This window comes from Henckelia pumila, chromosome 2 (assembly GCF_033568475.1).
Source record: "Henckelia pumila isolate YLH828 chromosome 2, ASM3356847v2, whole genome shotgun sequence".
Taxonomy (NCBI): Eukaryota; Viridiplantae; Streptophyta; class Magnoliopsida; order Lamiales; family Gesneriaceae; genus Henckelia; species Henckelia pumila.
Genome location: NC_133121.1, coordinates 132023419 through 132095507, shown reverse-complemented (window position 1 = coordinate 132095507; position 72089 = coordinate 132023419). Strand labels below are relative to the sequence as shown.

The 72089-nt window shown below is 34.7% G+C and overlaps 4 protein-coding genes across 5 annotated transcripts; 1 reads left to right on the top strand and 3 right to left on the bottom strand.

Annotated features, from left to right (window-relative positions):
* Nucleotides 1-18413: 18413 nt before the first annotated feature.
* On the top strand, nucleotides 18414-20376 carry LOC140884925 (HVA22-like protein e). 2 transcript variants are annotated; one of them, XM_073291826.1, is made up of 5 exons: nucleotides 18414-18664; nucleotides 18762-18788; nucleotides 18878-19000; nucleotides 19954-20146; nucleotides 20233-20376. In XM_073291826.1, exons 1-5 carry the CDS (start codon nucleotides 18618-18620, stop codon nucleotides 20254-20256), a joined length of 414 nt encoding a protein of 137 aa, XP_073147927.1. In that variant the 5' UTR covers nucleotides 18414-18617; the 3' UTR covers nucleotides 20257-20376. The 2 variants fall into 2 exon arrangements, with proteins under 2 accessions (XP_073147927.1, XP_073147925.1); XM_073291824.1 differs by having other exon boundaries at nucleotides 19954-20376.
* Nucleotides 20377-20700: 324 nt separating this feature from the next.
* On the bottom strand, nucleotides 20701-26308 carry LOC140883858 (recQ-mediated genome instability protein 1). Its single transcript, XM_073290456.1, has 11 exons — nucleotides 25703-26308; nucleotides 24949-25119; nucleotides 24699-24844; nucleotides 23932-24068; nucleotides 23616-23789; nucleotides 23352-23525; nucleotides 23096-23254; nucleotides 22763-23001; nucleotides 22128-22238; nucleotides 21896-22024; nucleotides 20701-21438 (listed from the first exon to the last, which is right to left on the bottom strand). The coding sequence occupies exons 1-11, from the start codon at nucleotides 26294-26296 to the stop codon at nucleotides 21271-21273; spliced, it is 2202 nt and encodes a 733-aa protein (XP_073146557.1). The 5' UTR covers nucleotides 26297-26308; the 3' UTR covers nucleotides 20701-21270.
* Nucleotides 26309-45243: 18935 nt separating this feature from the next.
* Nucleotides 45244-46356, bottom strand: LOC140878438 (uncharacterized). Its single transcript, XM_073282041.1, has one exon. It carries the CDS (start codon nucleotides 46354-46356, stop codon nucleotides 45244-45246), a length of 1113 nt encoding a protein of 370 aa, XP_073138142.1.
* Nucleotides 46357-46374: 18 nt separating this feature from the next.
* LOC140878437 (uncharacterized) lies at nucleotides 46375-69961 on the bottom strand. The gene is made up of 5 exons (XM_073282039.1): nucleotides 69726-69961; nucleotides 48172-48487; nucleotides 47881-48064; nucleotides 46749-47799; nucleotides 46375-46621 (listed from the first exon to the last, which is right to left on the bottom strand). Exons 1-5 carry the CDS (start codon nucleotides 69959-69961, stop codon nucleotides 46375-46377), a joined length of 2034 nt encoding a protein of 677 aa, XP_073138140.1.
* Between the last annotated feature and the right edge of the window lie 2128 nt (nucleotides 69962-72089).

The window sequence follows — 72089 nt, the reverse complement described above, 5'->3', positions numbered from 1 at the left end:
ATTGCCAAGGAATACATCAGACCCAGTGTGTCGCCTTGGGGAGCTCCTGTGTTGTTTGTGTGGAAGAAGGATGGTTCGATGCAGCTCTGTATCAACTACCGCCAATTGAATCAGGCTACAGTTAAGAACAGGTATCCTTTACCCCGAATAGATGACCTTTTTGATCAGCTGCAGGGTTCTTTTGTCTATTCAAAAATTGATCTGAGGTCAGGTTATCACCAGTTGAGAGTGCGAGAGGAAGACGTTCCTAAGACCGCATTCAGAACGAGGTATGGTCATTTTGAGTTTATAGTTATGCCGTTCGGTTTGACTAACGCTCCAGCTGTTTTTATGGGTTTGATGAACCGTATCTTTCAGCGTTATTTAGATGAGTTCGTCATTATCTTTATCGATGATATTCTTATCTACTCGAAGAACCGTACTGACCATGCAGAGCACTTGAGGATCGTATTGCAGATTTTGCGAGTTGAGCAGTTGTTTGCCAAGCTGTCGAAATGTGAATTCTGGTTAGATCGAGTTGTTTTCCTCGGTCATATTATTTCTGAAGATGGGATTTCTGTCGATCCCAGCAAGATCGAAGCGGTAATGAATTGGCCTAAACCGACATCAGTACCTGAGATCCGAAGCTTCATGGGTTTAGCTGGTTATTATCGCAGATTCATCGAGGGTTTCTCGTCTATTGTCAAGCCTATTACCCAGCTGACTCAGAAGAATGCGCCTTTTGTCTGGACTGCATATTGTGAGGCTAACTTTGTTGATCTGAAGAAGAGACTGACCAGTGCTCCGATTCTTTCTATTCCGAAGGGTACTGGAGGTTTCACAGTCTATTGTGATGCTTCTAACCGAGGCTTGGGTTGTGTTCTTATGCAACATAAGCAGGTGGTGGCGTATGCATTGAGGCAGTTGAAACCGCACGAGAATCGTTATCCGGTTCATGATCTTGAACTAGCTGCGATCGTCTTTGCTCTGAACATCTGGCGTCACTATCTTTATGGTGAGTCTTTCGAGATCTTTTCTGACCATAAGAGCCTTAAGTACTTGTTTTCACAGGCAGAGCTGAATATGAGACATAGAAGATGGTTAGATCTGTTGAAGGATTTTGACTGCGAAATCAAGTATTATCCGGGGAAGTCTAATGCAGTTGCAGATGCCTTGAGTCGAAAGCTTTGTTCTTTATCTCTTTCTACTATCGGTGTTTCTCAGTTGATCGATGATTGTTGCACTTCTGGTTTAGAGTTTGAAACAGATAGGGATACTATCAGAGTGTTTGCTATTCAAGCCGAGCCGGAGTTGTTTGTTGCAATCAGAGAAGCACAGAAGTCTGAGCCGAGCATTCAGATTTCAGTAGAGAAAGTTAGATCGGGACATCAGTCTGAATTCCAGGTTAGAGATGATGTTTTGTTTGTGAATAACCATGTTGTTGTGCCTGATATTTCGGAGTTGAGACAGCGTATTTTCCGAGAGGCTCATTGCAGTCGGTTCAGCGTTCATCCTGGAGGTCGTAAGATGTACAATGATCTGAAGATTCAGTTTTGGTGGAAGAGAATGAAGAGCGACGTAGCGAGGTTTGTATCTCGGTGTTTGAATTGTCAGCAGGTAAAAGCAGAGCGGAAGCGACCAGGAGGTCTGTTGCATAGTCTATCTGTTCCTGAATGGAAATGGGATCCCATTTCCATGGATTTCGTCACGAAGCTACCACGATCCGTTCGAGGATGTGATGCTATTTGGGTAGTGATCGACCGATTGACGAAGTCTGCTTGTTTTATTCCGTACAGGATGACGTATCGTCATGATTAGATGGCTGAGTTGTATGTTAGCAATGTTGTGAGATTGCATGGTGTGCCAAAGTCGATCGTTTCAGACAGAGATCCTAGATTCACTTCGCACTTCTGGCATAGTCTTCAGGAGGCACTTGGTACTCGATTGCATCTGAGTACAGCTTATCATCCTCAGACAGATGGACAGTCAGAGCGGACTATCCAGACGTTAGAGGATATGCTGCGAGCGGTAGTGCTAGACTTTGGCACTAGTTGGCAAGATTCTTTGCCTCTTGTTGAGTTTTTTTACAACAACAGCTTCCAAGCGAGTATCGGTATGGCGCCTTTTGAGGCATTGTACGGTAAGAAATGCCGATCTTCGTTGTTTTGGGACGACTTGTCCGAGTCACTAGATTTGGGACAGGATTTGCTTAGAGATATGACAGAGCAAGTTAAGGTCATTCAGTCTAGAATGAAGTCAGCTCAGGATAGACAGGCGAAGTATGCGAATGTCAGGCGTAGACCTCTGAGTTTTGATCAGGGAGACCGAGTCTTTCTGAATATTTCTCCTTTCAGAGGCACTGTCAGATTCAGAAAGAGAGGGAAGCTATCTCCGAGATTCATCGGGCCGTATGAGATTCTCGAGAAGATAGGCGATCTTGCCTAATGACTTGCACTTCCTTCGTCTTTATCTGGTATTCACGACATTTTTCACATCTCTATGCTGCGAAAGTATCATCCAGATCCTTCTCATATCCTTCAGCCTAATGAAGCCGAGTTAGACGAGACTCTGAGCTATTTTGAATGACCGATTCGGATCCTTGATCGAAAAGAAAAGCAACTCAGAACCAAGTTGATTCCGTTGGTGAAAGTGCAGTGGAGCCTTCACGGAGTCGAGGAAGCGACTTGGGAGACAGAATCTGACATGAGACAGCGATTTCCGGAGTTATTCGGATGACGTGAGTTCTTCTTACTGTCTTTAGTTCTTTATTCTATCTTATGAGTTGTGGTTCTTGTTGATTTCGAGGACGAAATCTCTTCTTAGTAGGGGAGAATTGTAACGCCCCGTTTTTATCCTAAATGAGTTTATTTGAGTTAATCGGAGATTACAGAGTTCTCGAGCCGATTTGATTTTGATCAGGGTCCTTTTTGCAAATTTTGGAAATTTCAGGGACTAAAACGCAAATATTGATTTTGATATATTATCTACACTTAGAATTCATTTGACTAAGTCTCTTATCCTTCCTCTCCTTCCCTTCCATCGGCTAGACTCCATTGAAGACGCCTCTTGGAGCTTTTGAGCTTTCAAAATCCAGTCCGAGCTCGATCCGTCCATTAGAAATTATTTCTGAAGGCAGATTATCGATCACTACGGTGAGAGCTCTGTTATATCGTAAGTTTTTCTACGATCAGATACATTCTAGTTTTTGGATGTTGTTAGAATCGTTCTAGATTCGAGTATGTTGTTCTCTACAGAGTTCTGATCGTCTATTATCTGTCGGTTTTGAATTTGAGCGACATTCGGAATTGTTATGATTTTTGGAAGCCATTTTCGAAAATTGTGATTTGAGATTTGTTGGGATTGCCTTGTTTTGGTTGTCTTAGCATTGTTATGAGGTTATATCGCTATTGAACTACTGTCTGCATTGTCGGTTTGTTCAGTTATAGCCGTTATGCCGTCGGTTTGAGTTTTGGAGATTTGAACCGTTTTTGAAGTTGTTGAACTTGGCTTGTAAGTCGATCATGGTAATTGATCTTTGATTTGTTTCTGAACAGATTCATTTGGAGTTTGTCAAGCCCAGGGTTAACAGCATTTTGATCGTCAAGAGTTGGACGAAGATCGGTAAAGAGTTTTACCTTGAGCCTTGTTGTTGTTTAGATTGGTTAGACTTTGATACAATCTTTTGTTGTAGCTTCCCAAAAGTAGGAACTACTGCCTTGAAAGGTAAAAGCAGTCATTGTAGCGGGATAGCATACTCGGGACTGTTGGTTCTCGAGTTTCCCTTTCTCGGGCAGAACCTTTTAAGTTTTTGGCTCGCTCGATCGGTAAGATCTTACCGATCGAGCGAGGCACTATTTCAAAAAAAAAAAAAAATTTATTGCTTTTAACCTTTGGTTATTGTATGCCTTATTGTTGTTTAATCCCGAGATTAGTTGTTTGAAACCGAGGTCTCACATTATGTCTTTATATGTCGTACACTATAGTTTAATTGTGGTATCAATAATACACAATGTGTGGAACCATGAACACATGTATGAGTTAATGATATTTTTTTTGTATGATATTAGCAGTACAAATGGTCTTACTATGTGGTACTTATGTCATGATTTGTGGTACACAGTAGCTTAGTTGTCATATCAATGATACCCAATGCACGGTACCATGGACACATGAATGAATTATTGGTCATCGTTTTTGTATGGTATCAACAATAAGAATGGTGCTAATTATTATGTAATACTTGTGTCTTTATTTGTGGTACTAATATAATTAAAATATGATATCGTATGCATATATGTGTAAAATCACATATTTAGTACCAGTTGCATTATTATGTGGTATTAATGTGGTAAAATATGTCACAATTAAGACTATTCGCAGTACCAATATATTTAAATATTGTGAGATCTCGGTTCCAAACAACTAATATCGGGATTAAACAACAATAAGGCATACAATATGTGGGGCCTCAGATTGCTAATCTCAAATCTTAAGGGCAATTAATGAATAAGCAATCACCAAGCATCCGAAGCTGTAACAAACAAAAAAAAAATTTTTCTTTTTTTTTAAAATAGGCTGCGCTCGAGCGGCTGAAAAGCGCCGCTCGGGCGCGCCATGCTCAAATCGAAGAGCAACTTTCTGCCCCGGGCCGCGCTCGGGCTGCTGTTTTCTGCAGCTCGGGCGCTGCCCTGGACAGCTTCTTGCCCGAAAATTAAAGCTCCCAAACCTGATGTTTTGATATGAACACAAGCTTATACATATAAACAGTGTCTCAAGCAAGTATACATGCATTTTATTACATCAACCAAGTCGCTAAAGAACGATAAACGACCCAAACTATCTCAAGTTTCATACATGTATTCCAAAACCAACAAGTTCTAAGGTTCCTTGCTTCTAACATTCAAAACATCATCTACAACCCGAGTCCTCACGTGCTAGACTCTCTCCCAGCTGTCAATGACGTCGATGATCAGCTCCTGCCCACTCTGTTGTCATGCACACATACAAAACAAGACAACAGCCGGATAACTCCGGTGAGATACAATTCTCAGTATAACCAACATATTGAAAGCGTTAAATAAATCATATTGACTCTATTTAAAACTCAACTCAACAAATAGAGTACTCAAACGCTTTAACTACGAATTGATTCATATAACTTCAAATCCATCAAGATTCATAAATGATCTTGACATGGATATCCATCTAACGAATTCGTAAACGACTCGCAAATAAGGTTAACTGCAACCTTGGCTTAGAATCAATTCGATATAACATCATATCAACTCAAATTTAAAGATCCACTACCTGAGATGGATCGACAACACCACAATCAAATCAAAACATAAACAAATATGTGATTTTTGCGGGCCAACTCAAAGATAATCGTTCTTGAGTTTCAAAGTCCCTACTTCGCGATGTCGTCATTATACCTTCGTTTAATTCGATTCTGAACTCTTCAAATCTGAAAGATACAATCAAAATACACATATCAAACTTCATATCAATCTATCATGTCAGAAACGAACCAAAACCATCAAGATTTCATCAATCAAAACCACTTCAAACCTCAATCAACTTTCTTCGGTTCAAAGTCGGCGTCTCGTGTTGTTGGCCTTCCAAACGTGACTGAAATTGAACAATACACATTCTTTAACATTGATAACATCTCAATAACAACATCAACTCAGAATTCGGCTATCAAAACAGTTCCAAAACTCGATTAAATGACGTAGCGATTCAAAATCGGTAACCGACGTAATTCCCGACTTTGAAACTTGTAACTCAACTCATATATCAGCATATATCTTATAAAACTCAGCCATACAACAACATATCAGCAGCTATACTTGTCAAGATACATGCTACAAATCATAATCAATCCCTTCAAGCATTCAACTTTGATCCGGTGTCGAAACTAGACGCAATACAAATTGCAAAACATGATCGAAAACTCAATATCTGATATCTGTCAATTTTCGAAATTCAAACCATGCTAAAAGATATAAAATCTTACACCAAATCGAAGCCCTTGTTGTAAGGATTCCAGAACACTTTTCGAAATTGAAATCGGACAACCGGTTCAAAAGTTACGGCAAATCGAAAATCAAACTTTCAAAGGAATTGAAGAAGAACGAAACTCTGCTCTTGGTTTCGAAAGTTTTCTGAACAAAAATCATGCTTACACGTTTCATAAGCTGAGTAAGCTAATAAAATCTGATAACTTTCAACAAAATTGCACTTTAGTCCCTCAATTCTTCAATAATTGCAATTTAGTCCTCGGCCCTTATTTTAATTCAATTTCAATCCTAAATAATTTAAGAATATTAGAATTTAAATCAAAACTCTAAATATTCCCAAATTAAATATACTCGGATTAAAATTAAATAAATTCGGATTAATTTCTAATTAATCCCGGGCCTTACACAATAACCAAAGGTTAAAAGCAATAAAGATATTTTTTTTGAAATAGTGCCTCGCTCGATCGGTAAGATCTTACCGATCGAGCGAGCCAAAAACTTAAAAGGTTCTGCCCGAGAAAACCAGTCCTCGCTCGATCCGCAAGATCTTGCGGATCGAGCGAGCCACAAAATTCCAAAACAGAAACTGCATCAAAATGCCCTCGCTCGATCCGCAACATATTTCCGATCGAGCGGCGACAGAAACAGAGCCAAAAACAGCAGAATTTCATGTTAGAAACTTGAGTCCGATATCAACAAAATATAATCATGCATTACAATCCCAAACTCTCCAATTAATGCATGAAGTACTGGAGTTATACAACCGCTCCAAATATAGAATATGTGAAGATAACATGTCGACAAGGCTCGCATAATCAATACAACATAAAAACGAAGTTCGATAACTAAACATGTTCTAACATATACTAGGTAGACATGCTGACACGACTTCTAAACCGAGTCTTACTACTAGCTCTCCCTCTTAATGTTAACCAGACCTTCGCTGACTTGGTCCTGCCCCACATGTTGCCAAGTACACATACAAAACGAAGCAACAGCCGGATAACAGGTGATAATGATAATCCCAGTAAAAGCAACATAACAAGTAATACAACAATAAACATGCTTTCAAGACAACGACGAAATCAATAACAACGTAATGAGATGCATGTCTTTAAACCGGAATATCAAATCTGATAAACGAGGGATTGCTGCTGTGCTTTTGGGATCCCGAGGATGAGATCACGTAACGACTCACCGACTCTCCCAATCGAGGTGGTGCCACGTATCCCACTCCTCTAGACTTTGAGCAACTATAATGAGTATGCTAGCACCAGGCGAAACGACTACGACCTAGGCCACTCAATCATAGTTCCCAAACGTCTAAACAAAAAGGGGCGGTTCTGCCCGCTAGAAACAAGATTGGCTCAAGATGAATGCATATCAAAACATAAACATAAGCCACATAAACAACTCAAATAACAACCAAAATACAAGTTCCACATGCTAGAACAAGTATTGATGCAATATGTGATTTGAAAGGGAAACTCGAGAACCAACAGTCCTGAGTATGTTATCCCGCTACAATGGCTGCTTTTACCTTTCAAGGCAGTAGTTCCAACTTTTGGGAAGCTACAACTAAAGATTGTATCAAAGTCTAACCAATCTAAACAACAACAAGGCTCAAGGTAAAACTCTTTACCGATCTTCGTCCAACTCTTGACGATCAAAATGCTGTTAACCCTGGGCTTGACAAACTCCAAAAGAATCTGTTCAGATACAAATCAAAGATCAATTACCATGATCGACTTACAAGCCAAGTTCAACAACTTCAAAAACGGTTCAAATCTCCAAAACTCAAATCGACGGCATAACGGCTATAACTGAACAAACCGACAACGCAGACAGCAGTTCAATAGCGATATCAACTCATATCAAAGCCAATTACAACCCTAAAAAGGCAAACCCAACAAATCTCAAAACCATGATTTTCGAAAATGGCTTCCAAAAATCATAACAATTCCGAACGTCGCTCAAATTCAAAACCGACAGATAATAGACGATCAAAACTCTGTAGAGAACAACATACTCGAATCTAGAACGATTCTAACAACATCCAAAAACTAGAATGTATCTGATCGTAGAAAAACTTACGATATAACAGAGCTCTCACTGCAGTGATCGATAATCTTCCTTCAGAAATAAATTCCAACGGCCGGATCGAGCTCGGAATGAAATTTCAAGGCCTGGAGAAAACTTGGAGTGCCTCTAATGGAATTTAGGCGTGAAGGGGAAGAAGAAGCAAGGAAAGAGACCAATCATTCCTTTTTCCCAAGTGTAGATAATATATTAAACTCAAAATTTGCGTTTTAGTCCCTGAAATTTCCAAAATTTGCAAAAAAAACCCTGATCAAAATCAAGTTGGCTCGTGAACTCTGTAATCTCCGATTAACTCAAATAAACTTATTTAAGATAAAAACGGGGCGTTACAAATATGGTATCATATACATATATATGTAAATTCATTGTCTTGGTTCTTTCATGTACGTTTAGTATCAATTATATTTTATGTGGTACTAATGTAGAATAATGTGGTAATACTAAGACTAATTGTAGTATTATTACTAATGTCGCAAACTTCGATACGATGAAAACTACTTAATATATTAATACGGTTAAAATAGGACTCACGCACTTGAAATTACTCATTCGATACAAAAAAACAAGTTCAACATCATTTTCAATGTGCTTGACCAAGCCAAACTTATACCAAAGCATAAACTAATTTCACTTATTTAACAGAGATTACAATCAATAAAACTAAGAGCAACAAACAAGCAACCCAACCAATGTGCACAGAAATTAGTTTATGCTTAGCAACAAACAAGCAACCCAACCAATGTGCACATATCCATCACCGACATGGGATCCACCAGATCTTGTCCCAACTTCCATGCAATTTTCATCGCCAAATTCTTTTTTCTTGTCTTTGTTTTCATCACTATTGGGGGTCCTCTGGGATTGATCTCTACTACCCTGACTTTTTGTATCTTCTCCCACAAGTCCAGGTTCAAGTAACCATGTAGCATAGTCTGGTTTGCACAAACGAAAAAAACCACATTGATTGTTCGAGCAACAGTAATACAACATACCTTTAGATTTTTTTTCTCAGAAGTAACAACCCTAATATCAGCCATCCTTTGACAGGAACACGAAGGTGTAGGAGGGAATCTTAAATCAATGATAGGCTTCACATGTGTTCTTCCACTTCTGTTTGAAGACTCCATTTCTATCTTTTTGTGCTTCGGCAGCTTCAACTTCCGATCTGCGAAAAAATGGAATTTGTGAATCCTGTATCCCAATTGTTTAGATACCACACAATATTTTACAGAAATAAAGACATTTCTCAATCCAAATTCACGCTCATTCGACCATAATATATGTGATTTCTTATGCAATGCTTAAGAATAAAATTATTAATTGTGAAGGTCTAGGATTTACCAATTAAAAAATAAAAGAAAATAAAAAGAACTAAGAGACTTAAATACAAACTATCATAGAAGTTCAAATGATTGAGAGTCAATGACCCAATTTCAACTAAAAAAGTATTGATCTTGAGTCACACCTTTCAATTTCAAGGTTCAAAAAATTTAAAAATATTAATCTTAAAAACAGTGATTTCAAATCTAATCTATCATTATTATGAAAAAAGTCTACTTTTTTCACCCTCAAACTCAGTATGCCAAAAACAAAACAGTGAATAAAATAAATTAAAATTCAAGATGCATAATCTCAACCAACAATTAAGCAATCACAGCCAATCTAGAAACTGAAAAAAAAAATCCAAATATCAAGAAAGTCTATTTGATAATATAAAAGATAAGAGAGAACAAAAAAATACAGAGATCAACTATAAAATATGCTTAAAACCAACGACAATACGAAACAATCTGCAGAAAAATACAAGCAGTAAATTGAACAAAACCCTTCAAAATTCGAACAAAAATGGTGGAAAAAGAACCAAAATCATGAAAGTCCTCCATATCTTCAGAATTTATCGCCAAAGAGGTTACACAATCAATTTTTATATTAAGGGAAGAAAAGACGCACACATGGCAGCAAACATTTTCAAGGAACAAAATTAGAAAGTGGACGTAGGAATCTTTCAATTGATCGATACCAAATGCGTACATATACCCGTAAAAATATAAGAATTGATAATCTTTTTTCAAGAGTCATAATACATAACCAACCAAAAACCAAAAAATGGCATCTAATCACACTACACAATGTGCAACCCGTAGTAAAAAAAAAAAAAAAAAAGATTTTGGTAACAGTTGCATCAATAAAATGGGTGAGAAACTTAACATATCAAAATTTGTAATTTGTAAAAGCCCATAAAAAGACATCCATGAAATAGCTCTAATACAAAATAATCTACAGAATTGAATATATCACAAACTAAAGCAAAAAATTTAGGAAAACCTCACGATTTGAGCTCCCAATCACAAATTTGAGCTATAAAAACTAAAACCCACTTCAAGTTTCAGAAAATTACGATGAATCATTACTGAAAAATCATACCAAAAGGCATAAAAAATCGCAGAACATGTAATGCAAACAAAATTTCTTTTTTCTGAAAACAAGAGATTGATTTCAAGAGAATTTATTCTATTAATCAACTGGATCGCACAATCACGACCACAAATCCAAACCTAGCTTAGTTGGAAATCAAACTATTTTTAGCAACTTACCCTAATTAAAAGAATACGTGTTCCTCGTTCGTGGCTTCCGACAGTGGGTGTCGACTACGCCGGTGGATGTCTCCTTCGCCGGTGGCTATGAATTTATGAAAAAGGATAAAAAAAAAAAAAAAAGGGAACGAGAGAGAGAACGAAGGAATACAATTAGTTCAATAATTAATGATCTATAACAATAATTAATGTACATGCATCATTAATAATCACTTCTTAATCCAGTAAGCACATGCGAAAATTCTCATGTTCATGATTTTGATATTTCGAGCTCGAACATTTGTAATTATAATATATATATACATGATCGTGTGTATATTTATTCATTATCTATAGTTGATACTAATATCCTAATATTATGGCAACTTTTTTGATAATTTATTGGATGCAGGGGTTTGAGGATTCCTAGGGATTTTACAACATATCAGGTGAGTACCTTCTATTCGAAATTTTTCTTGGTGATAAATAAGTGTTATTGATAGTTCTGAGTGTATATGTCACTTGTGCGAATACATGCTAGCTTTTTTGTGAGTAAATGTATGATTTAATAAATTCAGTCTGAAGCTTATAGTGCTGTGTTCTTTCCTGATTTTTTTTTTTGCCTTAAACATTGAATTGAAAATGCGATGCTCAATCCTACTTTGTAAATCTAAGGCTCTTGCTAAATCTGGTCATTATTCGTTCAGTAGTCGTGTGTTCTGTTTTTTTTAATATATAGAGATAAATCCTTGTGTCACTTAAGTGTTTCTTCCCCTCTTTTTTACTTTACTTTTTGCTTGCTTTTGTGAAGTTATTTGATATAATTCAAATAATTTTTAAGTGAAAATTTAGGGAGAGATTTAAATAATATAATTGCTTTCGTTGGTAAACACTCTACATCTTATGTTTCTCATGAGACTCAAATGGATTATTTTATGAAATCTTTTTGAGTAATGAAACTATTTTCCTAAAAACTTGTTGCCTTTCATTTTTTATTTCCCTACACTTTTTTAATAAGTAAAACTATGAACCAAACCACTCAATAGTCAAATTTCTTAACCATATAATATGTTGAAATCTTTAAAAAAAATTGTAAATAATAATTTTTTAGTGTATTGATTCAAAACTTTTACACAATGAGAATTAGTTAATTTGAATTGTTTTTCAGATTTTTATTTGATTATTTATTATTTAGTTGTCCATATTTAGTCATCATCACCCCGGGTTTAGGTCATTTACGAAATGGATAAGGAATGGATGCATCTGCCCTCAAGGCTTGTACCAGAGTAAGAAGAACGAGTTAAAAAATTTATTGCACAAGCTAGGATCTATGCCAAAACACGTGAAGTAATCTTATGTCCTTGCAAGAAATGTAAAAATAAGAAGTATATGAAATTTGACCAAGTGGATGATCACTTAATCATTAAGGGGATCGGTCCTTCTTTATTGTTTGGTTTTTAACATGCGCTACTGTGGTATTTGGTGCACCACTGCAAGGGGAAAAGCATAAAAAAAAGGAGTGGCTAAGAAGGTCTGTTAGTAGGTTCTTTTTCATTCATATTTGCTTCTCATACTTTGCATCTTTTCGAACTGCTAACAATTTATTTGCCTTTGATTGTTCTATGCAGTGTTACCTGTTTTTGCGATTGTGAAATTCCATAAAACAAAAGGACCAACTTTTAATCGTGTTCGATTGTGTCGTGATATCTTCTTCCTTTTGCTTTCGATTATCTACAGGTTGTTAATTTATTCACGTACAGTTATGTTATCTTAATTTACTTCACTTTATATTACCCTTTATTCATACTTTATTTGGTCATGATATTAATAGTTTTTAAGCATCTGTTTGTTTTAGTAGCGATAACGAATAAATAATGTATTATACGAAAAATTTTCCATATTTATGACTATTTTTTTTGGATAACAGCATAGCTAGAACTTAGAAGTGGGACCTACTGTTATTTGGAAAGGAAATAATTATTCATACTTTGTTTTCCATCCTACATTTTTCTATATAATATTGTTCCTTTCTGTTAGGACTGAGAAGCTTCGATCTTGAGAACCTGTATCACTAAAAGAAAAAATGAATTGTGTAAGACATAAAAAAGACAAAAAGACAAAAAAAAAAAAAGGAGGAATGAAATAGACTGAAATTACCATGGAATTCCTGCAAGAGTTCATCATCTTGCAAGTAAGTTATTTGCATGTATAAAAATTGTGCAACGCTTACAGTAGATAAAGTATAAACTGCCAACCTGTTTTAGTTCAGGTTGGTTAACTGTTCAAAACCTAATTGATGCATAGTGTGTGATATGTATGCATTACACTTAACAAGTCTATGGGTTGACTTGAAGATGGAAGATAAATGGGATACACATAATACAACACCAGTGAAGGATAGGACGTACTTTTCAGAAGATAGGCATATATATTCCTGATCTTCTTAAGAAGAAGCATTCGAAGAATAATTGGCATGATGAAGATTTGGAAAATGATGGGATCAAGGATTCTTGCAAAGAAGAAGATGAGCCTACTCAGCTATATATATTTGATTTTTTTTTTCACACTATACGTAATACATTTTATCATTATGAATGCTTAAATTGTTTGGGCATTCCCTTTCTCCTGCATTAGATCATCATGTTAGTCAAATGCCATTCTGTTTAACAACAATGATGGTGTGGCTAGATTTCCTCTTTCAAATGAGTTTTATGTGCATGATTATTACCAGAAATGGACTTCATTAATTTTTTTAAATACTCAGCAGTAGACTTCATTCTTTCCTATAAATGATTGATTATACATCACATTGAACAGGGGGGATTGCAGATCTGAATATTTGCTCGTGTAATGATTGATGGTGAGCTTTTCCTTTCTATATCTATGAATTGACATTGGTATCAATCATTTTATGTAGATAGGCATTCTTTGATTTTGGTTATCGGGGAAAATTGCAAATTTAGTCCGGCATGTTTGTCATTTTGCGATTTTGATCCTCTATGTTTTCACATTTCAGTTTTAGTCCTGCATGTTTTGATTTTTGGCAATTTCGGTTCTTTTTATTCGAAAATACTTACGTGGCACTGTACACGTCAGCTCCACATCAACACTGAATTGGTGCCACGTCAGCGCCACGTCGAAAACGACTAAATTTGCCAAAAAAATAAAGATAGCGAACTAAAACTGAAATTTAAAAACATAGAGGACCAAAATCGCAAAGTGATAAATATATAGGACTAAATTTGCAATTTTTCCTTAGTTATTGTTAAAAATATTTACTGTTGATCCAGTTGATGTATGCATTATGAGTCTGACACAATACTCGATGATTTCAGTTCACCAATTACATCTATAAATGGACATGCTTTTGTATCACTTTCCTGCCTTGCTTTTGTGAACTGAAAGTTCAATCTACTCATGTTGTTTATACCTTATTCCATAAAACTCGTGTACTGATTGCTTACCTTAATTCTTGGAAATTTTAGTACGTATTTGAGATGTTGGTTGGAACTCTCAGTTACGGATGTTGAGGTTAAAATATATAAAGCTTTTTTGGTTGATCAGAAGCTATATGATTTTTTATTTTTTTTTCATATCATTATGGCTATATATTGTCCCGATTAATAGTTTGATTGGCGTTTTACTTGCAAACCATATTATTCTCATGTTTTTTGCTACTTTTCTTACGGTGACGAAAAATTTTAACTACAGGTACCTTAAAAGGTATTAAATAATCAACCTCATGGATGAACTTACTCTCAACTGTTATAACTAAGTGAATACTGAAAAAATGTTCGTTGCCTTAACACTATTTTTTATTGTTTATAAAAGTAAGCTTATGTTTAATTTAGTATTATAAGCTTTGGTAAACATATATATAGAATATAATAATAATAATATGGTGTGTATGTGTTCAATTCGATAAAATATCTACATAACCACTTTTGATTGTAGACACACATATGCATTCTCATAACAAAATAGTAGATGACCATTTATTAATATACAAACCTGGGTAAACACCTCAAATTCATAACCTAGTATTAATATTAGGCATGGTAGAATTAATAAATTTTTATTTTATTTTTATTTATAGTCAAATTTGAAGAATGCGAGTCGTGGAGAAATTCTTGATAATACTAAATGTAAGTTGTTGCATTGGTGTGTAGAAGGATTAATTGTTGCAGAAGGTAGAATAGCATCTACAGATCCAAATGCAAAAGTGCATCATGTTGCTCTTGGTGGATCTTGTTGGAAAGTTTGGGTTGATAGAGTTTTTGAGGAGAAGGTGGACTTGATTCGACTAAATGACGAAATGCATTTTCTCGAGGATGCAATAGGAAGGACAGTAGCATGGCTATCAAAATTTATTGTATTGTGTGACTGATATACATTTATGAGGGATTTTGTACCTTGTTTTTTATGTTAAGACTTCTATATATGTTGGTAGGTTGGACAAATAAGTTAGTTTTAATAACTATATATATATATTAGAGCTAAGCTTACACACAATTTATGTAAAGATCTTATTTTTTTGGTTTTCATGAATGAATTATGAATATTTTTATTTAGTTTTTTCTTTTTATTGGTTGAATTTTTTGTTACATTCGAATCATAGAACGATATTAATGATCAGTATGAATGTTGCTGTCAAAAATGTGTTCGTAGCGCGCATTGTAGGTTGTCAATAATCTATTAGCAGTGTACGTTAAACACTGCGGATGCACGTTTCCGCAGCGTGCATAGGGTGCTGTTGATGGTACCTTCTGCAGCTCGCGATGCGCGCTGCGAATGGTACGACTTTCCGCAGCTTGACGCGGTTGATGGTTCCTTCTGCAGCGCGCAATGCATGCTGCAGAATGGTACTTTCCACAGCGGGCAATATACGCTGCGGATGGTACCTTCTGCAGCGCGCCATGTGCGCTGTCAATAAACGTCTACTATCAACACTTTGATTGAAGCATGCACTAGCGCTGCGAAAAGCAGTTTTTGTTGTAGTGATATAAAAAAAATATTCCTTTAAAAAAATGGATATTTGAATAATGCTGTCACTTTTATGGAAAAAATTTTCTTTTCGGTTTTGCATTTTTTTTAAAAAAAAATTCAATCCTTTATTTCAGTTTTAATATGTTGTTGTTATTATTATTATTATTATTATTATTTGTAATTTTAATCTTTTTTTCTATGTGACATTGTTGTAACACAATTGCAGCATTAATGTGGAGCTAGAATTGTCAAAAATAAAAAAATATGAGACTAAAACTAAAACTCAGAAATATAGATGATAAAATCCAAATCACAAAATAATAAATTAGACGACAAAAAATGCCGTTCCTTTGCTTTTTTAAAGCCTACGTCAAAACGTACTAAATGGTTTTAAAAGAGTTATTTGCACCAACCACCCCTATGAAATATTGAAATGCACATTTTTCCCCTGTGAAATTTTAATAGAAATCTTCAACCCTGACCTTTTAAAAAATTAGCACACTCGCCCATTCAGATGACTAATTGTTGCGCACGCGCCCCTCATGCAACTGGGCAAAGATTTTGATTTTTTTTGCACCAAATACCTCTGTGAAATATTAAAAATGCATATTTGACCCCTGTGAAAATAATTTTTAAATCTATTCAACCCATAATACAAAATTTTTAATAAAATTCAATTATAAATATTTAGAAAAAAAAATTTGTTTTATTATTTTTTTATTTTTTATTTTAAATTTATTATCATTAATTAATTATTTTCTAAAAAACATTATTATTTTATCCTGTTATCATTATTTTATTAAATTCACTTCATATTTCCAATTTTTCCATTAAACATGCATTCATAAATAAGTATTTAAATAATTTCAAGTACCAAAATATTGAACTAAAATGATAAGTTCAAACATATTATTTTTTTGACTTAGGACTATATATTATTGAACCAAAATTTAAATTTTTCGAGAATATGCATTGAATAATTTGTAATAAAAAAAATAACATGCTTATATAATTCTAAATCGAAAAAGTAACATTCATGAACTTATCATTTGGTTCAATATTTTGGTATTTTTAGATATTTAAATCCTTATTTATGAATCATGTTTAATAAAAAAGTTGAAAACACGAAGTGATTTGATAAAATAATAATAACGAGATAAAATAATATTTTTTTAAAAAATAAATTAATTAAAAAGTATAAATTTAAAACTACAAATAAAAATATATAAAATTAAAAATGTTTGGTACTTATCATTTGCTTATCATTTTGATTTAATATTTTGGTACTTTTAGGTATTTAAATCTCGTTTATGAATGCATTTTTAATGGAAAAGTTGGAAACAAGAAGAAAGTTTAATAAAATAATGATAACAAGATAAAATAATAATATTTTTTATAAAAAAATTATATAATCTTATTAAATTTAAAATTAAAAATAAAATTAATAAAACGAAAAATGTTTGCTAAATATTTATAATTAGATTTTAATAAAATTGTGTATTATAGGTTAAATAAATTTAAAAATTATTTTCAAAGGGGTCAAATATGCATTTTTAATATTTCGCAGGGGTATTTGATGCAAAAAAATATCAAAATTTTTGTCCAGTCGCATGAGGGGCGCGTGCGCAACAATCACTCATCTGAAGGGGCGAGTGTGCTAATTTTTTAAAAGTTTCGGGTTGAAGATGCCTATTAAAATTTCACAGGGAAGAAGTGTCCATTTTAAATATTTCACAGGGGTAGTTGGTGCAAATAACTCGGTTTTAAAATGGCTAATAGGCTTCAACTTCATAAAATGTATTAAAAAAAGATATACCAATATTCTATTTTGTATGTAAATATAAAATTATTCAACAAAATATTCATTTAACTGTGTTTTTAGATCTATCTAAATTAAGTTTCATTAACGACGCAGACACACTTGATTTGAATACAGGACATGGTGGTTTTGTACTTAGATTTAGGGTCAGTTTGAATAAATAAACTAAAATTTTAAAGAAATACTTGAATAAATTCAATTTTTTAATTGTTTTTATTTAAAAAGCTTAATCTATTTTGGCATTGGGATAATGCTGAAAATTTATTTGTATTTAAATTTTTATAAATATAGTTTAGAAGCAAAAGCTTAAAAAAGAAAAAATTATATTTTTTAAAAAAGTATTTTTTTTAAAAGTGTGTTTTTAAATTGACTTTTGTAACCACACGCCACAATTTTAAGAAATGTGGTTTTTTGAAAAAAAAAAATATATATTTTTACTCTCTTAACTTCTCGAACCAAATGAGCTTTTATTGTGCTTGTGTACTTGTTCAGATAAAGCAAGGTATATAATAATAATGATTAACAATCAATAAAATCTGTCAAAAGATTAAGACAATAATATGATTTAGGTTTTTACTTTATGATGCTTTTCAGAAAAAAGAAAAAGAAAAACGTAACTCCTATAAAGAAAATATATAAACGTAAATTTATATACATTAATATTAATAACAACATTAGTATAATTAATGGCTTCTGAGTTCTGACCCCCCACCACCGACTTTGTGCATGAAAAACAACAACACGCGGTTTGAGTTTGGGGAAAGGCATACGAATTAATTAAAGCAAACCGCACATAATTAATGCGGTAGGAATATTAAATTAAAAGCAACTCCAAATCATAATTAATTAAAGCTTCTTTTAATAATATAAACATATTTATAATCGTACAAATAAAAAAGAAAGCAAACATATCTGAATTCTGATGACTGGTAAACTCCAGTTCGCCACGTTTTGAGCTCAAGAATCTGACGCCAATGCCCATTTCGCCACGTGTTCTTGTCTCTTCCTTCCTTAAATCTGTCATAAATTTATGTGAGTCCGAAACCGACACAAGAACAAATCTTTAATCTCGTCGAACGATAACTCAGTTGAAATCTACATATCTGCTCGATTGTTAATTTTCGAGGTTTCACTAAAATTATGGAACGTTTCTGGACTTTGATCACCTTCCTTCATTCTCTCGCTGGGTAATAAATTCATTTTCTCATTTTGAGCTATTAATTTGTACATATATCTATCTTGTTGAGTGTAATTTATATTTTTTATTTAATAATAATTTGGCAGGCCCGGAATGATGCTGCTCTATCCACTGTGAGTCAAGAAATGTCAATTCAATACATATATGTGTCGATTATTTATTTGTTGCATATATAACATTAAATGTTTTTTTTATTGCATAGGTATGCATCGGTGATAGCTATAGAAAGCACATCAAAGCTAGATGATCAGCAATGGCTTGCGTATTGGATCCTATATTCTTTTCTCACTCTCATGGAGATGTTGCTGCAGCCCGTCTTACAATGGTAATATATACTCTATATATTTTGTTTTGTTTTAGTTTTCACACGAATTAAGAAAAATTTATTAGAAAGTAAATTTTATATAAACTTTTTATGATTGCATAATTTTTAAAGTGTAGTTAATAGTTGTATATTAGTAAAAAAGTGTAAAAAAGTATTACTAAATATGGTGTATGACTATATATTGAACAAACAAAAAAAAAACGTGGACAATATAATTGAAACGAAAAAAGTATATTTTTTTTCATGAAAAGTTGAATGTTCATGTATTTTAATTCATTGGGAATACCGCCCAGCGCTAGGTGGCCGTCCATCGCTTCGGTTTTTAGATAGTCAAGTTATGAAAATTAATGCATTAATTGATCGTTTAGATCGTGTAATCATCGCACCTAGACGACTCATAATTTGTCTAGGTTGCCGTTTAACGTAACATATATGTAATTTTTTAATTTTATGTTTTGAAAAAACTTTATTTGATATTTGTCTATCAATTTGTAGCGAATGAAAGACTAAAAATATGTCATGTATTTCAAGTTTGAATTTAAATTGAAATTATTGAATAAATATTAAATTGAATAAGAATAATTAGATATTTTAGGCTAAAAAAACTAATTAGGTCGATTAATTCGATAAAGATAAATTATTATTATAAAAATATTAAGAGAGATCGATCAAAATAATTAGATATTTATCTTAATAAAAAAACCGTTTAGGCAGCTGCCTAGCGCTTAGGCAGTAGATGACCGTTCAACTAAAAAACCGCCTAGGCAGCTGTCTAGCGCCTAGGCAGTAGGTGACCGTTCAACGTTTTTTAAAACATTGACTAGGATGTCAAGGAGATTCAAGAATTTGGAAAAGGGTTTTTGAAATTATAAATTTTTTACATTTTGTTTCTTTAATTTAATTTATGCTAGTTGGGTGCATGTGTGAGAATTAATGAGCATGGTGTGTTGCAGGATACCGATATGGTATGACATGAAACTGGCTCTGGTAGCATGGTTGGTGTTGCCTCAGTTTAGGGGAGCTTCTTTTATATACAGCAAATTGGTGAGGGAAAAGCTCATCAACAGATATGGAGCAACACACTTCAAGAAATCTCCCAACGGAAAGGCCAAGGACAAATTGGGCGATTTCGTTGATACTAAGAAGGTACACAGATATTCCATCTTCAGAAAAATAAGATCTACTTCGAAATGATTTCGTAAATCTTGATTTGCTGGATTTTGTTGAAACAGGAAGAACAGGAGGCTCACCATTGAAATATATATAATACTAATAACTGTGTTTTTAAGGCATTTGAGATGGTCAATTTAGTTTTTGTGTGTTTGTTTTTTCTGTATTTGCAACTTTTATTTTAAAATGTAAGACGAGTTTGTGTTTTGGTTGCGGTTATCCTTAAGTTTACGTTCAATGTTGACAGTAATTGTTTGAAGCCCACAATTAACATCACGATTTAGAACATTAAATCGGACGATAGAATTGAAACAAGAAAACGGATCAAATCAATTAAAGCCATTTTACCAAGAGTAGTGTACGCACAAGAAATTCATGTGTAGAGGATATATGTATATTTCGGTTGTTTTTTTTTTTTTGGGGACAAAAGATGATACATGTTTTTGTTGTGTAGTAGAATTTAAGGTGCGAGAATTGAGATGTGGGCCGAGTGCTAACTACTTTCATGAACAAGAATCAAGAGTGCGATAATAATGAAGCAGAGTGGCTATTACAGATTTAGGAGTCTAGTGGAAAGGGAAATTGAAAAAATAAACTAAATTTTCCATGTACATGTAATGATTAATTATTAAATTATCACAGCAGAGGCTAATGGTATCCCCTCTTCAAGTAGTTTACAACGTGATTTGAGTTAGAAGTGCACCTTCAAGCACGTTGGGACCGTGGAGGTGCAGCAGTGAAATCGAGTACTGAATAAAATATGACTGCGGAAACTCCTGCAATTTCCGAAACGCTGGGACGAGGACGACTTTCTTTATGATGTCGTGGACTCGTGGCTCCTGGACGATGCTCTTTACTATGTCTTGGTTCCAACAGTTTTCTCAAGAGAAGAACCAGTTCCATCCGTCTGTCTTCACAGATAACAATATCCATATCTTTCAAAGACATCATACGCAAAAGATAGTTAAGTCAGTCGGTGACAGATCTCAGGTTCCACCCCATGACCAGAGTCTAAGCTTTTACAAGAATTCAAGCTTTCCATATACACCAATTTGTTGGGACGATTATCACAAGGACACTACATTTCACATTTATTGCTTTCAAGGGCATATATCAGCAGGATTCAAACGGCAATCTTTAGGTGGAGTAGAATTGGAAGATTTTATCCTTTTAAGAAGTAAACTGGCATCGGATGCTGAACAACCCTGGGTCATTTCAAGAGCAACTGGGACAGGAGAATTTTTACTCATCTCTACAACCATTGTCCCCTGAAAACGGAGAAAAGAGATAATCTTAAGTCAGTCAATTGTGAGATTGAAGAATGACTATGAGTGAACCCACATGCATCCTTCATTTGAAAATCTTTGATCGACATTATTTGCAAAATACACTCGTAACAAAAAACTAAACAACTGTCCCAATTTAACCATCAGGCAGCACATCCGTCTACCTTTTGAAGTAGCAAGCGGAGTCCACAAATAAACCAATTTCACAGTTTTCATGAATCATGGTTGAGTTTGACCCAACATGATGATGAAGGGCACACAGGATTGATTATTATTAGCTGTGGTGTCAAATGTTTAAAATCCAAAAGCTGTTATAGAATTTGTAAAACGAAGAGGTTATTCAATAGTATCCGGATTTACTCCAGGTATTTAGAGACTGTATGTTTTAATCGAAAATAAACATGTGGTTAAAAGCTGACAAAATATGGGATCATCATACCTCAAAGTTAACTAGGAATATCTGGAACTGTTTCATTGTTTCCTTCATATCTTTGACCTGTCTGGCGTCTGAAGAAGCTAGAGCGCTTGAAACCTCTTGAGGTGAGAACCCTATTCCGCGTTGTACAACCTAGAGGAGAAATTGGTTATTCGACGTTGAATGTCAGGGAAAATTATTCCATTCAAACACTACACTATTATTAATATAGCCAGATTCAATAATTTCCACCTACATCGTGATCAACGAGGACCTCAGAGATCAGGCTACCATCATCAACATAAACTCGAAGTTCATATGTGATCCTTTTTTTGTATTGAAATCCCTTCACGCCAGTCAGAAAGCACTGATAAAGAAAATAATAATTACGTGTAGATCAAACAAAAAGAGTGAACAGATGAGACAGAACATAATAGAACATATCCTAGTTGCCGAAGCAAACCTCCGGACAGCTAGAATCAACAGGAACAAGTTTTCAGTTTAAACAGCAATTCAAGGCAATCAATTAGGTGAGGCAAGCACATGGTACACTCTAAACTGCTTAGTCAATATAGGGTCATAAATACTTTTTAATTTGTGATCGGTTGTCTAACCAGGCTTAAAATTAAAATACCAACATATGCCATATACCAGAGCAAAAGGCCCAAAACTCAATCCATCGCCCATATCTGTGTTAAATAGATACTCTTATCAATCAACTAAGATAAATGTCATATTCTAACTTTTAGGTAACAAAAAACCAATGATATGTAACAACACCACAAATGCAACACCAACAAGTACATAGATTCAGAGAAAATGATATGCTCAGCAAAGAACTGTACTGGAATATGGAGATCAACAAATGCAGAGTGCATTAATCTATTAAACCTTTATTTTTCCTCGAACGACCGAAGCATTGTCGTTGTCCTCGATCGATGTCCATTTAGCGGATAAACTAGCCAAGTAAGTGAAGGGAATTTCCTTCTCGCCGGAAAATATATAAGGATGCATCAAATCATCGGTCACATATATTTCTTCAACATCCATGTATACTGAGGACGATGGGTCAGGCTCAGCATTATCGGGAACCGTAACATCTTCCCCATGCGTGTAATCATTATGGCCATCTGATGAAATCAAGGCAGATAATAAACCTAAGCAAATTATTAAATTACAGTGACAGAGAATTGGCAACAGTATACACATCCGCATCATACATACCATGCACAGTTGCCTCTATGGGCTTCGTGCCTTCCATCATGTGTCCTTGAAACACTTCTTGCCGTCTGGTTGACGATGCATTATGATTAGAAACATTTGTACTCGTTGAAACTACATCTTCCCTAAACACTGCATCAAGAGGGGTACGAAAAGAAGTTCCTGTGAAGCATAAATAAAAGTAAATCAGGGGAAACTACAGTAGTACCAGGAGAAAATTTATGATTGACTACTTTACAATTCTTATGAATTAGAGTACCTTGCCCAGCTGCCATTAAAGGTGTACCAGCAGCTCTATCAACATTTTGTGGAGTAGCACAATACAGTTGTGGCTGTACAGGAAAAGATGAATTACGAGCACAATTATTTGTACTCAATGAAGCGACACGGTCATGTATAGGTCTGACATTAGGAGGGGTGATAAACTCAGTTTCTGCAAGACCATAAATGAAAATTATGTTAACTGACAAATACTGGTAGAAACACTATCGTACAAATTTAGAATCATCTACGATGGACATACCTTTCCCAGCAGTCGGTGACGGCATGCTTGTAGACAAGTCAGTGTGGCGCACAACATTAACACGCTTCGGAGCGCAGGGTGCAGAAAATGTATGAGACTCAGGATTATTCCCACTCCCTGGGACTCCATACGCTTGTCTGTTCCTGTTAGCAGCAGGGATGCCAGATGGATTTTCTGCAGAGTATGAATGTATGATAGCATAAAAATCAGAACTATAAAACCAAGAACAATGAAAACCACATGTTCTACTTTTATACATGCTTGGAGCCGTTCTAAACATGTTAGGATCCTAGAGCCCTGCTATGAAACTATATACCTTGTCCACCTCCTGGTACAGTTATGGTGTTTTCCCTGATGCTTCGATCTGCATGCCCTGGAACAGAAGCATTATGTGGTGACCAGGCTGCAAGAGTTGCTCTAGTTGCCAGTGGAGGAACCACACCTGCCCTAGTTCTGAGGGTGACAGGGCATCGACAACTCAGCCAAAGATATCAAAGACAATTGTATCAAGTATAAAATTTCAAGATCAATGACTGCTACGAGCATCATATCGATTTCCTAATAAACAATCTAAACAGAAGTAAATAATTCCTCGGTAATGTACAACTGCCCTTTTAAAACATCATAGACAACATAAATTTAAATTCCAGGTTTTTCCACCAATCTAAATCATATGAAAGGTGGTTTAGATAAATATCTGATGTGGAGGTCACTTGTTGAGTACGCAAAATTCAAGTCATACTCCCTAATCGTAAATGGAAAGGAAATTCGAATTGCTCCAACTTAGATATTTTTCATATTGCCAACCCTCCAGTACAGACGCTGGTACACTTCCTACCAAGCTGTCTGTCCAACCATATCGGTGCATTCTTGAGATAATGCTAATACATCCATAGTAGAACATACAGAAACTGAAGAATACAGTTGAAAAATCAATCTCTCTTCTTGTTTATCCCATGTTTAATCGATTTCTTAGGCTTTATAATGAAAAGAATGGCAAAACTTCATCCACCTAAGAACGGTGAGAATCAGATGAGTATTTGAAAGAAAGTAGAAAAAAAAAACTACAGGCCAATTACACACCTCTTCCCCCTTGGTGGCTTATTTATTTCATTACCGAGCCTCTGCCGTGCAGCAGCCAATTCATCAACAGAGCCTCCTAAAACTTCCAGAACTTCAGGGACCAACATTAACAGCCCATGCCTTACGTTAACATTCGAAAGAACTATCTGCATTAATTTGCCAAAATTTGAGTGAGATCCGTATTTAGCCAGCAGCTGCCACCTCCGATTTGGCTAAAAAAAAGGTAAACAGTAAGTAACAGAATGGAAACCTTAAGTCCTGCAGGGGACATAACTTCAAGATCTTTGATGGGCCTATATTCCATACCAAACACACGCTGGACGCCATCCGTCATAGACAACTTGAGACACCTCTTGATTCCTGGTCCAGCATTCTGGTACCTTCCACGAAGAGGGCAGCTGATATTCACTATTTCATCCACCTATAGAATCCTCAACTCGCAGACAATTAGCTCTAAGCATATAGTTGGTTTAGATACGCAGCACGCACAAATCCATAAATCTTTCATCACTTCTAGATCCACCCTTGTGTTTAGGGACCGCAGACAATATTGGTTTCCAGCAAAAATGCATGCAGGTTGTGTCAAAGGTTATGGTTCCAACAAAAAACATGCAGGCAATATCAAAGGTTATGGTCAGTTCTTACACTTGGCTGCCACAGCCATGCTATAAAGTATCCCCTCACACGAGCTTTTAGTTTAAAAAATTGAAAATTAGAAGTTAGAACTACTAATGATGTTTACAGTATATAAAAGAATAAAGAAAGAAAAAAATACCACGGAGTAATTTCATTCCAGCATACTGATCACCAAAAAAATTCACACTAACATATCAACTTCGCAGATGTTGAACCACATTTTCATAAAATGCAAGTGGGGTCTTTGGCATTCTTCAAACATGTCCCCGTTCAATAGCAGTTTAATGTTATAACATAATTACTCCCCAGCAACTAAATAGAATGTACATCAGTTCTAACATAAATAAGTATATTCTAGCAATATCTACCTGCAAGACAAAAGGCCCCTTAAGATCAACCAAATTCAAGGAATGCACGTTCGAGGGAAGCACCCCAGCACCGCAGTAATTCATGTCCGAGCACAAGAACTGCCCAAAGCAAAGCTTCGCCTTTGATGCATCATCCATCCCCTGGAACCCGGGAACTGATGACTGTAGCGAGATCAAGCAAGAATCCAGCCACTCTCTCTTCAATCGTAGCCCTATTCTTTCTAAAACCCCATTAACCGGAGAATCTGAAACCCTTAAATAACTACCAGTATCACTCTGATTATTGCCGCTTGTTGAGCTGTAACCGGAGCGGTTGTTGGAATTATTGTTAAAATCACATTCTTCGTCGTCAGATATGTCAAGATGGATGGGTTCAGAGGAGAAACGAACATTTGTATTACCGCCGTTGGTGGTGGAATTGTTCGTGTCTGGGGTACGGTTCGAGGAATTGATGTTGACGGTTTGGAAATCAGTCTCGATGTCATCTATGATGATATCTTCTTGCTCGCCTTGATAAGATGGAGACCTTGGGGGTGGTGGCGAGGGCTCTTCTTCGTCGGAAGAGCATACCACACGGAGGCGCCTCCTGCTCATTCTGGCTGAATCTTTTTCCCGCTCGTTCTGTTTCGGAACCTAATAGGATTTTAGTGTGCTAACTGCTAATTAAGGTAATAAAGATTGTGATTTATTACTTAAAAATTGTTGGGAAAATTGAAAAAAAAAAAAAAAAATCGCACTTACCAATCAGTCTCATGTCAGCCAAAACTTATAATATATTTTTTTCCTTTTAAAGTTTTATCTTTTTCTCCAGGTTCAAACGAACCGAATCGAGCCAAATAATGGTAAAATGTTAAAGTTTGAATGCAGCTCATTATAAGTATATTCGAGTTCGAATTTGATTCAAAACTCAATAATTTCAAATATTTTGGCTCGAACTCGGCTTGAAATATTCGAATCTATTCGTGAACTATTGCTCTAATATTATGGTTCGAAGCTCGAAATTTTCGAAAAAGTTTGAAATGTATATATATTTATTATAATTATATTATATTAATTAACTATTAAGGCTCGCGAACTATTCGCGAACTTCGAACAAAATAATTTTGGCTCGAGATCGGCTCAAAAACAGTGTTCAAATTCGGCTCGCGTGCGATAAGTTCGAATACAAATCAAATATTTATCGAATATGCTCGAAAAGCTCGTGAACTTGTTCGGTTCGATTGCACCCTAGTCTCACCTCACATTCTTCTCTCTTCCCCCAATTTATTTTCCCGTTTCTTTCCTGTCGGAAGAAAAAACCCTAGTCTTCTTCTTCATCCTTCAAGACTACGGGCCGCGGAAAGTCATGGACGACACGATGAAGATTTTGAATTGGGTTACATAAGGCGAATCAGCGATCAATTGACCTAGGTAGCCAAATTTTTTGAGGAGCATTAAAGCAAAGCAAATACTTTCTTCTTTTTCCTCTTATTTTTTTGGCTCGATTTGTCCATTAATTGAATATTTGTTACTAAATTTTTATTGATTTATGGTACTCCATTGAATTTGTGTGTCTTTGTAAAGAATTTTCCAACTTGTGGTTTGTGGTTGTATTGTATTCTCGATCAACGATGACACCAAAAAAAAAGTAACCTTTTTGATTTTTTAAGTTTGTGTTTGACTTTGAAGGGATGATGTTAGCTAGGAATTTTCAACGAGAATTCTATTAGCCAATAATTTCCATCGACCGCAGTAGATACTTGAATAAGGTAGTGTAGATACTTGAATTAAGTAGTGTTTGGAGAACTTTTGAGAAGAACTTCTCAGCTTTTTCTTCACAAAATTTCAAATTTTTGTAAAGAAAAAGCTATGAAGTGTTTTTTAGAAATTCTCACAAACACTACCTTAGAAGATGCAAAAGCAATTAACCCGATCTCATATTGTTTGCCATTTGCGATTGACAGCACTGACAATGTAGTATTTAAAACAACTACTTTAAGATTATTTTTTCGATTAGAAAGGAAAAAAAAATGACTTCCATCTTTCTTTGTGCATTTTCTATTTCTATAAAATTTTTAAATAAATATTCTTGGTTTATAGTCAGCATAATTATGCAGCAGTCCGCCAGTGGTAGGAAAACAATGAAGTGTTTGAGAAGATTAAAAAGATTCGGAGTCATGATATGCCAGGAATTTGCCTATGGATGATGAATTATTTGATGAAGACGAGAATAAAGGAATTCGTATGTCAGGCTTGGATGATATGGGAAGCAAGATGTCGGACATTCCATGATAAAGGAAATCAAGGGTCGAGACCCTGGATTGGTAATGCTTTGGTTTATTTGGAGGATTATCGGCATTCAGTAAGAGAGTGCACCGTAACTCAGACCCATGCTGTGAATGCCTCTCCAATTGTATGGCACCCTCCACCTGAGGAGTTATATCGCTTGGATATTGATGCAAGTTTCCAAGAACGATTGAACGAACAAATATGTGTGGTGTTGGAGGACTGATTCGTGCCCATGATGGTAAGGTGATGGCGGCATTCGGAAAAACTTTGCCAATGCCAGACATTATAATTATCGGAAAATTATATGTTATTCAGGAAGATCTCAAAGTTGCTCGCTCGAAGGGTTTTCATAGCATTCAAGTATTTTTAGATTTATGTTTGGCAATGTAAGCAATCAATGAGCCTTTAAGTTATTTAAGGTATTGTAGTAATTCAAAATTTATTTTAAGATAATAATATGTTAAACATGATTAAGGGTTAGTAATTAACCAATTCCGGGGTTTAATCGGGCTTCAGAATTAAGAATTGAACTTTCAATATTTGAGCCAGATCGGACGGTCCGAAGAGGAATTCGGACAATCCAAACTCAACCACCGGGGGCTCCGAAGGTGATCTTGTTGACTTCGGAGTTAAGGCAAGTTCGGATGGTCCGAAGTAGGATCGGATGGCCCGAACTTCTCCTGTGCCAAGCAAGCAGGATTACTCAGCCATGGATTTTGACAAGTGTCGGATTTAGGACACTTCGAACGGCCCGAAGTGACGATCGGACGGTCCGAACTCGACGTGTCTCGCATGCAGGCAGTGAGTTGGATCGGACGATCCGAACTCCAGTTCGGAGGGTCCAAACCGAAAATTTTCCTATAAATAGGGCTTGTTTGATTTCATTTTTAATTACGAATTTCCCAGTTTTCTCTTCAGTTATATAGTGTGAGATATACACTTAAGGGCCCTAACGGTTATAATAGAAGCTCTGGAATAACCAAGGTGTGGTTATAGTCATCCGGGACTAGCGACTCCAAAGGGATTACTACGGATGAAGGTATGGTCCGGGAATCTATTTAAGTTTTGGAAGTACTTATTAGCTTAGTTAAGGCTTATAGAACTTGTGTAGTGATACGGTTAACTTTTGAATATAGGCTTGGAACCTAGGATCCTAATATACTTGAACTAGCCTAGAGGTACGTACACATTGACTGAGATTGCCAGCGAATATACATATTTATGTGTTGCATTTATTTGGCATTATTATATGGCATGATATATGATTTATCGTTTTCCATATTCATATGTCATGTGCATATACACGTTGAGCCTATACCTTGTTATACCTGATTATAGAGCCACTCAGCTCTATATTCGTTAGTCTGTCACTGAGAGTACCGCGAGGGCGAGGACATGTATGTTTGACTACTCTGGTGTACTAGACGAGTGTGATTGCACCCAGATGTTGATCCGTGCGGTGGCAGCACTCATGTGGCGCCAATACTAAGCATGACTTTTCAGATGACCCTTTACTAGTCATCATGTTGCATGCATCATATATATATGTGTACTCATGTTTATGTACTGGGCGTTAGCGCTCACGTCCTAGTTGTTATCTTGGACACCCTATTCCACGGGGCAGGTTGCAGGATGGACGGAGCTGGTAGTTCGGGGCAAGACTAGGGAGCAGGAGCCTTGAGGAGTTAATTATACAGCAGAATTCGATATAGCTGTATAATGTTTATTTTTAAGTTTTTCGATATGGTTGTATCATTACAGTATTAAGCTTGGATTTGTTTTACTAAGCTGATATGTAAATTATGGATTATGTTTCCGCATGTTTTACTCTGTTAAGTATTTTTCTATATTAAGTTTAATGCATGTTATTAGTTTTCAGTTAGTAGGTGATTCCATCCAGGGTCACTACAGGTACGCTGGATTGTGTGCTTTAGAAATAGAGTCTCTTTGCTCTAGTTTCAACCGTATCTCTTTTTTCCATTCTAAAAGGACGGCTAATGTAGTAATCTATTTTTTAGCGAAATTTGCTATTTGTTCGCCAATAACTTTTTTGTGGGTGTTTGGGAATTTTTCTTTGTGGTTGGATCAACTTGTAACTTGTGATTCTCATTAATAAAGTTTGCAAGTTTCCCACAATATATATATATATATATATATATGTTGTATACATATACATTTATGCTAAAGAGATTTTAATTATAATTTGTTTTTTTGAATGATCGTTGATATTTACTAAAATTTGAGGGTCCAATCAAAGTTTTGGGTTCAACCTAAGTCCAAAATTTTAAGTTCGGATGTGAATCCGAAATCAAGCAAAGAGTGTGAAAGGGGGCTAAGAGGATGTCCTGGCGTAGCCCCTTCGACGCCCACGTCAGAGACGTGAACGAATAAAAAACAGTGCTTGGACGCCCTTCAAAATAAAAGTAAATCCGTCTCAAATGAAGTGAGCAAATATATATGTGATAATTACATAAATATTATATGATGATGTTGTGCAAAACCGGATGCCCGGGTTATCAGGATAGCAAGGTGGGTCTGACGAGTGATCCGGGCTGGTAATGATGGTGAGTAACGTTTGTTGGAAAACGGTGTTCAGATCAATTCGAATTGATACCCGGTGCAGCGGAAGTTTAAAAATTTTAATTTTATTATATGGATTGATTCCATATCAAGGGTATCAAAACTTTTACGATTAAATATGTGTAAGTAAAAATAAATATTCACAATTTAATTTTTACCTTAAAATCTCAAAGCAAGATTATGGACACCAACAGAATTTAATCTGCTCTTCTTGGAAATCCCGGGAACCGATGGCGTCACGATCAATCACCGAAATTAGGTCCACGAACGAAAAACAGAAACCCTCTGATTGATTGCACTAGAAATCAATCAGAAGTTTTACGTAGAGAATAAACAAATTTGATCTGTTAATTCGAATTATAATTTTTCACAAAAATCACAGTCCGAATTTTCTCAAAAGGGACAGAGGAATTTTCGAAAAATCCTCTTGAATAATATAGAGTGAATTTCAAAAATTGCAGTATTCAATGTGTGTAATTTTCGAACCCAACACCTCTATTTATAGATAATTTCTAATTATAATTGTATCAGGACTCTAACTCCTTAAAGCCCACAATCCATAACTTAAGCCCAACAAGCCAAACCTGTTGTTATAGAAATTAATATAAAATTCATCGTGACTCCGATTGATAAACTGATTTCACCAATGTGCACAGAAACCATTTCTGCATCTTTTAGAGTCAAGATAATTTTTCTGAATCCGAATTCAGTGATTTCCAAAAATGTCCATCCCTATGTCATTTTAGGAAATCACACTCTCTTTAGTTAAGAAGTACAACTTTTCTTTTATTAAATTTAACTATCTCTACGGGGTTTTAGTAATCAATTACTTGTGTAACCCTCAATGGTTCAGGAATACAGCTAGCCGTGGGCTCACAACTCCTTGTGACTCGGAACAACAATTTCCGACTTACCCATCGAATCATGGTAAGAGCGCCTAGTAACATCGCCCCATGATTCCCTAGGTATTACTGAGAGTGTCTGCAAGAACCAGTAGATTTTGGTTAGCGTACAGTACGGTCTCTTCATCCATATATCCCGATCGAATCAACAACCATTGGTGCATCGAGAGTCGTTCTAGATTCGATAACTATGCATAACATCTTGGAGATCAATTAGTGACATCGCATGTGTTATTAGGAAAACTCATTAACCTAAAACACATCATGTACTGTGGCCAGAGATTTGTCACACTAATATCTCCTCAGATCGCATAGGATATCCACACTCGCAAGTATGTGGTGAATCCTTGACAACAAAGCATCGACTCCTATATGTGTCGTAATTGTACCCAATCCCGACACCTGATGACCCCAATAGAGTCGGTAAACGAATCAAAGTACAGTACTAGCATATAGAGTCTCAATGATGTTTCAAGTAATAAGAACTAATGGTGTACAACCAAAACCGCGAACTTTATCCACTCGATAAATGATAACCACTTGGAAAGTCCGGATAGGGTAGTTCGATCATTCATCATATGAATATCCATTTGCATGCTTTGAACATCTCTATGTTCCATACCAATGAAACGTGGTACTCGGCATCGCAAATGCTAGTCTCAATCTCAAGCGATCCTTATCCTTATTTGCGGACGGCTCAATTGACTAGGAACAGTTTAGAATATACAGTGACTATAAGATGTGTTTCATGATAGTCATCCCCATGTACTACCACATCTTACATACACTATAGTATATTCAAGGTCTTTATCAAAACAACAATAGTATATCATAATATAACAATATGAAGAAAGATAAAGTCAATGCCATTATAAAAGTGTAAATTATATTAAACAAAAGATTGTTTTACATAGAGTCATAAAAGCCCTTAGCCACAAGTTGGCTAACCGGGCACCCACTCTTTCAATCTCCCACTTGCCCTAAAGCCAACTAGTCATACTACGTAATCCCATTGCTTCGCGATGTTTGTCAAACAATGGTCCTGGCAATGGCTTAGTAAGCGGATCAGCGATATTGTCTGTAGAGGCCACTCTCTCGTCAGTAATGTCTCCTCTTTCCACGATCTCCCAGATGATGTGGTATTTCCTCAGTACGTGTTTGGACTTCTGATGAGACCTTGGTTCCTTTGCCTGAGCAACGGCACCCGTGTTGTCACAGTACACCTGGACTGGACCAACAACTTTAGGAATTACACCCAACTCTTGGATGAATTTCCTTATCCAAACCGCCTCTTTAGCAGCAGCTGATGCTGCAATGTATTCTGCCTTAGTAGTGGAATCCGCTGTGGTTTCCTGCTTGGAACTTTTCCAAGAGACAGCACCGCCATTGAGCACGAATACAAATCCAGAGGTTGATTTCGAGTCATCCACGTCACATTGGAAGCTAGAGTCGGTTTAGCCTTCCAACTTCAATTCTCTCCCTCCATAAACCATGAATAAATTCTTAGTCCTTCGCAAGTACTTAAGAATATCCTTCACGGCTTTCCAATGCATTTGACCGGGATTGGCTTGATATCTGCTCGTGACGCTCAGAGCATAGGCCACATCCGGTCTGGTAGATATCATCCCATACATGATACTACATATGGCTGACGCATATGGCACGTGTGTCATCTTCTCTATCTCTTCGTCAGTCTTGGGACACATAGACTTGGATAGAAAAACTCCATGGCACATAGGTAGATGTCCTCTCTTGAACCCATCCATTGAAAACCTTTTCAATATGATGTCGATATAGGTTGATTGAGTGAGTCCTATCATTCTCTTAGATCTATCTCTATAGATCTGAATTCCTAGAATATAGGATGCCTCACCTAGATCCTTCATCGAGAATCTATCTGATAACCATATCTTTGTTGACTGCAACATCCCTACATCATTCCTCATGAGTAGGATGTCATCAACATAAAGTACTAAGAACGTTACCGCATTCTTAACTACTTTCTTGTACACGCATGGTTCCTCCGGGTTCTTGATGAAATCAAAATCCTTTATTGTTTCATCAAATTTCTGGTTCCAACTTCTTGATGCATGTTTGAGACCATAGATTGATCTCTGAAGCTTGCATACCTTATGCTCGCTTCCCATGGATGTGTATCCCTCAGGCTGCATCATATAGATATCTTCCTTAATGTTTCCATTAAGAAATGCAGTCTTTACATCCATTTGTCATATCTCATAGTCATACCAAGCTGCTATGGCAATAAGGATTCTTATGGACTTGAACATTGCGACTGGTGAAAAAGTTTCATCATAGTCAACTCTTTGTCTTTGAGTATAACATTTTGCCACCAATCGTGCCTTGTAGGTCAATACCTTTTCGTCAGGCCCAAGTTTTCTCTTGTAGATCTATTTACACCCAATTGGAACAATTCCATCGGGAGGATCTACTAAAGACCAAACTTGGTTAGTATGCATCGAGTCTATTTCCGACTGCATAGCTTCAAGCCCTTCAAGAAGAAGACCATATCTAATAGGAGGCCTAGAAGTCCTCTCGGATCTTCTAGCAATAGGCGTGTCTTGTGATGATGCTTGAGGTGTAGGATCGTTATTTTGTATCTCGGGTTCTTCTCGAATTTCTTCGAGTTCCATTATCTTGCCTTTCTTATCCAATAAGAACTCCTTCTCCAAGAAGGTGACATTCCTTGAAACAAACACTTTTGTTTCAGTAGGATGATAGAAATAATATCCGATTGAATTCTTCGGATACCCTACAAAATAACATAAGGTGGATCGATTATCCAACTTATCTCCCACTGTCTGCTTCACGTAAGCAGGACATCCCCAAATCCTCAAGTACGAATACTTAGGAGCTTTGCCATTCCATAACTCGTATGGTGTTTTGTCTACTGCTTTAGTGTGGACGTTGTTCAACAACAATACCGTCGTTTCAAGTGCGTAGCCCCAAAACGAAGGTGGGAGCTCAGTGAAACTCATCATGGATCGAACCATGTCCAACAAGGTTCGATTGCGACGCTCCGAAACACCATTCAGCTGAGGTGTTATAGGAGGAGTCCACTGAGAGAGAATCACATTCTCTTTTAGATAGTCCAAAAACTCGGTACTTAAGTATTCTCCACCTCGATCCGATCGAAGTGCTTTAATACTTTTACCTAGCTTGTTTTCTACTTCAGCCTTGAATTCTTTGAACCTTTCAAATGCTTCAGACTTATATTTCATCAAATATAAATACCCATACCTAGAATAATCATCAGTAAAGGTAATGAAGTAGGTGTTTCCACATTTAGTACCAATCTTAAATGGACCGCAAACATCTGTATGGATCAAATCCAACAGATTTTGACTACGCTCAGGTTTTCCTTTGAAAGAAAATTTAGTCATTTTTCCCTTTAGGCAGGACTCACAAGTAGGTAGAGATAATATCAGACATATCAAACATGCCCTCTCCCACTAGCTTGTTCATCCTCCTTGAGGAAATATGACCTAGCCTAGCATGCCAAAGGTTTGCCGGGTTTTGACTATCGGTTTTTCCTCTTATTTGTTTTTACCGGTTTATCAATATAATTATTTGGAACGTCTTTTAATTTTAAGCTATATAGATCATTTTCTAGTTGTCCATTTTCAATCAAACATTCATTCTTGTAAATATTGCAAATCTCATTCACAAAATTGCAAGAAAAAACCATCTCTATCAAACATAGAAATAGATATAATGTTTTTGACCAAATCCGGAACATATAAAACATCTTTCAAAAATAACTTAAAATTGTTCTGCAAAACTAAATAAATGTCTCCTGTAGCTTTGGCTTCGACTCTAGAACCATTCCCGAGCCTTAGCTGGGTCTCACCCATCCTTAGCTTACGACTTCTTGTTATCACCTGCAAATCATTGCAAATGTGAGATCCACATCCGGTATCCAATACCCAAGAAGAAGTATTAAGCGAAACATTTATTTTAATGTAAAACATACCCTTTGCAGTTCGCAACTGTTCGAGGTATTCCTTGCAGTTACGTTTCCAATGACCGGGTTTCTTGCAGTAATGGCAAACGTTTTCATCTTTATTCCCATTCGAAACCTTGGCCTTTCCCTTCTTATTTGGTACATTCTTCTTGGGCGGGGCAGAACGTTTCTTACCCTTTTCACTTGGTCCTTTCTTAGAGTTAGAAGAGGAGCCAACCAAGAGCACCGGTTTATCCTTATTTAGTGTGGCTTCATATGTGACAAGCATATTAACCATCTCTTCAAGGGTGGCCTCTATCTTGTTCATATTGAAGTTCATCACAAAACCGTCAAACGATGAAGGAAGTGATAGAAGCAACAAGTCCGCGCTAAGTTCATGCTCCAAAGTCAAGTTGAGTGTTACCAACTTTTCAATGAGCCCAATCATGCGCACCCCATGCTCACGGACCGAAGTCTCATCTCGCATGCGGCTCGTCATGAGCTCTCTGACGGTGGCATACCTCTCCGACCTTGACTGAGCTCCAAAGAGTTTCTTGAGGTTCTTGTGAATGTCAGCAGCATTCACGGCATCCTCGAACCTCCTTTGAAGTTCATCAGACATCGAAGCCTGCATGTAGCATTTGGCCTTGATGTCATGGTCCCACCATAGATCAAGTTTGGCCAATTCTTCCGCACTTGTATTAGCCGGGGCTTCCTTCGGAGGCGGCTTCTCTAACACGTAGAAAGCTTTTTCCGAAGTAAGAATAATTTTCAACTTACGGAACCATTCCGTATAGTTTGCGCCAGTCAATTTGTTTTGTTCGAAAATTGAAAACAGTGGATTGCGTGGATTCATTGTAATATAATACTGAAAAGAAAACAGACAATAATCAGTGATTTTTTAATTAATTTACTAAGACATAAAATATGGCGAATTTTATTTTATGAATTACACTCCCACTATTTTGACGATTTCACTACCCTCTAGTGAAACGAGAAAAATTTTCTTTAGTGGGAACATGGAGTTCAATTGACAAACTATAGTCCCGAATAATATCAGTCAACCATAATTTTCAAAAGGTAGAGCCCAATTGCTTCCAAAACAACCCCTATGTTTTTACCTCATGTCCAATAAGAGCCCAATAATATGACGCCGTTTATTGTGACATGTCAAGATGACCCATCAATATTAAGTTGTGATGGACGGTCGCCATGTGGATCCCCAATAATGTGAGCCAATCCCATGGGAGTTCCACCCAACTTACAACATGTGTCGATCCAATGTACAGCTTTTCGACGAACGGGCCCACCCAATAATATGAGCCGGACCGTATCCGCGGGTAGCATCTCATACATTGATCGTTGATGGAAGGTAGGAACATTTAAACAATATTTAAATTCCCTTTGTTTATCTTGATATCAATTTTAAATCATATTTAAAATGAGGGATTTTATTTTGAAAATTTGTCTCATCATGCAATTTATGTATGCTTGCGGGATTCATACAATTTAGTCTAAACATGCATACATCAATAATATCATATATTATTTAAGGATGATCGATCCCATTAACTAATCGATCCGTGGTTGTCAATCACGAGTCTAAGTCCAATCCTAGGTGATATGCAAGTATGCAATGCAATCCTATTACATTGACCTTCCAATTTACATTTCTTCGGTCTTCATTGTCTGCTGGGCCCACCTTGTCTTCAAATATTTGTCTCCCACTAAGTCTAATAAATTTACAATAAATTTCGATGACAAATATGTGATACATTTTTAGGGGTGGGAACATGCCATAAACCAGGCCCACTTTTTATTACATATGACAATCATATTGGGCTATAAACCAAGCTCATTAATAAAATCCAACAACAATAAGACAAATGTAAATTACCTAACATACACCTAAAATATTGGTCATGGCAATCGATCATCTTTTATTCAATAATTAATTCAATAATTAAATAATTGGATAAACATGCAAAGACATCATAATTTAAAAGATAAAATCATATTTTATCTTATCCATCCATAAGATTATATCTTATCATCAATTGTACCAAAATAATTAATTTTATAAAATTTAATTTAACGGATAAAATTTATAAATTTTCCAAAAATTCAAATTTATCCAAAAATCAATTTTAAAATTTTTGGACTCGAACAATTCGATCCGATGCCTCGTGAACCAATCAAAAACAATTTTTGATCGGATCAAAAACTAGAATTTCAAAAATTAAAATTTTAATTAAAAAATTAAAATTAATTTTTCCGGGCTGCCCGGGACAATCCCGGGCAGGGCAGCCCGTCGCTGCCCCTTGGGCAATGACTCTTGCTGCCCTTGGGCAGCGATCCAATCGCTGCCCTTGGGCAGCGACAATCGTTGCCCGATTTGCCCATTAAATTTTAATTTTAAAAATTCGTTTTGTTTCAAAAACCGAGGCTTAAAAATTTTGTACAATCGATTATTTAATCGTTTGATCTGAGCAACCTGGCTCTGATACCACTATTGGAAAATGGTGTTCAGATCAATTCGAATTGATATCCGGTGCAGCGGAAGTTTAAAAATTTTAATTTTATTATATGGAACGATTCCATATCAAGGGTATCAAAACTTTTACGATTAAATATGTGTAAGTAAAAGTAAATATTCACAATTTAATTTTTACCTTAAAATCTCGAAGCGAGATTATGGACACCAACAAAATTTAATCTGCTCTTCTTGTAAATCCCGGGAACCGATGGCGTCACGATCAATCACCGGAATTAGGTTCACGAACGAAAAACAAAAACCCTCTAATTGATTGCATTAGAAATCAATCAGAAGTTTTACGTAGAGAATAAACAGATTTGATCTGTTAATTCGAATTGTAATTTTTCAAAAAAAATCACAGTCCGAATTTTCTCAAAAGGGACAGAGGAATTTTCGAAAAATCCTCTCGAATAATATAGAGTGAATTTAGAAAATTGCAGTATTCAATGTGTGTAATTTTCGAACCCAACACCTCTATTTATAGATAATTTCTAGTTATAATTGTATCAGGACTCTAACTCCTTAAAGCCCACAATCCATAACTTAAGCCCAACAAGCCAAGCCTGTTGTTATAGAAATTAATATAAAATTTATCGTGACTCCGATTGATAAACTGATTTCACCAATGTGCACAGAAACCATTTCTGCATCTTTTAGAGTCAAGATAATTTTTCTGAATCTGAATTCAGTGATTTCCAAAAATGCCCATCCCTATGTCATTTTAGGAAATCCCACTCCCTTTAGTTAAGAAGTCCAACTTCTCTTTCATTAAATTTAACTCTTTAAATTTAACTATCTCTACGGGGTTTTAGTAATCCATTACATGTGTAACCCTCAATGGTTCAGGAATACAGCTAGCCGTGGGCTCACAACTCCTTGTGACTCGAAACAACAATTTCCGACTTACCCATCGAATCATGGTAAGAGCGCCTAGCAACATCGCCCCATGATTCCCTAGGTATTACTGATAGTGCCTGCAAGAACCAGTAGATTTTGGTTAGCGTACAGTACGGTCTCTTCATCCATATATCCCGATCGAATCAACAACTATTGGTGCATCGAGAGTCGTTCTAGATTCGATAACTATGCATAAAATCTTGGAGATCAATTAGTGACATCGCATGTGTTACTAGGAAAACCCATTAACCTAAAACACATCATGTACTGTGGCCAGAGATTCGTCACACTAATATCTCCTCAGATCGCATAGGATATCCACACTCGCAAGTATGTGGTGAATCCTTGACAACAAAGCATCGACTCCTATATGTGTCGTAACTGTACCCAATCCCGACACCTGATGACCCCAATAGAGTCGGTAATTGAGTCAAAGTACAGTACTAGCATATAGAGTCTCAATGATGTTTCAAGTAATAAGGACTAATGGTGTACAACCAAAACCGCGGACTTTATCCACTCGATAAATGATAACCACTTGGAAAGTCCGGATAGGGTAGTTCGATCATTCATCATATGAATATCCATTTGCATGCTTTGAACATCTCTATGTTCCATAACAATGAAACGTGGTACTCGGCATCGCAAATGCTAGTCTCAATCTCAAGCGATCCTTATCCTTATTTGCGGACGGCTCAATTGACTAGGAACAGTTTAGAATATACAGTGACTATAAGATGTGTTTCATGATAGCCATCCCCATGTACTATCACATCTTACATACACTATAGTATATTCAAGGTCTTTATAAAAACAACAATATTATATCATAATATAATAATATGAAGAAAGATAAAGTCAATGAATTATAAAAGTGTAAATTATATTAAACAAAAGATTGTTTTACATAGAGTCATAAAAGCCCTTAGCCACAAGTTGGCTAACCGGGCACCCACTCTTTCAACGTTTTCTTCCTGAGTAAAGATGATCTGCACACAAGGGAAATGCAGCAGAAAGCACGTTAGTGGGGCGCCGAAAGGTTTTTCGGCGGGGCCACTCCGATGCGTAAGTCAGACTCAAAAAATAGAGTGGACTTTAAAGGAAAACAAGTATAGTGCTTTTAGTATTTAGATGAACCTACCTTTACTAATACATGTGGCAAGATATTTATAGACTTTGGAGTAAGAGAGCAACTCCGCAATTTCGGGCAGTGACCACGATCTGGGTCGTGGGTATTAAGACTAGTCACATCCGCCTATTATGAATGACCAGATCGGGATACCCGGAGTCATGGCAATGTGGGAATCGTGCTCCTGCAAAATAGATGTTAACTATATGCTTATGACTTGGTCTTTCCTCCCTCACACATCCTTCTGAGATGAATTCTCTGTCTGGTCCCGAGCTATTAGCCCGACCTCCTGGTATTTTACTCATTCTTTACGATGAACCAGTTTTTTTGAAACCGGATCGGACCGGCCGGTTTGACCGGTTCTATCGGGAACCGGTAGCCGGACCGGTCCGGTCCTACCCCAAAAATCGGAAAAATGGTCCAACCGGTCAGAACCGGTCAAAACCGATCAAGAACCGAAAACCGGTTCAACCGGTTAAACCGGTTGGACCAGTTTTCGAATTTTTTTATTTTGAAAATTTAAATTTTTTTTATTTTTAAACCTTAGATTTAATATTTTTATATATAAATACATTATTATTTGAAATTTCTACTTCATTTAATTTTTTTTAATAATTATTGGTTTTTTTAAAATAAATAATTTATTATTTAAATAATTTATAAATATAATTGATATTTTAAATATATTTACATATTTATTTAGCTTTTAAACTATGTTAAATATATATTTTATGTCTATTTATATAATTTTTGAGTTTTTAAAATTCCAAAATATATTATTTATTATATTAAATTATATAAACGATTTTTCGGTTCGACCGTCCGGTTAAAACGATCCGACCGGTTGGACCATTTTTTTAAGTATTCCGGCTCGATCACCGGTCCGGTTATAAAAACACTGCGATGAACTACCCTGATGTCTCCGCTATCCAGTGCCCCCGATACCATTGCCTTCCCGAGGTATCACCACTCCTTCATAAAATAGTCGGGCTAGAGCCTTGCTCGCTGACCCAAGGAACTACCCTGATGTCTCTGCTCTCAGGGCTCCTGATACCACAGCCTTTCCGGGGCATCCCTATATATAATTGTGTATCAATTTTCGGTTCAAAATTTGAAATTTTATAAGATGTTATCACTAGTTTTTTATTAGTTAAATTTTATGTTTATATATATATATATATATATATATATATATATATATATATATATATAGGATATTATACCAATTTCGGTTCAAAGTTGAATGTGAATGGATTTTAGCAATAATTTTAATTTAAATTAATTGTTTGTCCATATATTTAAATATTTATGTAAATACTATACATAATAATGTACAAATTTTTGGTTTAATCTTTCTCCTTTGACCTAAATATTTTGTATTCCCAATTTTGTTCCACTAAAAACAAACATTGCATATAAATCTAAATACATATATACTACACGATCAGCTTGTTTATTCTCTCAATAATAAAAAAACATGATCTAAAAATATTTGATTTATATATAAAATACTCATGTTGTAACAACGGATTTATTTTAAAATATTATAAAAATTATAAAAATCGAGCATTTTATATGGTCCCTTAAATTTAAAATTATACGTGTTTCATAACTACCAAAGTAGTGTTTTTCACAATAAATGAAGTATAACAATTTTTTTTAGATGCTGTTCAAATATTAAGTTTTTTTGAATCCCATTTATAACATAGTATTTAAAAAATAAATAATCGTGCACATAACTTAAAAAAGATACAATTCCACATAATCAAATTTTAAAAATTACAATGTTCGATATATTTTTTTAAAAAAATTACACATAATTTTAAAAAAACACAATATAATTATCCCAAAAAAAAAAATGAAGAAATAACACATGATTAAAAAGTTGACGACTTCTATTTTTTAATTTTTTATTAATAATTTTTTGGATTTTTTAAACATTCTTTTATTTGGATTTTTTTCTACCTTTCATTTTTCATTCTTATTTTTTTAAAAAATAATAAATTAGTGGGATTCACCTCAAAGAAGTTTCCATATAGGGGTGTCAATTCGTCAGGTGGGTTCGAGTCGGGTTGACAAAAATATTTTTAAAAAATTTATCAACCCAAACTCGAGCCAACCCGAAATTTTCCAACCCGAAATCGACTCACCCGATCAACTCGAACCAGCACGATTTTTTTTATTTTTTTAACAAAATAATTAAATAAAAATTCAAAACACACAATAATAATAATAATATTTAATTTAATTACATAATAACAAAATCTAAACTTATATATAATTTAAATTTGAACTTTTAGTTATAAAAAATTTAAAGAATATTTATTACAAAAAATTAAAAATTATTTTAAAAAATAAAAATTGTACAAAATAAACATTAAATGATAAAAATTTATTATATCAATATATATATAACAAATTTTTTTCACACATTCAACGTATAAAAATTTAGTAAATCTATCTTAATTTTATATAATAATAATAATAATAATAATTAAAAGTCCGAACACGATTAATTTTTTCGGGTTAACTTTCGGGTCAACCCGATTCGACCCAAACCCAAACCCCCCAAGTCCAACCCTAACCTGATATTTTTTGGGTCAACTCGTGTCGGATTGACGGGTTAGGTTGAGTTTTGACACATCTATCTCCACACGAACATATCCTTGTTCGCAGGTGACGATCTCGGATAGGGATAATAATGAGTCAAGTTTAGATCCGACTCCGCATTAAATCCAGCCCGACGATTCAGGTTTAGACCTGTCTAAGTAGGTCCCCAAGCAGGTCCAAGGCGAATCTCGAGTTTGACCAAACCCGTCCCGCCAAAGTATATATATATATACATAAATTTAAAATATACATATATATATATAAATAACTAAATATAAATATATATGCAATATTAATAATTATATTTTTATATTAAATAATCAATATTTTATCTATAATTTTATTGTATAATATTATTGGTTTGAAATGAATTTATTTTATTATAATATGTTTAGTATACAAATATATCATTATATTATTTTTTGGCTAATATTATTAATTAATTATAAATTGATAAAATTTAACTTGTTAGAATATTTTTTTTGCCTTAAATATTATCAATATATATTTGAAATTAAATTTAATATGTTTCTTAATTTTTAAACTTTTAAAATTTTAATTTAATTAAATTTCAAATTATTTAACTCGCGGGTCAACGGGTCGAACCCGAATTGGATCCGCCGGATTCGCGGGATGAAACAAGTCCAAAGGGATGTGGAACGAGCCCCAGATGTAGTTAAATCCGCCTCAAACCCGTTTCGTTGTCATCTCTAACCTCGGATGGGCCAGAGGTGATGTTCTAATATTTTTTTTGAAGCATGTACATGTTCTAATTCTACTAGCGACCGAGGCACACGCTCTGCGTGTGCGAGATAATTAAAGTTTAAAGTATATTTTAATATGAAACAATGATATTTTTATAATAAAAATTTTGTGTGTGTGATTTGTAATTACATTAAATATAATAATCGGTGTACTTACAATTTTTTAAGAACAATAATTATATTGAAATAATTATCACCAATTTCCCATCACTATGTAAACATAAAAAATTAATAAATGATTTAAATTGAATATCTCTCATTATTTAAAAAATATTTTTTTAAAAAAATTCATCTTCGTCTTCACATTGCAACATTTTGTATCTCTTAATGTTCACTTATTTATAATAGATAGACATAAAACTATTAAATGTATATATCTCATAAACATGAGATATAATTATTTGAATCAATCGCTCAAAACTTGTCTTCTTATTTGCGACGCTCGTAAAACTGCAGGAATAACAATTATAGACTGAGAATTTATTATATTACATTGAAGTAAAATTTTGTAAGAATAATATGTAATTTATGTAGTACCGTTTTTATGTCAATATCATTAGCATGTCTGATTTTTTTCCTGTCAACATATAAATAAAGGTAAAAATGCAAGAGTATAATGAAATAATAAGTAAGGTTATTATTATTTTTTTCCTTTCAACTATAAGCGCATATGTACCTGAACAATTTTGTTTCTTCCATCTGCCTTCGTTTTGCTATGTCTTTCTTTAAAATTAACGGGATCAAAAATTGTAAAACTTAAATAGACATTAAACACATTGCATCTATAAAATGTTAAAGAGTATATGTTGTCATACCTTCGTTAGATCCCAGCCTTCAATCCAACCAATTATCTTCATACTATAAAATAAATTAAAAAATATATAATCATAACTTTCTATGTTAAATAAAAAAAGATAGACTGTATTATAAAACTTGCTTACGTATGTCTCTTAATTTTTCGGAATATTTTTAAAATCAAACGTCCGAAGTCAATTATCTTTATTCCAATTGTGATTTTCCAGCCCAAACCAATAATCCGCGTCCTTGTGGTCTTTAAATTTATCAATGTCAATGTTAGAGGAGACTTATTTATAAAATTATATGTAATTAGAATTAAAATAAAAATTAATTAAGATATACCATATGCAACATAGCATTTAACCGCAATACATTTTGTTGATATATTGTAATAGCATCCACATGCATGAACTGAATATTTCTTGTCGCGTCAGTGTTGAACTGCATCTTCAACTTTATGATGTCGCCTGCTATTCAAAAACAAAAATGAGTTGTATAAATTAGTAAATAGATTTTTTTAACGATAATATAAAAAAGAAATAATGATATCTCACATTCATGTTTTTCACATCAATTTGGTAGCAGTATGTCTCTGTACACAATGTTTTTGGTGTACACCCCTGATCGATTTTGTAACTTCCCATATTTTACTAAAATTTTTGTTGATCTTTGAGAAACTCCTCTAGAAAGTGCGACATACAGTTGACCATGACTAAACACATGATTACGTAGGAAAATACCAACATTTGGTATTGTTTGACCTTGTGCCTTGTTTTGTTTGACCTTGTGCCTTGTTTATGGTAAGAGCAAAACTTAATCTTATTAGATATTGTCTGCGTGTCAGTTCAAATGGCAGTCCTGAATTTTCTTCGCTGTTCATAGGCATTCGATGAAAAAAATATCGTGTACCCTTGTGAGGACCTGTTATGATGTCTGCATCTATGAAGTTCCTCCCAAGATTGCGGCATATTAATCTTGTTCCATTGCAGAGTCCGAGTTCAGATGCAACATTCCGTAAGAGCATAATTGGACATCCTACTTTCAATGTGATTCGATGAGGTGGCAAACCACTCGGACAAAGAGAATTCAAAAACTCTTATTGGAAAAGATTGTGGTTATCATCTTCTACGGAGTCCCAAGATGTGTATACTTTTTCTTCTCCAGGAAATTTTAAAATGAGAATTTCATTGATTTCATCAACATCTACATTTTTTGTAGTGATAATAGCTCTGTCAACCATGTAATTTGCATCATGTACATGGTCTGACATATTTGGAAAAACATAATCAATCAATTGTTGAATTGAATTTTCACTTTCCCATGGTATGATCATCGAATTTGGAAACTTTATAAAATTACCACCTACATTTTCTTCTAAACCATCACCAACACGTAAAAGAAATTTTGAGAACTCAATATCTTGGGCAGATCTCATATTTTGTTGTAAGTGTAATATCTTCACTGAATTCCAAAATGACGACCTTGAAATGCTGGCAGCAATTTGATCTCTCATTGATCCTCGTTTAACAACTGGTAATACTTGCCTAAAGTTACCACAAAAAATAATAGTCTTTCCTCCAAATGGCAATTGGTTATCCATTATATCTTGGAAATTTTGACTAACAGCTTCAAAAGCATAACGATTTGCCATTGGAGCCTCATCCCATACCACAGTTGTCGCACGTCTTATTAACTCTGCAAGATCTGACTGCTTGTTAATCTTGCAAAGTGTTGATGTCGTCGGTCTTAGTGGTATTTGGAGGCGTGAATGTGCAGTCCTACCACCAGGTAACAATGTTGCAGCAATTCCAGAAGTTGCTACTGCAATTGCAATTTTACCATTTTTTCGTAACTGTGCCAGAATTGATCGATAAAGAAAAGTTTTACCTGTCCCACCTGGACCATCAATGAAGAAAATGTTTGAGTGATTGCGCATAATACTTTCCATTATAGTATCAAAAGCCATCTTTTGATGCGCATTTAAATGTTCGATAGATCTCAAATCTTCTTCAGGTATTTCAATCGAGAGCTCATCCTTGATTATTCTTGGCAATGGGAAATCTCCTATGAAGTCGGTACTTATTGGTGGCAAATCAAAGTCATCCAATTTTTTTTTATATTGATGCAGCAATCGTCGTATCTCAAGAAGCAATTTATTTGTGATAAATAAACTACTTTCTGAAATAGATCTACCATAATCTTCAGACATATATAGGTTAAACTCATCTCAAAGTTCTCTAACTCCTGTTGGTTGGCAGAACACCAATATGGACACAAACAACCTTCTTAATGAAGATGACATGTTAGAAGAACATGCTTCCTGCAAGCATTGACAAATATAATCATCTTGTTGGAGAAGACCCCTCATTTCAGCTGCTTCTTTGAATGTTGTATATGTAATTCCATTTACTTTTCTAAGTTCCTCAAAAGAACTTGGCCCTTTAACATGGTTCAAAAGTATACGGAGGTAAAACCTGTCGCCTTCAGATGGTGAAACAACATATATACTTCCAACAACTTTATTTTGACTACGTCGACGCGTCCATTTTTTTTCCACATTGTATCCACGCATAATGTTGTGGAAACTTCCGATATAAGTACTTCTCAACCATGGTAGGATCATAATTCATTTTGAAAAATTTAGTAAGCATAGTCTTCGAATTGTCGTCATTTTCAAGTATATTGCCTAATGATTGCTCTGGATTGAAACAGATTAACTGCTCATTTGGTAAATGTATTTGCAACCGAATAACTGAAGGATACATCCTACTGAATTCAAATGAATAAATTCTCCAGAGTGCCTCAGGAGGGCAAATCCACCTTCCATCCACATACTGTTGGATTTCATCACAATTTTGTCTATTACGTAACTCTAACGCAACACGATCAGGTCCTTTGTGAATGTATTTATATATGTATTTGACACATTTAATACCCCCACATACTTCAACATTAATATGACAATCATATTTCAACAGAAGCCATGGATTGTAAGGGACAACCCAACCATTATCAATGATGACTTGATCGTTGTTGTTAGATACAACTCGCATACTTTCACGTCTCTGATACAAAGGATATGAGTCATTACCTCGAGAAGTATATGCGACAAATGGTTTTGGGAAGTTCTTTTTGCACTTACCATCTTTCATACATGGACTATGAGGATTGATTAAACCACACGGTCCATGTATCATATGGTGTATAACAGCTTCATATAAACTGGGTTCATCTCTTTCTGAAGGTATTTTTGCACGCACAATTGAGTCAAAGTCGTTTGGAGTATGCAACTTATCAATGTTATCAAATATAACCAACATGTGCACATGAGGCAGTCCCCTCTTTTGATATTCGATGACATATGAGTAAGACCGAACTCTTCCTAGAACTCCTCTATCCACCACATCTTTCTTAAATTCATCGAATTTTATTTTGAATATCCTTGTAATCAAATCTGGACGGTCTTGGGGAGATTGCCCGGGAAGTAGTTGCTCTTTTATTTCATGCCAATTAGGATTGCATGTCATTGTAATCATTAAATATGGCTTCCCATATGTTTGTACCAAATTCATTGCATCTTGGTATCGTTGATACATATCGCGTGGGCTTCCAACGAATGTTGATGGTAGTACTATTCTGTGGCCAACATTTCCTGTGTAATGTATTTGTTAGCGCATAAGTAGTAAATATTTTTTTTAAAAAAACATGTTAGTTTGAAATTAGTTTTTTATACCTGCGTTGTTCTCTCCCCCATTTAAACAATCTTGTAGCCCTTGATAAAGGTCAGAACGGATGTTGCTTTGATTTGTACGGATCCACCTTAGTCTATGTGTTTCAATCTTTACGTAGTTTTCAACTACGTATTGTTGTAGGAGCCGACCTCCGCGAAGTAGTAATGATGAAGAATTTTCTCGTATCTAGTACAAAAGGATGGTTTTCATAAATTTATAGATATACCAATATTTGAATTTAATAAATAATTTATTTTTTGATTAAGCATAGGGTGGTATGTTATTCTGCTAACCTGTAGCATATATGCGTAGTAGTTTAAGCATGTAACCCGGGAACCATCGTTGTTTCTGCTGTTTGTATCCCAACCATACGTACCATATGGCAAAAGGAGAGGATACTGCAGGGGATCATAATAACCAACGATATCTTGGATATTCATAAGATGACCACCAATTCCTTGTATAATAATGTCACGACTACGCAAGTTATACGAACATTCATTGTCAACGATAACAACAGCAACCTGAGATGCCGTCGGTAAATTGTATTGACGTTGATTAGGTTGTTGTTCCTTTATGATGAGCTTGTAGCTAGGTATGTCTTCACGTCTGCCAATTTGCCGAAATACATGCACGAATGGATTCTATAGATCAAGGATGTTTTGTATTTTTATGAGCAGCTCTCGTCGTAGTCCTTGATTTTCTTCAAGTCTATTATCTATTTCATGATCTGTGTCTACAATCCACATCTGCATGTACCTCGGCCTAGAATTTTCATTTGGTAGAAGACTTCCGATTGAGTGATATATTGACCCATGAGCACGAAATATATAAATTCCATTAGAACCGATTGCCAAAGATTCATCTATATTGACTCTCATCGATGTGAAAGAGAAAACATGATTATAAGCTCTAATATGTTGTCTGAAATGCCTACTATGTTCATTGTTCTCATTATATAGCTCTTGCAATTCATTTGGAGATTGTATCAGATGTAATTTGGTACGCCCATTTCTACAGCATAGTTGAAGTGTTTTACCATGGAACAACAAAGCTTGACAATATGGACAATGTGTTGGATTGGGCAAATTCCATTGATCATTATGTTGACTCTCATGGACATTTCTTGCCAAATTATGATATCGACGTGGACGTGAACCTCGTCGATCATTAGCAATTATGTTGTTTATCTATTTCTTGTTCCTGTAGTTATATATAGCTCAATCTAGTAAAATATACATATATGACATGATGCAAGTAAATATAGAAAATAAAAATGTGTGGATCCAAGTATTTTGATTTTACATATATTTTTTATATTTTGTTTATTTATAATATAAATACACACATATATCTATGTATATATATATATATATTGTGACCATTAAAGTTATTAGCTAAAATATAGAGTTATGATAAATTTTGTGTATATGATTAGATTGATGCTTAAATTAAATTATGATTGATAATTTTTCGTTGTTGAGAGCAATATTGTTTTCATTATATATTTTGTTGTAGACAATAAATTATAACCGATTTGTTTGATTTTTAGTAAATTCATTCATAATTTCAATTTCTAAAATAAAATATAACTTAACTTGTTATTAATTTCATCCCGCCAAAGTGAAAATGAGTTAAATTTTGAATATAAAAAAATACACAACTCAAGTATTGAATTAAAAATTTTATTATATATATATACATACCATTAAAGTGATTAAATAAAATGTAGAGTGATGATAAATTTCGTGTTTTTTTATGTAACCACGTTTTATTAATTAAAGTTATTTATTGAAATGCAATTAAAGAAGCAATTAGGTTTTAATTAATACAAAGTATAATACGATGTAAAATGAATATAAAATTACAATTTAAATAAATATTATAAAATAATAAATATAAAATTACAATTTATAAATGCAGATAAGATGTTGATAAAGAAATTCCAGATCAATTCAAATTTTTTTGAATTTTATGAATTCAAAATTGTAGAAGAAATATTTTGATCTTATGCCTCAAAATCTGTTTCCTCTTAAGATACATTAACAACTTTGCTCTTATCAATTTATGCGTAATTTTTCATAGAATTTTTTAAATTTTTATTATCTCTAAAAATTATTTAATATATTACAAATTTTATTTGTGGATATACTATTATTTGGTTTTTAGCATTGCTAAAAATTTTATTTTGATAATATTTTAGCTTTTTTTGTTATCTAAACGTTTTTTAACTTTGATAATTATATTTTTTTATTATATAATACATATTTAAGGTTTTAAAATGTTGAAATATATCAATTATTATATTCTATTATTATTTTTAAATATAATAATAGTAATCCGATTCGACTGTCCGGTTGAACTGTTTTTATGGGTTTACCGGTTTGATTACCGATTTGGTTATGAAAACAATGATATCCAGTACATCATATATATGTGATGTGTCAAAACATATTATACAAAATTTAATATCGATTAATATAATATATGTTTAAAATACCTTGGGGAGCATAATTTGTGAGTTGTTGACATGTGCTAGTACTTTCACGAACAAAATTTGATGTTAAACTCTCATATCGTATTGATTGTACATGACACATTTACTGAATCATGGTGTCATGAGTATCTTGTATGGAAAAAAAATTTAAAACATTATTCATAAAAATTTTGAGGAAAATAATTTTTGGAATTGTAACTATATTTTGTGATATATGTTTAAAAAAATAAAATTAAGGAATTTTTTTAACAATGTAAATTTATGTATGTTAATTTGTTTGTCATAAAAAAACCACGTGTTTTTTTAGTAATTAAAGTTATTTATTGAAATGCAATTAAAGAAGCAATAATTTTTAAATAATAAAAAATTAATACGTTGTAAAATTATACGATGTGATTAAATAAATGAACATATTAAAATAAGTATAATGTTATCTTTAAATAAAAAGTATAAAGAAATTAATAAGAAATAAAATTAAATTTTGTAAATGCATATAAGATTGTTATAAAAATATCGACATGAACATAGATATTGTGATACACCGAACATCTCTAATCGTACTGTGTTCAATATAATCGACTCATATAATTATATGCAACTGAATCTTCCGTATTCAAAATTCTAGAAGAAATATTAGGACATGTCAATTATGGGATGTGTTAAACATATTCTACAAAATTTACTATCGATTAATGTGACGACCCGAGTTCTAATCAATGTCTAAACAACATAAATTTTTTTTTTTTTTTTTTAAAATGGAGCACCTCGCTCGATCGGTGAAAAACCACCGATCGAACGAGCCTTCAAGCTCAGCTCCTCGGGTGGAAGGTTATCATGGCCTCGCTCGATCCGTGATATTTCACCGATCGAGCGAGCCAAGTACGTTCCACACTCTGTTCTCAATTTCACAGCCTCGCTCGATCCGTGATATTTCACCGATCGAGCGAGCACTTTTCCCAGAAACTAAAACAGAAATGCAGCTGCTGTCAAAATGAGTTCTATCATGCATTTATCATCTTGCTTCAGTTCACACATGATCTAATCAATATCAACAACTAACATGCATTCCAACATCCTATACAATTGATGGAACTAGATCATAACAAGGCCTTACAATCATAATAATAAAGGCTCACAAAACATGCAAGAAGCATTGTTATACAAGAATCATCATGCTACATCATGTTATCTTAAGTATTTACAACATCAACTCAAATCCTATATCAATTAACAAGACAACAACTTAGTAACCAACAAGTCTTGGTACAAGTAGCTCTAACAAGGTCATGTTGAAGACACTCAACAATATCTTGACAGCTCACACAATCATCTAAACTCGGATCATCACACTAATCTTCTCATCCCTTGTTCTTCAAGATTGCCTTTGCCTTGTTCCATTCCCACGTATTGCCATGACACATACAACATAACAATAGCCGGATAACTCCGGTGAGAAATATATTTCCCAGTAAAAGCAACTAAACATGCATATAAACATATATCAAGATCATGATATAAGGAAAAACAATGCATGTTTTAAAACAAGGTTCACTATTCGAATTCTATCGTTTCATCGATTGGGATCCCGAGAAGTAGATATCATAACTAATCCACCAACTCTCCCGATCGAGGTGGGGCTACTTATCTCACTTCTCTAGACTTTGAAGCAATCATATATGCAAATCAGACGCTAGGCTAAAACAACCACCCATGCCATACATATACAATTCCTCAAATCGTCTATTCGAACGTTTCCGTTCATTTCAAAATCAAAGAACAAGTCTTTCAAGATGAATGGAATATATATCAATCAAACCACATTCATTAACATCAAGACTTATTCAACAACTCCAATAAAAGCACATAAGAGCAAATAAATAAACAATTATGTGATTTAGGAGAACTCGATACAAACCATCTCGATTTGTAATCCCAATCAAATAATAGTCCACTTTTACCTTCGTATTTCGTCTGTTCTGAATTCTTCAACCTCAAAACATGCACATCAATCTTCGTTCAATTCATTCCTTTCAGAATCGAGTCAAAATCATCAACACATCTTCAATCAAATTCATTTCAAACTCAAGCGAACTTCCTCGGTTCACAATTCGACCTCTTGAGTTGATTGAGCTCGTAGCACGTCTGAAATATAAAGATTGCATCTAACAAAATCAGTATACAATCCCAATATCATTGGCTCAATCGTAGACTATCAGTAGGGTTTCAAAACATAACCAAGCATCGTAGCGATTGAAAATCGGGAATCGTTACGGTATCGAATTCATTTCTAATTTCAATTCCATTCATACGGCTTTTCATATCCGTTCATTGTCATGCAACTCTTCAAACCAACAGCTATTATCATAAACATATCAAAGAACATCTCATCTCGAAAATTAGCTATCAAACTTGTCTCAAAACACGAATCGACGGCGTAGCGATTAAAAATCGGTAACCGACGACATATCGAAACCATTTTCAACTATTCCAACAAATTGTATATCTTCAATCAGCTATATAATCCCATCATAATCATCATACCGGCAAAATCATAGTCTATATAACTGAAAACATCTGCTGGAAATCAAAACAAATACAAACAATAGTCATTCGTCAATTCGGTTTCGATATCGGAATGCATACAAGTTCAAAAACACAATTAGAAACTTATAATCTGATCTCTGCTATATTTCGATCTTCAAACCATACCGAAGTAATCAGAAACTTACATCAAATCGAAGTACTCATCGCAAGGATTCCAGAACATCTTTCGGAATCAAAATCGGACGAACGGATCAAAAGTTACGGCGATTTGAAGAAATCAAAATCAAAAGAAAAAGATGAGCTCTCGGCTCTCTGTTCAGTTTCTGAATTCTTTCCCATCTATGCACGTGTAAATTCTGAGAAATCTGATTAAATTGGATAGATATTGCATAAATTGCAATTTATTCCCTCAAGTCTTCAGTAATTGCAATTCAGTCCTCGGCCGTCATTTTAATTCAATTTCAATCCAAAATAATTTAAGAATATTAGAATTTAAATCAAAACTCTAAATATTCCCAAATTAAATATACTCGGATTAAAATAAATTAAATTTGGATTAATTAAATAATCCCGACCATTTGCACTTCAACCCTTCAAATGTCAATATTTGCAAATCAGTCCCTGATCGAGTTGTATCTTCCAAATTCATCTTCTTTAATTTCCGAAACATGGAATGTAAATCTTAAATTCCATAAATATTCAAATCAAATATTTATTCTTTTTAATTTAAGAATTCTCGGAATTTAATTCTCAAAATCCATAAATTCTCAAATTAAATCTTTTCGGCTCGAAAATTAAATCTATCATTTTCATAACTTCTCAAATCAATATTAACCCATAATATGGAATTTAATTCTCAAATCCCATAATTAATAATTTAATATTTTCGGGCCTTACAATTCCTCCCCTCTAAGAAATGATTTCGTCCTCGAAATCGTAGTCAAGCCAAATATCAAGTCTGATAGACTGAATGATTATCTGAAGTTATTCTCACTTCAATCATTCAACTCGAATCTGTTCAGTTGTACTCTAAGTACAGAAAAGAATTCTCTCTGAGTTATTTCTATTCTAAATCAAGAATCTGTCGAATATTCGACTTATCTCAGAATCTTTTCATTAGTCCTCTTGTCTGATTCAAGTACACAGAAGGAATCTATCAATACTTACTTAATTTAGATACGTGAAACAAGTCAGCTTCATTGTATCAAGCTGGAAAGAATAAATCTTTTCCATCGTCAATTCCATCTGATATCTTATTCAATGAAATTCAATATTCAACTTCATATTCTGAATCTGTAGATTAAATTCTGCTTTTTCTCTACTCTGAATTGAATGATGTTTCACGAATAACTTTTCCGCTTAACTAATCAGTTTCAGCTTCAAAAGTTATATCTATCATTCAATTACTAATTCTGGTTCTTCTTTTCCGTTTTCATTCCATACAGATTCATCGTAAAATTCGTTGTGTATCTCAAATCAAATCCGATCTGATATCGACAAATCATGTCTGATCTGATGTCATATACCTCGGTAATATCATTTCAACACAAGAAATTGGATTTCTTTCCATCATAGCATTATCTCAAAATCGGCTCAATAGCTGTTACAGGAATTATAATCTTCAAGTGGCAACATATCAAATCAAGTAATACCGAATCAGGTATTGAAGTTCTGAGAATATTCTCAATATCTGGAAAATCGACTCAGATAATCCATCAATTGAAGAAGGTACAATGCAATCACATATAACCAACTCTTAGAACATCAGTCAATCAAACGATGCCACATTCTATCAATTAAATCTAAAGTCTTAATTCTGACAATAGATTTTAATCATTCCTGCACTTTCATCATATTTTTATCTTCTTCACAGATCTGAATAGATAGCTGTTCATCACATCTCATACAGTGTATTCTGCAGAAGCTGAGTAATCCATTCAGACTATTCATTAATAGAAAAAGATTATGTATTCACAGATTTCAAAGTATTCAGAGCTGTTGATAACCGGTATCATATCAGATAAAAAATTCATTCTCCAAAAATTCGATTCATCTTCTCTGACTATTCTTCCAATTTAAGAATAATATACTGTACCTTTATCTCAAAAAGTACTTAAAGTCTTCGGATCATCTGTATTGAAATTTAATAGTAAACCCAATGTTTCAATCTGAAACATTATTTCTTGGCTTACTGCAACGAATCTAATCACAATTCAGTGACTTGATCATACAGACAGATCATCGTATACAGTAACATCCATCATACTGTTCATAACTACCACCTGTTTACTTCATCTATACTATTTCATCACGGTAGTTTTTGCAAAATATTCTTTCAGCTTATAATCTTGTTTCAATGTTTGGAGTTTCCAAACTAACATTGAACTCATCTGATCAACGATTTTCAACTTCATCGGAAACTCTCTATACGTTTAACTTAAAAAAAAAAACGTACTATTTCTGTTACTTCTATTTGCTTTATCTTACGATAAAACAGTTATCGAATGAATATTGAATTCATTGTTGTGCAATTCTTCAAATTCTGATATCTCTTTTCGGAAATATCAAGCACAATCAACTAATCAATCATAATAGAATTCATTCATTCGGATCTGAGGCTTCAATTCATATCTTAATCTGGCATTCTTTCCTGAATTCTCATCACTTCAGTTTACTTTCTGTGTTGCTTTCATCTTCTGAACAATTCTGCCTTACTTCCAATAGAAAAATCATTCTGATTGGGGATATATTCGTCTGAATATTCAAACCAGAATACACAGAAATTTGAAATCAATTCATCGGATGCCTATTTCATTCCTTATTCCTATCTCCAAATACCGACAAGTCATATCATCTAACCCAAAAATCATGGATCATATTCAAATTCTTCTATCAGTTACAAGTCACAATCTTAAAATACGCTGAAATATCATCAAAGGATCAATAATTATTAAAATCAAAATAAATAAATCAAGATTGAGAAAATCCCTCAATCAAGGTCATCCAAAATCAAATCTTCTGGATAAAAAACTCTGCAAAGTGAAAATAACTCACTTGCATCACATAACTCAGAATAAGTAAATCACTCAGGCTCTATGAACAAAACAAGGAGAGCCACTCGAAATCAAATATTTCAAGAATTATATGTCCAATTGATGCATTTGATTCAGCATAATCAAAGAAAAGACTCATATGTAACCGATTGTTATATCATCATCTATCTTCTAAACCTCAAGATTAATATCCAATTCATAATCTCAACAAGTCGGTAATTCATAAATTCATCAATTCTTCAATTCAATATTGAATTCCAGTTCACAACTTAAACTAAAATCAAAAATCCTACTGGAACATATCTGTAATCTCTATTCATTGGCATACCTATCAATACTAATTTAGATCTTGAACATATCTCGTGCATCAAATATACTGATTTCGGAATATTTCTGTAATCAAACATCAAATATCAAACCGAAATCACAGAATCTTAATTCGAGATTCTATATCATATCATCATATTCATATGCACATCATGTTCTTGTTGATCTAATTTTATCGCTTCTTATAATCATACTGATTGATTAAATCACAAAATCCAGTGATTCAATAATCTGCAACTATCACTAATCAGTACTTGGTATAGTCTTATAATCTATCATGCATCGCAACCACATAATTCCCATATGAACAATATCATGTTCGGTGTCAGTTTATCGAAGCAATAGTTATATTCTTCAGTGAAATTCACAAAATCTCTTTTCTGATACAGAGGTAATCATATAATAAGCTTTCAGCTATTAGGTATCTATTGCACCAATAATAACCAGGTCAAAACAAAATAAATCTGTTACCTGAAATTTAAATTTCGTTCTCAGGTGCAATTTCATTCTGATCCTCTGTATACTTCTGGATTTTATTCATTGAATAAATTTTAGCACATCTGTCTGACTTGTCCTTACACTGTTTGTTCGGATATCTTCCTCCACAATGTGTGTACTAATCTCTAATATACTCTCTGCCTTATCATCATTTCTTTATCAAAATCCACCAGCTGGTTGCTAGGTTTCGAAGTTGGTATTCAATCAATCTGATCCGATATTCATCTGAATTTTTCCGATATGTGAACAACTGATCAAGTTCTTCAAACCAACTATTACCTACAACATTATCTATTCATTTGTTGATATTCTGTTCTGTTCAATCAGAGATACTTCATTCAGCTAAGCAATACCGTTCTGTTCTGTTCAATCTGACCATACCATTCTGTTCAGTCTGTCCATACTATTCTGTCAGTCTGGGGTGCTTACGTCACCCAAAGAACACTGTTCTATTCAATTATGGGTGCTTACATCACCCGATAAAAATCATATAACAAAACGGTAAAAATTTCAAAAATTTACAAATCAGTAAATTAGGCAATTGAATTTCAAAGATAGATCATGCTCACATGCAATTTATCAAATCAGCGAATCATCAAATCAAGTAATGCATAATCATGCTATACAGTAAATGCATGTGACTCAATCTACCCCGCTCAGCTTCTATCTCAGTCCAAGAACTTACGCTCTGATACCACCTGTTGTGACGACCCGAGTTCTAATCTCTCATTTACTCGAATCATCTTGAATCATAGACAAGAATCAATGTCTAAACAACATAAAATTTTATTTTTTTTAAAAAAATGGAGCACCTCGCTCGATCGGTGAAAAACCACCGATCGAGCGAGCCTTCAAGCTCAGCTCCTCGGGTGGAAGGTTATCATGGCCTCGCTCGATCCGTGATATTTCACCGATCGAGCGAGCCAAGTACGTTCCACACTCTGTTCTCAATTTCACAGCCTTGCTCGATCCGTGATATTTCACCGATCGAGCGAGCACTTTTCCCAGAAACTAAAACAGAAATGCAGCTGCTGTCAAAATGAGTTCTATCATGCATTTATCATCTTGCTTCAGTTCACACATGATCTAATCAATATCAACAACTAACATGCATTCCAACATGCTATACAATTGATGGAACTAGATCATAACAAGGTCTTACAATCATAATAATAAAGGCTCACAAAACATGCAAGAAGCATTGTTATACAAGAATCATCATGCTACATCATGTTATCTTAAGGATTTACAACATCAACTCAAATCCTATATCAATTAACAAGACAACAACTTAGTAACCAACAAGTCTTGGTACAAGTAGCTCTAACAAGGTCATGTTGAAGACACTCAACAATATCTTGACAGCTCACACAACCATCTAAACTCGGATCATCACACTAATCTTCTCATCCCTTGTTCTTCAAGATTGCCTTTGCCTTGTTCCATTCCCACCTATTGCCATGACACATACAACATAACAATAGCCGGATAACTCCGGTGAGAAATATATTTTCCAGTAAAAGCAACTAAACATGCATATAAACATATATCAAGATCATGATATAAGGAAAAACAATGCATGTTTTAAAACAAGGTTCACTATTCGAATTCTATCGTTTCATCGATTGGGATCCCGAGAAGTAGATATCATAACTAATCCACCGACTCTCCCGATCGAGGTGGGGCTACTTATCTCACTTTTCTAGACTTTGAAGCAATCATATATGCAAATCAGACGCTAGGCTAAAACAACCACCCAGACCATACATATACAATTCCTCAAATCGTCTATTCGAACGTTTCCGTTCATTTCAAGATCAAGGAACAAGTCTTTCAAGATGAATGCAATATATATCAATCAAACCACATTCATTAACATCAAGACTTATTCAACAACTCCAATAAAAGCACATAAGAGCAAATAAACAAACAAGTATGTGATTTAGGGGAACTCGATACAAACCATCTCGAGTTGTAATCCCAATCAAATAATAGTCCACTTTTACCTTCGTATTTCGTCTGTTCTGAATTCTTCAACCTCAAAAATAATAATATTAACTAAGTAAAAATCCATAAATCATGTCAGCGGAAATAATCATAATAAAAATATTTCTTTCAACCATTAAAAACTGAAAATATGAAGCGTGTTTTAAAATCCTAAAATAAAATAATTCTAAGCATGCTAAATTCTCATGGCGACGGTCACGGGGTCCACTGCCGGCGAGCTCATACGTCCCCACCACCAGTAGGAGCTACATAGACATCATCATACTCACCTGCACCATATAAGCGTAGTGAGCCTAGGGGCTCGACATGTCTAAACCTTTGTAACAAAGGTTAAAATAATGCATCACATAATCATACTAATACATATAATCATCATGAATATGCATGCATGCTCATAAAATAATGCACCATGAATTATTGCTAGCCATAATTATGATCATCATACATACATCATAACTAATCATACATAGCATAATTTGAGCATGTCATAATCATAAAAACTGTGTAGGTCATATCCATGAGTGTGACTCGTAATCATGAGCGACTGATCAGTCTAAGAACCATCGTACGTGGCGGTGGATAAATCCACCTCAATGCTGATAGTAAACTACCTCTGTGCCAGTGGTAAAACCACTTCTATGCCGGTAGTAGAACTACCTCTGTGCCGGTGGTAAACCACCTCTGTGCTGCCACATCACTTCAATTTCCATAAAAATATTTTTCATGCTCAATACTTAATCATAAACACATCATAAAATATTTCATGTATGCATGCACTTAAAATATGTCCGTAATATATATTTAATTAATTTTAATAATAAATATACTTATACTTAAAATAAACTTCATGCATAAAAAAGAATTAAATATATATTCCGAACTTAGTTAATTTTTATGGGTTGGTCAGACTGCTGGCCCCTTAGACTTAAACCCATAAATTCTAAAACTGGCCCAATAATTCAACTTAATCTCATTAACTTACATTTAAGCCTAAATAATTTATTCAAGCCCAATATGACATATCTGGCCCAATAACAAAATCCAAGCCCATTAATTACTTAGTCTGGCCCAATGGCCCAAAAACCTAAAGACTGGCCCAATAATTTTCATGGGCCCCAAGGCCCATAAAAATTAATAGACTCACTTAAATAATTACTAAAGCCCAATAACTTAATTCACATGTGGCCCAATTAATTAATTGAATTAGCCTTGACCCATTTACAGCCCAACTTAATAATTAACTTAAAAATAAAAATATTCGAGCCCAACTAATACAACCCAGACCTGGACCCGACTAACATGACCCATGACCCAACGGACCCAACCCGTACCCAAAACACCAAGCCCGGCCCGCCTAAAGCCTAGACACAACCTTAGCCTTTCTTTCCTTAATCCTAACTCACGGCAGCCCTAAGCGACTTTGGAAAAACTGACTGTGCCGCCTACTCCGGCGACCTTTTGCCATGAAACCACTGTCCATACTTAGCCAACATCTAGACGGTTCTAACCCAACAAATTTTACCTCAAACGGAGCTCTGTAGAAGGAGAACGAACCAAAACAATCTACCCCTAGTTTCTGCTCACAAGAAGAACGCGACCAGAAACTTCAGGCCATTCGGCCGCCCATCTCCGGCAACCTCCGGCCGGAGAACCACCTGCAATATCTTTCCCAATGTCTTGGAACCCACTTGAATCAACCTAAAACATGCCCTGTGGACCGAGAACGAGCCAATCTCCTAATGCTGCGCAATCTGCGCGATCTGCTGCATCCAACTTCTTTGGCTTCGGTTCCGGCCCTTCTTAGCACAAACCCCCTGCCTCACTCGATCCTACAGAACCTAGGACACTATCCTAACCACAGCCAACAGCCTAGACCCGAGCCACATGAGAAAAACGTGATCAAACCTTGAAGAAAACAAGAAAACTCATGCACGTGAAGGAGTCTATGAGATTTTTCAAAAGAAGTTCAGTAAATATCATGTCAAATCCATATAGTCTGATGAAAATCGTGAGTAGTAGCTTATATGGTGGTAAAGGAAAGGAATTAAACATGCTTTGTTAATTATAACGAAGATTTATGCGTATACGGGGCTCCGGGACGACGAACGGGCCAAGAACTTGAATAATCATTGAAGAACTCGGCTAAGGAGGCTGCTATCTGCTAAAAAACGTGAGGGAGGAGGTGGAGGAGATGAGGTTGGCGGCTGATGGGGTTTGAGCGTAGGGTAGGGAGAGATTTTGGGTGTAATTTTGGGTAGATTAGGATAATAACTAATATAATTTATTTAGAAAGATAATATACCATAAATTTAAAATTCTAAACTCTTAAAATACCTACCAATCTGATAAATAGACCAAAATCCCGAAATAAATAAATAGCGTATTTTTAAAAATTAATAAAAGTCATTAAAATGACTTATTTTGGCTAAAAATCAACCCTTAAATAAATATTTAATTAAATACTAAAATTTTCTTGACAAAATACCATAAAATATTATTTTTTTAAGGCTCATAAAATCTCATAAAATATTTTTGGCTCAAAAGTTGATATCTCATCTGTAACACCCGGTATTTTAAATACGTGAATCTGCATGCATAATTAGGAAATTTAATTATTTAAAATTTTAGATTTATGGGTTAAATATCTATGTGAATTATTTGTGCATGATTTAATTTATTTTTAAGCATTTAACCCATAATTAGTGATTTTTATGATTTTTGGTATTTAAATTATTTTATCGCGTAGACGGGACCGTGGACGGACGAGATGACAACTTTCTATCCAATTTATTTCATGAGCCTTTTAAGAGCCCAAAAATATTATTTTGAGTTTTATTTCTTCAAAATTTTTAGTATTTAATTTTATATAATTTTAGGAGTCCGTTTTTATTCAAAAAAAAAAAGCCAAAATATTGACTTTTTAGTATCTTTAAAATTCCCTCAAATTTTAATTTCGGGATTTTTAAATTTAGTTATCAGATTTTAAGTATTAGTTGGAGCTTTTAAGTTATATTTTTCATTATTAAAATCCTTATTAAAATTTTAATATCCTAAAACCTATTTTTAATTAAATTATAACCCTAAATCTACCCAAACCCATCGACCAAAACCCTCAGCCGACACCCCACCCTCCTTCATCTTCTTCTTCGACCGAGCAGCCCCCAAGGAAGACTCCATAGCCACGTTTTTGAAGGTCCAAAGCTTGTCATCGTCGTCCCGGAATCGTTTCACGCGCCTACATCTCTTCAATTTCGGTGAAAGGCATGTTTCTTTCTCAAATTTTCATACTATATCAGTGGGTAATAGTGTGTGTGTGTGTATGCATCAGATTCTTTGAAGAATTTTCAGAAAAACAAGTTGTGTTATGGTTTGATGTGTTTATTTTTTTCCAATTCTTGATGCATGTTCACGTTTCTTTTGACATGGATCGGTCCAGGACTGTTGGCTGATGGTTCTTGGGTCTGGTAGGGTCCTTAGAGTCGAGCCATGGCTGGGCTATGGTCTGAGTTGGGCTAGGCCGAACAGGTTGAGGGCTGGAAGAGCAGATCGGTCGTTGCTAGGGTTGATGGAAGGGGCTCGGGGGAGGCTCCTGTGGGGTGCATGCGGATGGGGCTTAGGGCTGGTTCGAACCGCCCAGACGTGGGCTACGTCTGGGCGGCGCGGCTTCGGCCAGGGGTGGCCGGAGCCCGGCAGCAGCAGGCCCTAAAGGCCTGTTGCCCGCGGCCGAAGTGAGCAGGGCAAGGGGGGGTACGGGTTTGGGACTGGGGTGGTTTGGGCCGGGTCTGAGTGGTCCGGGTCGGGTCAGTAGTGTAGTGGGTCGGGTTAAGTTGGTCTGGGTCCGGGTTAGGTGGGCCGGGCTCGAGTCTTTTTAATTTTAAATATATTATGTTCTTAATTGGTTTTTGGGCCAATTAATTTCAAATAAATTTATTTGGGCTCCATTAATTATTTTGGGTTGAGTTTAAATTATTTTTGGGCTTAATTAAATTAATTAAGTGAGTCCACTAATTTTTATGGGCCTTGGGGGCCCATGGAAGTTATTGGCCCAGTCTTTGGGCTTTTGGGCCCATTGGGCCAGAATAGGTTGTTATTGGGCCAGGAATGTTTTAATGGGCTTTAATTAATTAATTGGGCTTAAAAATGTAATGTTGGGCTTAAGTATGTTAATGGGCCAGTCTCAGTGTTAATGGGCCAGATTTAAGTAAATGGGCTTGAGTGTTAGGGCCACCAGTCCAGTAGAACCCATGAGAAATTGCATGTGTCCTGAATATATATTTAATTATTTTTATGCATGGAAGTTATTTTTATATTTATATGATAATATGAAATTAAATTAAATATATATGAAGGACACACATTTTTATTTAAGTACATGCATTCATGAAATAATTTTTATGCATGATTTAATGTTTAAGGTTGAGCAAAAGAAAATATTTTATGTTGGAAGTTGAAGTAGTGTGACAATTTAAGGGGGATTAGTCCCCATATGTGAACTATTGAAGGGCAGTTTACTGCCAATTTAAGAGGTGATTCGTCACCGCCATGTACGTTGGTTTTCACGCTGATCAGTATTTAATGTATGATTTAAGGTTACACTATGGATACAACCATGCGATGTTAGAAAATACTTTGCTCAATAATGTTTATCTATTATGTATGATTATGATATTTAAGTTAATTTAAGTTATGTTATGTCATGATATGTTTTAAGCATGCTCATTCATGTATATGTTATACATTAGTATTAAAGTGATTTAAATTATTTTAAACCCTTGTTATGTTAGCATGTTGGGCCTCTAGGCTCACTACACTGGTATGGTGCAGGTGAGTACGTAGAGGAGGATGTGGTATCCACCGGCGGCGAGGACATATGAGCGGACATGCAGTGACCTCGTGACCGTGATAGTCGTTTGAGTCTTTATGCATGTTTTGAATATTTTAGAATGTTATACATTTATTTATTTATTTTCAGTGGTTGACATTATGGAATATTTTATTTAAATATTTTCAGTGCATGCAAATTTTTATTTGTTGTTGCTTATGTCAATATTTTATTAAATGATTGACTCAGATATTCAATTTATTAAAGGTTGCATTTTTACTTAGTTTATTATTTTTAAATCAATATTTTATGTGCATATATGTATGGGCATGTATGTACATATTTTTACTTAGTAAGTATATATATATAAAAAAATTTCCACATATTTATTTATATTAGAGAGTTAGGGTCGTTTCATCATCCGTCCATGGTCCCGTCTACGCGATCAAATCAATAAAATTCTCAAAAATTTAGAAATTCTAAAATTACGGGTTAAATGCTAAAATAAATTTAAATCATGCATATAATTCACATAATAACACATAAATGTCATTTAACCCAAATATAAATTTTTAAATAATTATTTTCCCTAATTATGAATGCGAATTTACGTATTAAAATTTCCGGATGTTACAATTCTCCCCCCTTAAATTGAATTTCGTCCTCGAAATTCGACTGATCAAATTCTAATAACGAAGTCCCTCAAAATTCTAGTTTACTAACTCCACGATTACTTATCTAGTTCTCAAGTTTCAGTATCCCAAAGTCACGTAAATCGCAATGCATAACTAAGTATTTTAAAACTTTGCTAACATAAAGTCTTAAGTCATAACATATGCTACTGATAAATCATAATAAAACATTTAAAACTTATAGACCGGTAGTGGGATTTCTGAGCTTCACGTGGCAGATGGACACCCTCCAAGGACCGTGCTTTGATACCAATTGAAACAACCCGTACTAATAAATGCGGAATTTTTTTATTTTTTTTAAAATATACTATACATATATGCTCATACATATATGTACAAACATTAAAAGTAATACGAATAAATAAAATCCTTAAACAAAAACTTTAAATAAATAATAATAAACATTTACCCAATAAAAATCTTAAGTCATGCAAAAATAATAATATTAACTAAGTAAAAATCCCTAAATCATGTAAGCGGAAATAATCATAATAAAAATATTTCTTTCAACCATTAAAAACTGAAAATATGAAGCGTGTTTTAAAATCCTAAAATAAAATAATTCTAAGCATGCTAAATTCTCATGGCGACGGTCACGGGGTCCACTGCCGGCGAGCTCATACGTTCCCACCACCAGTAGGAGCTACATAGACATCATCATACTTACCTACACCATATAAGCGTTGTGAGCCTAGGGGCTCGACATATCTAAACCTTTGTAACAAAGGTTAAAAGAATGCATCACATAATCATACTAATACATATAATCATCATGAATATGCATGCATGCTCATAAAATAATGCACCATGAATTATTGCTAGCCATAATTATGATCATCATACATACATCATAACTAATCATACATAGCATAATTTGAGCATGTCATAATCATAAAAAACTGTGTAGGTCATATCCATGAGTGTGATTCGTAATCATGAGCGACTGATCAGTCTAAGAACCATCGTACGTGGCGGTGGATAAATCCACATCTATGCTGGTAGTAAACTACCTCTGTGCCAGTGGTAAAACCACTTCTATGCCGTTAGTAGAACTACCTCTGTGCCGGTGGTAAACCACCTCTGTGCTGCCACATCACTTCAATTTCCATAAAAATATTTTTCATGCTCAATACTTAATCATAAACACATCAAAAAATATTTCATGTATACATTCACTTAAAATATGTCCGTAATATATATTTAATTAATTTTAATAATAAATATACTTATACTTAAAATAAACTTCATGCATAAAAAAGAATTAAATATATATTCCGGACTTAGTTAATTTTTATGGGTTGGTCAGACTGCTGGCCCCTTAGACTTAAACCCATAAATTCTAAAACTGGCCTAATAATTCAACTTAATCCCATTAACTTACATTTAAGCTCAAATAATTTATTCAAGCCCAATATGACATATCTGGCCCAATAACAAAATCCAAGCCCATTAATTACTTAGTCTGGCCCAATGGCCCAAAAACCTAAAGGCTGGCCCAATAATTTTCATGGGCCCTAAGGCCCATAAAAATTAATAAACTCATTTAAATAATTACTAAATCCCAATAACTTAATTCACATGTGGCCCAATTAATTAATTGAACTAGTCTTGATCCATTTACAGCTCAACTTAATAATTAACTTAAAAATAAAAATATTCGAGCCCAACTAATACAACCCAGACCTGAACCCGACTAACATGACCCGTGACCCAATGGACCTGACCTGTACCCAAAACACCAAGCCCGGCCCGCCTAAAGCCTAGACACAACCTTAGCCTTTCTTTCCTTAATCCTAACTCACGGCAGCCCTAAGCGACTTTGGAAAAACTGACCGTGCCGCCTACTCCGGCAACCTTTTGCCGTGAAATGATTGTCCATACTTAGCCAACATCTAGACGGTTCTAACCCAACAAATTTTACCTCAAACGGAGCTCTGTAGAAGGAGAACGAACCAAAACAATCTACCTCTAGTTTCTGCTCACAAGAAGAACACGACCAGAAACTTCAGGCCGTTCGGCCGCCCATCTCCGGCAACCACCGGTCGGAGAACCACCTGCAATATCTTTCCCAAGGTCTTGGAACCCACTTGAATCAACCTAAAACATGCCCTGTGGACCGAGAACGAGCCAATCTCCCAACGCTGCGCAATCTGCGCGATCTGCTGCATCCAAATTCTTTGGCTTCGGTTTCGGCCCTTCTTGGCACAAACCCCCTGCATCACTCGATCCTACAGAACCTAGGACACTATCCTAACCACAGCCTGGACCCGAGCCACATGAGAAAAACGTGATCAAACCTTGAAGAAAACAAGAAAACTCATGCACGTGAAGGAGTCTATGAGATTTTTCAAAAGAAGTTCAGTAAATATCATGTAAAATCCATATAGTCTGATGAAAATCGTGAGTAGTAGCTTATATTGTGGTAAAGAAAAGGAATTAAACATGCCTTGTTAATTATAACGAAGATTTATGCGTATACGGGGCTCCGGGACGACGAACGGGCCAAGAACTTGAATAATCCTTGAAGCACGTGAAGGAGTCTATGAGATTTTTCAAAAGAAGTTCAGTAAATATCATGTAAAATCCATATAGTCTGATGAAAATCGTGAGTAGTAGCTTATATTGTGGTAAAGAAAAGGAATTAAACATGCCTTGTTAATTATAACGAAGATTTATGCGTATACGGGGCTCCGGGACGACGAACGGGCCAAGAACTTGAATAATCCTTGAAGAACTCGGCTAAGGAGGCTGCTATCTGCTGAAAAACGTGAGGGAGGAGTTGGAGGAGATGAGGTTGGTGGCTGATGGGGTTTGAGCGTAGGGTAGGGAGAGATTTTGGGTGTAATTTTGGGTAGAGTAGGATAATAACTAATATAATTTATTTAGAAAGATAATATACCATAAATTTAAAATTATAAACTCTTAAAATACCTACCAATCTGTTAAATAGACCAAAATCCCGAAATAAATAAATAGCGTATTTTTAAAAATTAATAAAAGTCATTAAAATGACTTATTTTGGCTAAAAATTAACCCTTAAATAAATATTTAATTAAATACTAAAATTTTCTTGACAAAATACCATAAAATATTATTTTTTTAAGGCTCATAAAATTTCATAAAATATTTTTGGCTCAAAAGTTGATATCTCATCCGTCCACGGTCCCGTCTAGGCGATCAAGTCAATAAAATTCTCAAAAATTTAGAAATTCTAAAATTACGGGTTAAATGCTAAAATAAATTTAAATCATGCATATAATTCACATAATAACACATAAATGTCATTTAACCCAAATATAAATTTTTAAATAATTATTTTCCCTAATTATGAATGCGAATTTACGTATTAAAATTTCCGGATGTTACAATTCTCCCCCCTTAAATTGAATTTCGTCCTCGAAATTCGACTGATCAAATTCTAATAACGAAGTCCCTCAAAATTCTAGTTTACTAACTCCACGATTACTTATCTAGTTCTCAAGTTTCAGTATCCCAAAGTCACGTAAATCGCAATGCATAACTAAGTATTTTAAAACTTTGCTAACATAAAGTCTTAAGTCATAACATATGCTACTGATAAATCATAATAAAACATTTAAAACTTATAGACCGGTAGTGGGATTTCTGAGCTTCACGTGGCAGATGGACACCCTCCAAGGACCGTGCTTTGATACCAATTGAAACAACCCGTACTAATAAATGCGGAATTTTTTTATTTTTTTTAAAATATACTATACATATATGCTCATACATATATGTACAAACATTAAAAGTAATACGAATAAATAAAATCCTTAAACAAAAACTTTAAATAAATAATAATAAACATTTATCCAATAAAAATCTTAAGTCATGCAAAAATAATAATATTAACTAAGTAAAAATCCCTAAATCATGTAAGCGGAAATAATCATAATAAAAATATTTCTTTCAACCATTGAAAATTGAAAATATGAAGCGTGTTTTAAAATCCTAGAATAAAATAATTCTAAGCATGCTAAATTCTCATGGCGACGGTCACGGGGTCCACTGCCGGCGAGCTCATACGTTCCCACCACCAGTAGGAGCTACATAGACATCATCATACTCACCTACACCATATAAGCGTTGTGAGCCTAGGGGCTCGACATATCTAAACCTTTGTAACAAAGGTTAAAAGAATGCATCACATAATCATACTAATACATATAATCATCATGAATATGCATGCATGCTCATAAAATAATGCACCATGAATTATTGCTAGCCATAATTATGATCATCATACATACATCATAACTAATCATACATAGCATAATTTGAGCATGTCATAATCATAAAAAACTGTGTAGGTCATATCCATGAGTGTGATTCGTAATCATGGGCGACTGATCAGTCTAAGAACCATCGTACGTGGCGGTGGATAAATCCACATCTATGCTGGTAGTAAACTACCTCTGTGCCAGTGGTAAAACCACTTCTATGCCGGTAGTAGAACTATCTCTGTGCCGGTGGTAAACCACCTCTGTGCTGCCACATCACTTTAATTTCCATAAAAATATTTTTCATGCTCAATACTTAATCATAAACACATCAAAAAATATTTCATGTATACATTCACTTAAAATATGTCCGTAATATATATTTAATTAATTTTAATAATAAATATACTTATACTTAAAATAAACTTCATGCATAAAAAAGAATTAAATATATATTCCGGACTTAGTTAATTTTTATGGGTTGGTCAGACTGCTGGCCCCTTAGACTTAAACCCATAAATTCTAAAACTGGCCTAATAATTCAACTTAATCCCATTAACTTACATTTAAGCCCAAATAATTTATTCAAGCCCAATATGACATATCTGGCCCAATAACAAAATCCAAGCCCATTAATTACTTAGTCTGGCCCAATGGCCCAAAAACCTAAAGACTGGCCCAATAATTTTCATGGGCCCTAAGGCCCATAAAAATTAATAAACTCATTTAAATAATTACTAAATCCCAATAACTTAATTCACATGTGGCCCAATTAATTAATTGAACTAGTCTTGATCCATTTACAGCTCAACTTAATAATTAACTTAAAAATAAAAATATTCGAGCCCAACTAATACAACCCAGACCTGAACCCGACTAACATGACCCGTGACCCAATGGACCCGACCTGTACCCAAAACACCAAGCCCGGCCCGCCTAAAGCCTAGACACAACCTTAGCCTTTCTTTCCTTAATCCTAACTCACGGCAGCCCTAAGCGACTTTGGAAAAACTGACGGTGCCGCCTACTCCGGCGACCTTTTGCCGTGAAACGATTGTCCATACTTAGCCAACATCTAGACGGTTCTAACCCAACAAATTTTACCTCAAACGGAGCTCTGTAGAAGGAGAACGAACCAAAACAATCTACCCCTAGTTTTTGCTCACAAGAAGAACACGACCAGAAACTTCAGGCCGTTCGGCCGCCCATCTCCGGCAACCACCGGCCGGAGAACCACCTGCAATATCTTTCCCAAGGTCTTGGAACCCACTTGAATCAACCTAAAACATGCCCTGTGGACCGAGAACGAGCCAATCTCCCAACGCTGCGCAATCTGCGCGATCTGCTGCATCCAACTTCTTTGGCTTCGGTTCCGGCCCTTCTTGGCACAAACCCCCTGCATCACTCGATCCTACAAAACCTAGGACACTATCCTAACCACAGCCTGGACCCGAGCCACATGAGAAAAACGTGATCAAACCTTGAAGAAAACAAGAAAACTCATGCACGTGAAGGAGTCTATGAGATTTTTCAAAAGAAGTTCAGTAAATATCATGTAAAATCCATATAGTCTGATGAAAATCTTGAGTAGTAGCTTATATTGTGGTAAAGAAAAGGAATTAAACATGCCTTGTTAATTATAACGAAGATTTATGCGTATACGGGGCTCCGGGACGACGAACGGGCCAAGAACTTGAATAATCCTTGAAGAACTCGGCTAAGGAGGCTGCTATCTGCTGAAAAACGTGAGGGAGGAGGTGGAGGAGATGAGGTTGGCGGCTGATGGGGTTTGAGCGTAGGGTAGGGAGAGATTTTGGGTATAATTTTGGGTAGATTAGGATAATAACTAATATAATTTATTTAGAAAGATAATATACCATAAATTTAAAATTATAAACTCTTAAAATACCTACCAATCTGTTAAATAGACCAAAATCCCGAAATAAATAAATAGCGTATTTTTAAAAATTAATAAAAGTCATTAAAATGACTTATTTTGGCTAAAAATTAACCCTTAAATAAATATTTAATTAAATACTAAAATTTTCTTGACAAAATACCATAAAATATTATTTTTTTAAGGCTCATAAAATTTCATAAATTATTTTTGGCTCAAAAGTTGATATCTCATCCGTCCACGGTCCCGTCTACGCGATCAAATCAATAAAATTCTCAAAAATTTAGAAATTCTAAAATTACGGGTTAAATGCTAAAATAAATTTAAATCATGCATATAATTCACATAATAACACATAAATGTCATGTAACCCAAATATAAATTTTTAAATAATTATTTTCCCTAATTATGAATGCGAATTTACGTATTAAAATTTCCGGATGTTACAATTCTCCCCCCTTAAATTGAATTTCGTCCTCGAAATTCGACTGATCAAATTCTAATAACGAAGTCCCTCAAAATTCTAGTTTACTAACTCCACGATTACTTATCTAGTTCTCAAGTTTCAGTATCCCAAAGTCACGTAAATCGCAATGCATAACTAAGTATTTTAAAACTTTGCTAACATAAAGTCTTAAGTCATAACATATGCTACTGATAAATCATAATAAAACATTTAAAACTTACAGACCGGTAGTGGGATTTCTGAGCTTCACGTGGCAGATGGACACCCTCCAAAGACCGTGCTTTGATACCAATTGAAACAACCCGTACTAATAAATGTGGAATTTTTTTATTTTTTTTAAAATATACTATACATATATGCCCATACATATATGTACAAACATTAAAAGTAATACGAATAAATAAAATCCTTAAACAAAAACTTTAAATAAATAATAATAAACATTTACCCAATAAAAATCTTAAGTCATGCAATAATAATAATATTAACTAAGTAAAAATCCCTAAATCATGTAAGCGGAAATAATCATAATAAAAATATTTCTTTCAACCATTGAAAACTGAAAATATGAAGCGTGTTTTAAAATCCTAAAATAAAATAATTCTAAGCATGCTAAATTCTCGTGGCGACGGTCACGGAGTCCACTGCCGGCGAGCTCATACGTCCCCACCACCAGTAGGAGCTACATAGACATCATCATACTCACCTGCACCATATAAGCGTAGTGAGCCTAGGGGCTCGACATGTCTAAACCTTTGTAACAAAGGTTAAAATAATGCATCACATAATCATACTAATACATATAATCATCATGAATATGCATGCATGCTCATAAAATAATGCACCATGAATTATTGCTAGCCATAATTATGATCATCATACATACATCATAACTAATCATACATAGCATAATTTGAGCATGTCATAATCATAAAAACTGTGTAGGTCATATCCATGAGTGTGACTCGTAATCATGAGCGACTGATCAGTCTAAGAACCATCGTACGTGGCGGTGGATAAATCCACCTCTATGCTGGTAGTAAACTACCTCTGTGCCAGTGGTAAAACCACTTCTATGCCGGTAGTAGAACTACCTCTGTGCCGGTGGTAAACCACCTCTGTGCTGCCACATCACTTTAATTTTCATAAAAATATTTTTCATGCTCA

Excerpts from the sequence above, each read along its gene's own strand:
- LOC140878438 (XM_073282041.1), bottom strand. The coding sequence starts at position 46,356 with ATGTCTGAAGATTATGGTAGATCTATTTCAGAAAGTAGTTTATTTATC.
- LOC140878437 (XM_073282039.1), bottom strand. The coding sequence starts at position 69,961 with ATGCAGGGGGTTTGTGCCAAGAAGGGCCGGAACCGAAGCCAAAGAAGT. Across the intron at positions 47,800-47,880 it reads TGGGGGAGAGAACAACGCAG|GAAATGTTGGCCACAGAATA; the intron begins GTATAAAAAACT and ends TACATTACACAG. Across the intron at positions 46,622-46,748 it reads GATCCTACCATGGTTGAGAA|GTTTTACCTCCGTATACTTT; the intron begins GTACTTATATCG and ends TGAAGGCGACAG.
- LOC140884925 (XM_073291824.1), top strand. The coding sequence starts at position 18,618 with ATGGAACGTTTCTGGACTTTGATCACCTTCCTTCATTCTCTCGCTGG. Across the intron at positions 18,665-18,761 it reads TTCCTTCATTCTCTCGCTGG|GCCCGGAATGATGCTGCTCT; the intron begins GTAATAAATTCA and ends ATAATTTGGCAG. Across the intron at positions 18,789-18,877 it reads ATGATGCTGCTCTATCCACT|GTATGCATCGGTGATAGCTA; the intron begins GTGAGTCAAGAA and ends TTTATTGCATAG.
- LOC140883858 (XM_073290456.1), bottom strand. The coding sequence starts at position 26,296 with ATGAGCAGGAGGCGCCTCCGTGTGGTATGCTCTTCCGACGAAGAAGAG. Across the intron at positions 23,526-23,615 it reads GTCACCGACTGCTGGGAAAG|AAACTGAGTTTATCACCCCT; the intron begins GTATGTCCATCG and ends ATGGTCTTGCAG. Across the intron at positions 23,002-23,095 it reads CATAGAGGCAACTGTGCATG|ATGGCCATAATGATTACACG; the intron begins GTATGTATGATG and ends TGATTTCATCAG.